The 72,089-nt window shown below is 37.9% G+C and overlaps 2 protein-coding genes across 10 annotated transcripts; one reads left to right on the top strand and one right to left on the bottom strand.

Annotated features, from left to right (window-relative positions):
- Positions 1 to 27,653: 27,653 nt before the first annotated feature.
- BRD9 (bromodomain containing 9) lies at positions 27,654 to 52,844 on the bottom strand. Of its 6 annotated transcripts, none has more exons than XM_039548637.1 (18): positions 52,721 to 52,844; positions 51,578 to 51,798; positions 49,807 to 49,939; positions 48,049 to 48,109; positions 46,994 to 47,138; positions 44,986 to 45,096; positions 44,048 to 44,223; positions 41,900 to 41,989; positions 40,937 to 41,069; positions 38,621 to 38,696; positions 37,234 to 37,329; positions 36,360 to 36,492; positions 35,467 to 35,578; positions 33,821 to 33,859; positions 33,325 to 33,396; positions 31,944 to 32,046; positions 30,002 to 30,169; positions 27,654 to 29,270 (listed from the first exon to the last, which is right to left on the bottom strand). In XM_039548637.1, exons 1-18 carry the CDS (start codon positions 52,791 to 52,793, stop codon positions 29,170 to 29,172), a joined length of 2,043 nt encoding a protein of 680 aa, XP_039404571.1. In that variant the 5' UTR covers positions 52,794 to 52,844; the 3' UTR covers positions 27,654 to 29,169. The 6 variants fall into 6 exon arrangements, with proteins under 6 accessions (XP_039404571.1, XP_039404572.1, XP_039404573.1 ...); XM_039548638.1 differs by having other exon boundaries at positions 44,048 to 44,163; XM_039548639.1 differs by having other exon boundaries at positions 44,048 to 44,160.
- TRIP13 (thyroid hormone receptor interactor 13) lies at positions 52,602 to 65,349 on the top strand. 4 transcript variants are annotated; one of them, XM_039548645.1, is made up of 14 exons: positions 52,602 to 52,677; positions 53,260 to 53,362; positions 54,927 to 55,092; positions 55,395 to 55,524; positions 56,739 to 56,794; positions 58,471 to 58,561; positions 59,842 to 59,914; positions 60,855 to 60,918; positions 61,172 to 61,258; positions 62,070 to 62,176; positions 62,826 to 62,979; positions 63,160 to 63,272; positions 64,454 to 64,523; positions 65,094 to 65,349. In XM_039548645.1, exons 2-14 carry the CDS (start codon positions 53,271 to 53,273, stop codon positions 65,187 to 65,189), a joined length of 1,299 nt encoding a protein of 432 aa, XP_039404579.1. In that variant the 5' UTR covers positions 52,602 to 52,677; positions 53,260 to 53,270; the 3' UTR covers positions 65,190 to 65,349. The 4 variants fall into 4 exon arrangements, with proteins under 4 accessions (XP_039404579.1, XP_039404577.1, XP_010396871.1 ...); XM_039548643.1 differs by lacking the exon at positions 52,602 to 52,677 and adding an exon at positions 52,902 to 53,051; XM_039548644.1 differs by lacking the exon at positions 52,602 to 52,677 and adding an exon at positions 52,904 to 53,005.
- The last annotated feature ends 6,740 nt before the right edge of the window (positions 65,350 to 72,089 follow it).

The following is a 72,089-nucleotide window of genomic DNA, read 5'->3' as shown; positions in this document are numbered from 1 at the left end:
TAATTCTGTCTTATTTATTGTGTCGTCTTAAACCAGCTATTTTATTAAGCCATTTGTTATCAGGTGTTTCCTTCTGAGCTGCAGAAAGTGCCCTGCACCTTCTGTCTCACCTCACCCACACTCCAGACCTTGGTGCAGAACAGCAGGTCGTCACAGTCTCAGCACATAAACATGCGGCTTATCGAGATTTCTAATTAGGCAAACAAAGGACAGACTATTTTCAGAAAAGGAGGCAAAAGGATAATTCATAAGATAGTGATGCTGTCAAATAACACTCAGGTAGGACATGATGAAAAAACAAAAGATAACAATTACTGTGAACTTATAAAGGTACAAAAAGTATGTCCAGGAGAACCAGATTGTAGTTACTGATCATGAATAATCCAGGACATGCCAAGGACTTAGTAAGCAGTGCCCCTTGTTCTGCTATGTTGTGGTGTAACCCCAGCTGCCAACTAAGCACCAAGTAGCCATTCACTCACTCCCCCTCCCCTTACCCCCACACCACAATGGGGAAGAAAATCAAAAAATGGTAAAACCCATGGGCTGAGATAAGAACAGTTTAATAATCAAAATAAATTTAAGTGTAATAGTAATTAATAATAGCAATGCAAAGTGAGATAACAAAAAGAGAGAAAAGAAAATCCAAGAGAAACAAGTGATGCACAATACCATTCCTCTCCACCCACTGACTGATGCCCAGCCCATCTCCCAGCAGTGATCGGCCCCTCCCAGCCAACTCATCCCAGTTTCTATACTGGACATGATATTCTTTGGCCAGTTTGAGTCAGCTGTCCTGGCCATGCTCCCTCCCAGATCCTTGTGCAGCTCCTCACTGGCAGAGCACAGGAACCTGAAAAGCCCCTGGCTCAGCGTAAGCACTGCTGAGCACCAACTGAGCCATCAGTGTGTTATCAACATCAGTCTCATATTGAATCCATAACACATCACTGTACCAGCTACTAGGAAAAGAATTAACTCTCTCCCAGTGGAAACCAGGATATGTTGCCAGAAGTACTCCTGGCCACACCACTTGAATGTACACACCTTGCTTCTTCTGACAGAATGAGTGTAATATAAGTGAGTGAGCTAAGTGAGATGAGCTTTAAAATAAAAATCACCATCCCTTTCTGTATGGTCTCACACAGAGATTTCTTACATTATATGCCTCATTAATTGGTCCTCCACTGAAATTTGCCAATTTAGACACAACAGGATAAAATAAAAAAGAAGCAAATATCTCCAGCCATGGAGATAGGAAAGGAGAACAGATCAAACTGTGCTATACATGAGGGAGCATCACAGTTAAAAAAAAAACCAAACCAGTTTCAAGTCATGGACTCACATACAGCAATAATGGCTACACCATTCTCTGCTGGCCAGGAATATGTCTGGTGATTCAAGTGAACAGGAATAGATTGGAAATTCCATGCAAAAATTATTGCATGACACCACCCACAGTGCCTTCCCAGATCTGCTTGAACAAGAAATATAAATATCTCAAGCTATTTCAAATTCACTTCTCTTTTAAATATCCCTTGATATCAACATCGGAAAGCTGCATTTACAAGAGGCCACAGTCTGCCTGGTATGTATGACCAAATTCATTCTCTCATTTAATTTACTACTGAATTTCGTTCCTAGTACACTGGTCAGCTTCTCCATCATCTCCCAGCAGTTCCCTCCTTAGGATCAAATGGGAATACATTAGGGTACAAAGGAGTATCAGACCTCTGAATTGAACTTCAGAGGGAAAGCAAAGCTCCAAACAGTACACCAAGGCAATAGAGTACCAGAAATCCTGACCTGAAATGAGAATGAAAAATGCCATGGAAATAGCACTTTTACAAGAGCTTTTTAGCTTCATGTGAGAATACAGAATGGCAAAAAGCTCTGTTCTTGAAAACACTGCCTCCCAGTGCCATATTATCTGCCACTGGAAAAATCTGTGCTACTTTCTCCTAGGAGACTATATCAGCAAGCATGCTGAGTTGAAAGGGACACACAAGGATCAGGGAGTCCAGCTCCTGGTATATTTAGCTAATTAAACTAATTTAGCATAATTATGCTAATAAAAGTTGTGATTTACAGTCAAAGCTTAGCAATAAAGTCAAAAGCTGTTTTCTAGAGGAATCTGCAAAATGCAAAGCACCACCTCGGCATTTCTCAAAGGAGCTTGATTTCCACAACTTTTTCACTTTTAAAGTCACAAGAATCCATTTTCAGACATTGTGTTAATAGTTGTTGCATTCACAAGACTAAGCTTACAAATAAAGTAGAATTAAGTTTTAGGTGAGAACAGACAGGGTTATGGAGCCTGTTCTAGAACCATTGCCAAAGTGCACTTTAAATTGGAAGTGGAATTATCTTTAAATGGTTTTGTACTACTGGAAAGAAATAGCCACAGTCCCACTTATATCTAGGTCAGAGCCCCTCAGCAACCTGACAGCAGGCAAATCCTCTCTTTGTGGTCAATCCTTCAGGTTTTTTTTTTCCTTTGACCCAACTCAGAAGCGATTCGAAAGCACATTATGTCATACTCCAAAGCTGCTGTTCCAACAAATTGTTTGGCTGCCAGTCTGTGACAGTCTGAGTCCTTCCCAAGGGCAACAAAGCAAAGAATATCATCTGCTTCATCATGCTCTCAGCATACTAATGTTCAGTAATAAAATAAACATACAAACCCATGCCTATTACTTCCCCACCGACCTCATGAAAAAACACCCACTAAACCCACAAAGACAACACTGACTGCAAATAGAAGGCAACATTTTTCTCTCACACATTGACTTGAAGGGGGTTGACAGAACTCAACAAAGTTTTTCTGTCATTTCTAAGAACAAAGAACATGCAGCGTGGCACAAATCATGATACTTTTGTCAAAGGTAGTGTGAACAAGAATTTTAAGTAAAAAGTGGATCTGGGAAGTGAAGAAGCATCTCACATGGAAAAAAATAGAGTGTGCTTTACCACAACAATATCTCTTCAGTTAAACCCACTTAAGGGCTTCAGACTCTTGTACATCATTTACACAGTTCTTCATAGAACAACCCTTTATCAGTGGACTTTATTATAATAATGTTCTTATGGAAGTCTGCATAATCTTTTCAACCAGTCCTAGAGGAATGCCCATGAATGTGTCTGGAAAACCTTGGGGAAAAAAGGCAGTGGGTGTGGAGAGTAGGAGAAAAGAAAGTAAATTACTACTTTCAGGATTGCTGGATTTTCACCACAAGAAATTAGAAAGAATAATGTGATGTGCTCACTTTTCAACCCGGTGCAAGTCCTTATCTTGTTTAGTTGGATAAATATTGGTGTGAAATAAGACTCACTTCTTCCCCTTTAAAATATGGATAGCTAAAGTTTTAGACATCATTTGAGGAAAGACGTCTTGCTTTTTTAGAGCTGTGAACTTGTTCCAAGATGAAGTACACAGCTCCTGCTTTATCATTTTCATGCTGGAAGTCAGGAAAAATATCAGAACAAGCTTGTCATAGGATGGGTTGTGTAGCCAGAGTGCCAGAGATATTTGATCTCTCCAGCCCTGAAAGTTTTCAAGACTCAGCTAGGCAAAGCTGCAGCTGACCAACATGGTAAATATACTGGATCATCTAGAGATCCAGTATATTTATGACCTTTTGAAAACAGAACATTACAAGCAGCAGTTAAACAAGGAAGAAAATTATGGTACAAGCATGGGAAGAGAAAATTCAACTGACAAACCAGGGAATTTCACAGAATTATTATGTTGCACCACAGGCATACAGGAACATCTATGAATTCTCTCACATCTAGAGTTGACAAACAATTCCAGACTAAGAACTGGTAATGTCGGCTATTTCTAGACACACCTGTACAGACAGAAACTCTTTTGGAATTGAATTTGGTAATTCAACCCCTCTGTTCCCATATGATTTGACACAGGACTGGTTGTAAGCAACTGAACCATTTTAAAGATAAGGATTTTATGGAAATTATAGGAATTCAAAACTTCAGTAGACTTCTTGGAGAACTGCTTAGTTTTCGATGGTGGTTTGTTGTGGTGAACCATGGCCAATACCAGGGTCAGCCAAATCAAGTGGACCAAAAGGTCCATTGGTTTGACGCCTCCACAGCCCAAAAGCCGTGAAGTCACAGGCAGCACCCAAAGGCTGTGAAAAATATGTAGATCTGTGCCTTACCATTGGCCGCTGCCCTCCCCAGCCCTTATTTCTCATATTTGGTTGTCTTTCCAGAGAGTTCTGTGTTCCTCGGTAGTTGATTGGCCCTTGCTACTCCCCCCTGCCTACTCCTTCTCCCATTTGCTACAATTCCTTTTCCCTGCCTTTGTAACACCCCCTAACGGAAATGTTATTGGTTACCGTGTGTTTTGCATGCCCACTCCATAGGGGTGATGCCTTTTCCTGTCTTCATGGCATCAGGGGTATAAAACCCCATATCAGTCCCCTTTTCTCGGCTCCTCTGTGGTTTTCATGTGTTCTTTAATGAAAGGTCTCCCCCATGAAGAAGTTCCTCCACTTCTTTCCTGCCTCCTTCGCGCACCCTCGCCATGGGTGGGTAAGGCGAACCCAACGAGGAGCTTCGCCTGCCCTCCCGCGCTGTGATCGGCCCCCATCCTCCCCTTCAGGGCAGGCAGAAGATTGCCTGGTGCTTGAGGCAGTGTGCTAGCTGGCAGTGGCACCGCGGCAGTGGTTCTTTCAACTCTGCTTTTTCAGAGGAGTATTTTTAAAAAGCCCCTGAATACTGGAATACTAAAAGTGGTTAGAGTATCCTTCCGGTGGAATACTCAGTTTGGTGTTCCTTGACACTCTTGAAGTAATTCCTGTCAAACCAGAGAATGATCCTCCTGGGCTAATATTCTGCCTTCTCAAAACCAGTCATTTAAATTTTAAATTTATCTTCATATTGCAACATGGTTATAATTCACATACAGCTAAGAGAATGTTTGAAGCTCATTTACAGCATTTCATATTTCTCTACAACAGGAGATTGATAAGCTACAGATAGTGGTGGAAGTTGGACCCTGTATTTATCCATTAAAGAGTTCTTCTTTCAAGTCACCACTGCAATTGGGACCATGCCATTTGGTCATTCGTATGTAGGTCACATTATGATTGTAGCCTGTTATTCATCCCTTCAAATAGGTTTTAGTTGCCCAAACAAATGGAAAATCAAAAGGATCAATGGTGCCCTCTAACCAAAATGTGCTCAGTATGGCAGATGCACAGCTACAAATTCTGTTAACAGTCTGATATTATCTGTCATATGGAGCCAATTAACTACCTTAACTCAAGTGAAGAAAGTAATTTCTTGGAAGGTGACCAGCAGATGACTAGCTGCATCTTAGTTTTTCATTCCTGCCCCCATGCTTGGACATAAGCAGAAAAAAGAGAAAGCACAGCCAAAGAGGCATAACAAACAAATAATTCTTAGCCATTTCTAGAACACATTCCACTCAAATGAAAACACAAGAATAACCTTGAGATTGTTTTATCACAAACCATGAATTTGGGGCCTATAAGCTCCCAGAACAGAGGAGCCATGGCAAAGTAACTGGAAGATGTTGTTCAGAATATTCTTTTAAGACAGTATATTTCAAAGAAGACTAATTTATTGATGAAAATTCTTTATGTGAAGGCATCAATGCAACAAAAAATTGAGAAACTCACTGAGGCATTTTTAATCAAAATAACCCATCTTAAAAAGGCTGATTGCATGTGTATTTCTCAGCTTTATAACAGCCCCAGTCTTGGCACTTCAAAGTTTCAAGTACTGTGCATGTCACTACACTGAGGGATTATAACAAGCCAGGGGATTTACAGCCCAGACTAACAGCAGTTGGATTTCTTTGGGAGTTTAAAGTCCTGTGAGCTGTTCTGGTCCTGACTGCTGGTAGAAAAAGAAGACAGCATGTCAGATGCAACTAAGCAGCCACATAGCTTAGAATACAGCCAACAGCTGGACTAATGAGGTCAGGGGAGGATTGATTCAGCTCATGAATGGTAAACAAGGTTTACCATTGAAGACAATGGGACATAATTACCAAGTAGGGAAAAACAGAAGGAGTATTTTGGTAACTTGTGAATAAACTTGTGACATTTTCTCTGACCTCTGCTTTCTTTTCCTCCAGAAACAGGTGTTAATGTGTTATTTTCTTCCTTTTTGTTGTTTTATTTGTTTCAAGCACAGAACATCAGGATTTTTCCAGAAAAAAGCTCTTGCTTGCTTGCTTTCTGCAGTTCTACAGCACATTTTGACACTGGCTAATTAGTACCAAAAAGGTGTTTGAGTGAACCGAGAAGGAGCAGTCTTCTACAGCCTACTAGTACAGATAAAGGCAATGAGATGTATGATCCAGTTGTCCAGTGACCACATGATTAAATGGCTCATGCTTTTAATGCAAGAAGCAAACAGCCAGCCTTGTTCTAAAGAGCAAAAGCTTCCCTTTTCTGCAAAGACATTGTTCTTACAGCAGCAAGTTATCACACTGAAGGACATTTCCCCTAATTAAAGTGAATAAAATGAATGCAAGCAGGACAGGTTTTCATGTCCACCTCTCCAGTGAGTCATTCACGGGTTTATCAGTTCATTAATGAAATCCAATATCCTGATGATTACATGAGCTTTATAAGATTTTTTTTTCTTAGCTCTAATTTTCTGAGCTGGTTCTAATCAGATAAGTAATGAGGGCATAGTCTTTAACCTTGTTGTCAAGAAAAGCAAAGATAGGCAGACGGTAACCATGGGACAGGGTTATACTCTGTGATATCAAGCACCCTAGCAACAGGGATCTACAAACAGCAGCTGGAAAACACATTCTCCTTGCTATTTCACTAAATTATTGTGGGGTTTTATACTGAGACTACTGCATTCATTTGGAGGTATTTTTCTTCTCCCATCCCCCATGTAAACAAGTCTCATTACAAAGCTCTAAAGACAAATATTTCAAATATAGATGAACATTTTGCACTTGGAGAGCTGCCCTGTAACGATGCAACAGAACACAAGGCCTTATCTCTCTTGGATAGGGAGTGATGTCAACAGTAGCTATGTTAACAAAGAGGTCAATAATGACTAGTAAACATAACCCAAACAATTGAGTAAGTGAAGGGTAAACCATCAGGGGCTGGTGCAGAAGAGAAGCTAGTGCTTTTACACAGCCTTTAAAAAAAATTCTCATTTATTTGTATCAGGAACACACAAAGCAGAGACAGACAGCTGGACTCTTTTTATTAATTATTACAGAGAATTTTTCATTATCTTTTCATACATTCCACAGCAACCTCCTTCCAAACACTGCTCAGTAGAAAACCCCAACCCTTCAGTCAAAAAGACTGTCAAACTGGTCTCTTGGAAGTATAATATCCCCAGCAGCATTTTGTGAGAGATAGTGTGTGCATACACAAGAGAAAATTAGCATTTCTACTGAACCAGTAAAGAAGGGCACCTATGTAGAAACATACCACGACCTAAATAAGTCACAATACAATGCACCGATAAACAGTTCGTTAAAAAATCCAACAAAATTTGCAAGCAATTGTTTGTTTTCAGATCTCCCTTGAAAAATTTGTGAAAAAATTTGTTGGCTTGCAAATTTTACTTCATGCTCTTGGTAAGTAATTCTTCCTTCTATGCACATTGAAACTATGTATGTTCCCAGAGGGTACAGGGCAAAGGCTGCTTTTAAGAACAACACTAAGAAAAATGTCAGGGCTCCTCGTTACTGCTCTGCATTACGGATTGCATCTGAAGGCTTTGCGAACTGTTCATAGCAAACAACTGGACAAGTCTCTATTTCTACAAGTATCAACAAATGTCACAAGTGAAAATAAGACATCTTCATTTTCAGATTTAACTCTGTCGTTTTTAAGGGCTTTGTCAATTCGACTGTACAGTACTGCACTTGCCAGGTGTCTTTCCCTATAAAGAAAAAACAACCTCTAACAGCTGCCACACAAAGATATTTTGACATCGCTGTGATACAGAACCTCAAACTGCTGAACACACCTTAATTCAGCTGTTTGTTGGGTGGCTGTAGTTTAAACTCCTTCTGGAATGATAAATGTACACTTCGGTGCCTCCATGTTTTTTTACAAGCCGTTCTGCTTTTATCTAGTTTTCAGGCAATATTTCTAGTTTTCAGGCAATATTTCTGAAGCATAAGTAAGTATACTATAACAAGAATCCTGAGAACCAGCTAAAACCAAAAAACAGCCTTTAAAACCAATATCTACTCCATCTCAGGATTTTTCACCTAAATTCTTTAAAGGTGCTCATTTATTTCTTGGGTTGTAGAAAACATAAGTGCTATCAGTTGAACAACAAACAGATGATTCCATGATGTATTTACTTGAGATACTGCCAGAAATCCACACCTTGCACTAACACATCTGACTCACAGAGTACGTGGGGAAAAAAAAAAGAAACAAAAAATACGAATGCATGAAAAAAATTATCAAATAAAATTTCATTCTAGATGTTGAAAACAAAGATATTAGTAATTTCTATAAGAGTAATTAAAGGGAAAAAGCAGTAGAAAACTATGACAGCTGGTGAGGGGTCAGTAGCTCTGACCAAGGAAGCTGTGACCGGTCCAGAGAGATGGTCCCAAAAGAGATCGTCTTCCTGAAGCCCGGTGTCTTCCCTCAGCTGCTGCCTAGGAGGGTCCGTGCAGAAGCTGTCAGCTCTTCAGTGATTGTCAGCTCGTGATTTCAGCTCAGCTCTGCAGGGCAGCCTCCAGGCCAGACCAGAGAGAGAGAGAGAGACACGAGAGGCCCATGTAGCTGTTCCGCATGAGGTAGCTTTATTAGTCCAGCGAAGGGGAGCCAGGGACGAACATCCCTCCCTCTCGCAGGGGCAGGGATACAGGGGGTGGGTATCAGAAGGTAAGGGCCAGTGGGTTACAAAGGATCTGCATAGGGTCTCCCAGAGGATTCTGGTTGTGTCTTCTCGCCGCAACTGAAGAGTAGCTCCCTTTCCAGGGGAGTTCTGCTGGGAGGTTTAGGCACTCTCCTTATCTCAGCAGACCTCCCTCCAGGGCAGAGGCTGGGCATACCCCACAGAAAACAAAGGAAGTTAATCTGGTTTGTTCTTTTGTTGTTGTTGTTAATTATTTAAAAAAACTTCTTTTCAGTGTAAACTCTGTCCTTAATCTCAGCAGATCCTGCATGAAGTGGTACAGTTCACCAGTCATCACTGGCACTTACAACAAATACAATTAAACAAATAATTAAACTCCAGACCCTTATCCAATGAAAGTGGCTTGAACTGAGAATACTCAAAGTAGTCTTATGCACTATGTATGCACTTTTTGTTCCTCAAAATAGCATTTAACTGGGGTTAATCAGGACTTTCAGCCCCTTGCAAATCTTATCAGCTTTGGAAAAGCAGTTGAACATCAAAGAATGAATTGTGAAGGAAAGACCCTGCAATGTAACCTGTTACTACCTTATTCTTAGTTCAGTACCTCCAGATCCTTCTCATTGTTAATATCCACTTGCTCCACCCCATTCCACTCAGCCAGCAGTTCTTGCCTGTGTACATGGCAAAAGTGACTGATGACAAGTAAAATGTTGCAGAACCCACTAAAAGTTTTAATGCTACAAGATAATTTCAGTCAACAGTTGAGTGGTCAAAGGAGGACAATTATTAAGGGTACTTCCCTGTCTGACCATCCAGGACATCCATGCCACTCTGACATCACCTAAGCTGGGACTGAGGCCCCTTTGCAGCTATACCCCCCATACTCACAGTCACACCAGATTTCCTTATGGGCTTAACCCCAGGTTTCTCTTAGCAGAGTCTCTGGTATCCAGATCCTTAAAATAATTTAATCATGGTGCAATATCAAAGTAACAGCTCCAGCTCAGTGCCTCCAAGGAGGGACCCTGAACAAAGGAACCACTGGGCTTTTATACCCTCACAATCTAAGTGTGGGGAAGTCTGGAGTCATTGGCTCCTGAAGTTTCTTTGAGTGTCCAGTCACCTGGCTGGGCCACAGGTCCCTGGGCAGGTCATGGCCTTTGCCTGGGGCTTGGGCTCCCACACCCGGAGCCCAACCTGCAGCTCCAGCTGCAGCTGCACACGGAGCTGTACTCCATACATGAGCACTAAATGTACTCCTCAACACAATGACCACGAACAACTCTGGATATTTTAGGCATATTTAACACACCAAACTCTGCCATCCATTTGGTGGTGGTCTGGCTGCAGACAACAGCCTTTAATGTGGGAGACAGAGGTACAAATCCATTCTTTCATTCCCACAGCAGTTACTTCCCAAGCTAAGGATACTGGAACAGATCACACATGGATCCCTGTTAAAAACAAGCAAACAAAAATATCTGTCTCTGATCCCACCACTTTTTCATCATGGAAAGAGCACCTCACTTCTTATTAAGGCAACAAGGCTTATGTGGCTGCATGGTCAGCCTCTCTGTTTTTTACATGAAGTTTTAATGAGACTCAGGTGAGGTTGAAATAGCTCTTCTGGTACTTAAAGTCAAGCAGAGAAACCCAATATGTATGTTCATACCGTAGAAAATTGATTTCCTTGATTCCATCACCATAAATACGAGTATAAAAAGTAGCAGGAAAAAAAGGCAGACCAAACTACAGGATACTCTCAAAGGTGCCTGATGCCTCTGTAAGAATTTTCTAATTGCAAGTTTTCAGTACTTTTACAAACAGTCTTCTAAAGTAGTTTACGCTTACTCCGGTTAACTCTTAATTTCTACTCAAGACTGTGATCTAAAAATCAACAAACCATATGGTTCTTGTTTGTCAGCAGAACAGGATGTAGCAGCCAGAATCAGGACTCAGGGAAGTGGACCAGTTGCTCCCTGGCCAGCCTTCCTACTATTCAAATTGTTGACTAATGAAGCACATGAATTTAAAAGTGCATTTGTACCTGCTCAAAGCTCTTACTTATTAGAAATATCAATCATCAAAGTGCACTTTCATTTCAGTGTGGGCTAAAATACATTCAGTTTAGATGAGTGTGCACAAACACACCCACAGTGTATCTCAACACCCTCCAGCCAAAACTGGAGACAGCCAAGACATTTGTTATCTTTTACAGCAACCCAGGTTACAAGAAACAAGTTTGGCCACTTCTTTACACAGACATTTGTAATCTCTCATCTCCTGGGGGAACAATGCCCCACTCCCCACAAGCCACATGGAATTTATAGGTGAACAAAGCAATGCTGAATCAGATTGCAGGCTACAGTCTTTTCCTCTCAGAATTCTGTTTGCACGACAGAAAATATCTATGCAAGCACTTGATGCAACTTCAAAGTTAAAAGAACATGGTCTAGATTGAAAGGGCATTTACGAAACCTTATGTGTGGGGTTTCCAGAATGAAGACTATTTCCCACATTAAGATTGTAATCTTGAATCAAAGATCTGGAAAGAAGAAAGTCTACTTGTTGCTTTGTAGGAAGAATATGCAGACTCTGTTATAGTTCCATGGATGTAAAATATGTATTTTTAAATACTAACATGAAAGTATAGAGCTCAGGTTCTCATATGCCAGTGTTTTGACACTCTTTATATGGAAACCTTCTTTGTGGTTGTTTACTTCTCATTTTAAAGCAATTATTCAATTCTCTAGGCCTTGGACTAGGCAAGGTAGGAAAAAATTTATGTAGAACTTACCATTTCTCTTTCTGAAAAAAAAATTGTGAAACGTTCCTTCAATTTAACAAAGGAAATTTCAAACCCTTGCCAATAACCAGAAGCAGAATAAAGAACTAACAAACAAAAATAGGTCTTCTGAGATAAGATTTTGTTTTGTTGGAATACCTTTGTCATGAAACAGTCATTACAGATCTAAGAACAGTGTTTCGGAAAATACCACTGTAATTAAATTTCTTGCTATAGTTCATCAACATTTTTCATATTCTGTGGTATAAAGGGATTTCTTTAGGCTAAAGGCCCACTGAAATCTCTTGCATAGGCTAAAAAAATATTTCCAGGCTGTGCTGAACTCAAGGATTTTCTGAATCTTTTCTGTAAAACCACAAAATACACCTGTTATTTTCCCTGCAGTGCTGCTACTGTTTTTTCTAGTAAGAATAACATAAAACTTAATTTAAATTTTGAACACACTTACTGAATTTTGTGCCCACTCTCTTTTGCCAGAGTGCAAGAATGCTTTCAGGTTTTGTCCTCATCCTCCTGCACTGCAGTTATTGACACAAGCATCTTTCTAAGCATTGCTGCCCACAAGGCCAGTGTTCTGCATCAAGGCAGCCAAGAGAATATTTATGCCTGTTTCAAACCATTTTGGTACTGTAGGTAAAGGGGCGAAAAAGCCCTAGCAGCCTTGTGTCACTTAATTTTGTGACCGATATGTTTAGCTTCGAGCTCTCTGAAGATGGATTTATCACCTTTCTAACACTTCTGTTAATACCCAGATTACTTTCCGTGTTTCTCTTACCCTTTACAGAGGGTATTTAATTAAAGGTACAAGTATAGTTTGACAGTTTCAAACCTGATTTTTTAACACAGAAATGACTAGACATTATGTCTGCAGGTTTCCTTTGTAGCTGTAGACTTCTAGGAATTATTTCTCAGACAACATCTAACCCTTTCAAAAGCAAATCTGTTCTTTTAACCAAAGTATGGGTATGTCTCTCATAAAAAAAAAAAAATTCTCAGTTTATCAGAGAACCAGTAACATAAAAACTGCCTATCCATGATGTCAATTCTAACTGCATCCTCATTAAATTGCCTTCAAACTAGCTTGAGATTTCTCAATGGCACAGGCAAGATTGAATGCAGCTGTTCTAAGGATGAGCACAATGGGTCTAAATTGCTCCTGCAAACAGCAAAAGGAGATGGCCGAATATGAGACAAATATGTGGCTAAGACCTGGAAGGCTTGGCTTAGTTTTCCTCCTGCTGTTTGGGAGTCAAGGAGACTAGGACATGTGGCAACAACTTGCTTTTCCCTTACCCTTTCCTTGCCATGTTGTATTCCTGTGCCACTCACCTCAGCTGTTCTCTCATCAGCAGGCAAAAGGACACATCCCCAAAGACCAGAAAAGAGAAGGAATGAAAATAAGGTCAGTAATGTTCATTACAAGAAGATATTCAGAGAGGTACACTGCATTTTTCTTAAAGATTAAACTGTTGAAGAAGAGTGTAATTGTCTCATGCCTCATGTCAAAACCAGTTGCCCACTAAATCTATTGTAAAACTGGAAGTTTCAATGGAAGATCTGGACACTTTTCCCCCACAATACACTTACCTGGTCTCTCCCCCCTAGACAAGAAGCTGCAGCATTCTAGGACTAGGACTAAGAGAGTTTGCTAATTTACTAAGACATGTATGCTGAATGATAACAATCCAGGACGTCATGTCCAGTCTGTAGGAGGCTTTTGTTCTGATTTTTGGATTGCTTCCATGGCAGGAAGTTGCTTCAGTTGTTGCATTAGAGTTTTCTCAGGATCACTATAGCAACGGAAAAAAAATCTTAAAGCAATTAAGGTTTCTGGTCTTATTAAAAATATTCATTGCATTATTGTTTTGTGCAATGATCACGAAGTTATTATGAAATCATGCACGTTTCCTACTAGTTTCATTTCAAAATGCTGCATCAGTTTAAGGAAAGAAAATACAGATTGGTTATTTTTCTATGCTATGCAAGCTTTTCATGCAGCACATGGTTGAAAAAAAAAAAAAAAGCTAAGCTTCATGAATCTTGTCAAGTGTTGAAAATAGTTGTTTTCTTCCTCAAGCCTACCATAAACCTTATTTACAAAAACAGAGTGCTAGACTCTGGAAATTATAAAAATCACAACTTCCAAAAAAATCCTACCATCCCTGTCAGGAAAAGCAGTATTTTCCCCATCTCTGCCTTCAGGTTCTATCAAAGTTGAACCTTTGGAAAACTGAAAATTGAAAGGGATGTAAGGGAGTATATTTACTTTTAAGAGTGAAATTTCATTCATTCTGTTTAATGGAAAAGAGAATACCAGATCAATTAATAGAATTTGAATTTCACTCTAAATTTACATTTCTATTTAAATATCAACATCAAACTTTAATGTAATCTAAATTAGAAGTAAATACTTTTTGTTTACCTCAAATAACATAGCAAGGTCAGTTTATGGCTAATCTAAGATCTTGTTTTTTCTACTTTCCATAAAAAATAAAAATTAACAAAATAAAATAAAAACTCCCTAAACTCCATTCCTTTTCAGTTTGAAATTTCAAAATCTCTCCTTCTTCTAATTAATGAAGATTAATGAAACACTAATAAATTAAAAAAGAATCCTGTGTTAATATATTGCCAGCTATATCTCTTTTTATTAAAAAATTCCATTTTAAAACACATATTTATATGCTATTTTAGCCACACATTTATATGGAATTCTTAGCTTACATCTTGACTTTTCCTACCAAGTTTGAGTGTTGAGTTTTAGTGTTTTGCCATACTGCAGCTGAGGATTCTCCTGAGAATTTGTCTTTACCAGCCCCAGATATAGCTAGCAGTTCAGCAAGAAGGCCTTAGAGAGTCTCCAGTGCTCCTGTACCTCAAAATCAACAAAAATTAGAATGTGCTGATGATCTCCATCGGCAATCAAGAGCTCTAAAACTCTGATTCCTAGAAGAAAACGCAAGATAATGGGATTTTTAAAATTACTATTTAATGACAAGAAAAATCTTGAACTAATGACATGAAATCCTTACAACACAGAGAAAGTCGTAACAACTAGGTTAAAAAAGATCATTTAATATTAATATGTTAAACTTGGAAAACAAATTCTTACAGTTAAAAAGGTCATGTCTTTACAGTTTCATGGTTTGTTTTCTTCATGTCCTCAACTGAACATTTTACTACAAAAAGTTCTTTTTTAGTTCTGATCTGGGTTAGAAATGTAAAAAAAAAATCTTACTTTCTTCTGAGTTTTCATACAATTGTGTGGGACATATATAAATTTCATATTAAATGACTTATTTTATATCTTCCTCTTACTCTCTCACCCACACCCACTAACACCCCACTTCCTTAAAAAAATAAGCATTGTCTAAACTGAAACTTCTTTCTTCATGTTCATAAATCAGGAATTTAACAAATTTAAATGATTTGATTCTGTTAGCTATAAAATGGAAATTGGTATCAACTTACATAGTCTAATAGTCAGCCAGTGAAACTGTCCATTTGGGGAAAATAGTAGCAATGCTTAGTTAGTTTCAAACATCCCCATATCCTGTCTAAAATACATTTGTTGCATATTTTCAAATAGAATACTTTTCCCAATTTGGAATATACAAGATCATTAGAATTCAGAGCTCATTAAGACATCTTAGAAGTTAATAAATTAGGATAAAAAAATGAAATAAACTACTGAGGAGAGTAAATTGCTCAGAATATGAAATCTGGTAGTAAAAGAAATCTGGTAGTAAAGCAACAAAATGATGCAGGAAAGGTAACCAATATATGACATTCTGCAGCTGCAGCTTTCAAGATACATATCTGCAGGTTGAAGCATATTACTTCGCTTGAATCTGAATGAAAATTATCTAATCTGTCTTCGAGCCCTGACATTTTACTCAGTCTCTGACTATTCTTCCTTGCTATTTAGTTACTCCGATCTTCAACCACTGAAAATGACCCAAACCCTGTGGCAACAGAAGAAGGATCAGAGGAGATGACCGAAAGAATAATTATGTCGGGGAGTATATAAATAATGATCACCAATTATTGTAATAGACCAAAATCTTATCTTTACACAAAGGGTGCTGAAGGATATTCTTTGTGTGGACATAGGAGTGTAAAAGTGGGTCATTGGGTTATATGCCTTGAGGTGACTAGTGGAGAGAAAAGCCTTCCTGTGGCAGCCAGACCAGCATGGGGGAAGTGGGTACATGGTTCAGACCAACAGGGAGTATGAAACCTGAGCAACTGATAAAACATGTTTAAATTTATGCCCATTTTCTCTTGTCCTGTCAGTAGGGTGAGAAGGATCGGGCTCCCTCTTCTTAACTCCCTCCTGACAGATATTTGCGCACATTGATTAAACTTCTCCAGACCAAAGAGTCCCATCTCTCCCAACCTCTTCTTGTATGAGAGGTGCTCCAATCCCCTCATCATCCTTGTCAGCCTGTGTTAGAATTGCTCCCGGAAGTCTGTATCTCACTTGAACTAGGGGAGACCAGAACTGGACACAGCATTCCAGATGTGTCTCACCAGTACAGACTAGTATGTTTTATGCAGCCCAGAACATGGATGGCTGCCTTAGACATATTGCTGGCTTGTGGGCAACTTGTAGGCCACCCAGGATGCCAGAGTCCCTCTCTGCAGAGCTGCTTTCCAGCCAGTGGGCTTCCAGCATGTGCGTGGGGTCATTCCTCCCCAGGTTGCAGGACTTGGCATTTCCCCTTGCTGAACCTCATGAGGTTTCTCTGCCCAGTTCTCCTGCCTACTAGGTTCCCTCTGAATTGCAGCACGTCCATCTGGTACATAACCCACTCCTCAGAGTTTGTTTCATCTGCAACATTGCTGAGCTTCTCACTCTGCCCCACCATCCTTATCTTTAATGGGGATACTAAACAGGACTGGACCCAGTACTGATCCCTGGGCTGCACCACTAGCAACATGCCTCCAGCTGGACTTTGTGGCACTGACCACAACCCTCCGCGTGGGCCCAGCCCTTCAGGATCTTGCTGTCCACTTCCTTTGTCCAGACCTCATCAGTTCATCTACCAGGATATCATGTGATACTATTTGAAAGAGAAGGTGAGCAGAGGTGTCCTGAATTATAGTAGAAAATTAGCAATTTTAATTGAAAGCCAGAAATTTACTTGTAGTGCGGGCTTGTTCTTAGCTTAATAAAGCTCAGAGCTGAAGGACTTTTGTTTCATCTAGTAAGTAATTTTTAATAAAATGCACCAATTCTGTACATAAATATTACCTGAGTGAATTACCTGAGGACTTGGAGAGAAACTGGTTAAGCAACCAATGACATTTGTTAAGTTTTGGTACAGGTGACACTTGATCTTTTATTTGGAACTGTCTTATCTTTGAACGTTAGAAATTTTCAAGAAACATGACATTTCAGCCTGATTTCATACAACACCCCTAAAGGCACATTGGTTTCCCTTAGCTTTCTGCTTAAGGCTACAAGATTGCATTTCTAGGTGGAAAATATTTTTACATAGAAAGCACTGTAGGATTATTTTTTGAGCGAGGAGTGGTCCCAGGAGAGTAATAAATACATTATTTGCACAGGCAATTCATTTATGACATCGCAGCCCAAGAGTGAGTAAATACCTTTGAAGGACACAAAAGCCTTTCTTGATTTTTTAATTATCATTTTAGGGGCTCTGGTCTGCAGGTAGAAGACTGAACATTTGTCTGTTTGCTTTACTGCAACCACGACGACCTGCATTGTAGAGGTCATACTCTTAAGAGACACTAACTGATATAATGTGTAGGGCCAGAAAACATTAGACATAGCAACAAGAGGAAAAAAATTGTTATATTTACCAGGACACTGATAGAGTTCCTAAATTGGAGCTGCAAAGCATAAACTGAAATTTCGTTCAGAACCTGCACTAGCCTTGTTATTCAGAGTACCAGCAGTACCAGCCAAGGGCAGTAACATGAGGCTGCTTGGCAATTTGCAAAGCCCAAAGTAGTTGAGCCTCTGGAAATTAAATACTACCAGGTGTAAAAAGGTCCAACACTAGGAGGCTTGTGTTGTTACTATTCCCATCCTTTCCTCCACTTTATAAATGGATAGAGCAGTCAACTTAATCAGTGCTACAGTCTGACTACAGAAGTGCCAACCCACTGCTTGAGAGGAATAAAGAAAAAAGATGTCCTCTAAGAGTAGTATTAGTCAAAACTCTGCCTTACTTATAATCTTACTATACTGCAAGCACATTGCTGTGCTGGCTTCCTGTCAGAATTATCCTATGAAATCTTTAGCAGCAAACTACAACCCATCATATTATTCAGAAAGAAATCACAAGAAGTCACAAATTATCTTTCAGAACTGGTTATTGCAAATGAAATAAATCTCTGGTTAACCATAACCATATATTTTTTTGCAACTGGTACAGTTTTTACAGGTTTTTTAGTGCACTAGATATTGCTTGATTGTGTAACAGTGCAAAACTATTTTAAGTTAGTGCAGGTGGTGTTTAATGTTTAAGGGGGATTCACAGCTAATAGCCTACAAAACACTAGTCCCCGTGCACCATTGGCCAGGAGATGATTTTTTTCTGGAGCCTTTCATAGCATTTCTGGCAGCAAAGTAGCATGGTAAGAACAGAATGCTAGAGATAACCTCCATTATCTCAGTTGCTACGCTATTGCTTGAGTCAGTTAACAATTCAAAGGCCAGTATAAATATTTATATTTTATTAACATTGGCCAAGCCCTAAGACAAAGGAAGCGCCTTAAAACAGAGGGCCTAGAGATGCAAATAGTTTGAAACAGAAGGTCCATATTACTGCTTAAGAAAGCCTGTGACACATAAACTGTTCATTCATTCATTGTCATCATGCAGAGGATTTTGACTTTGTTTTAAAAGCAGAAGTGAAATGTTAGTCCTCCAAACATTATTCAGTAATTTCATTCATCAAGAACAGTGTTACAAGTTTTCTATGTGTCTTATATCAGAAGCACTTTAACCCGTATTGTGTGAGCTCAACGGGACAGGTTTCACACTGTAGTTTAATGACCAGAAGATAAGAGAACAAAACCCTCAGAACTCCGGCTCTGAGGCTGCAGTAAAAGAACAAGATAATGGAAAAGAACAACTACCCAAAAACCTTCAAAAATATTACAGTCTTCAGATTGATTGTTCTCAAAGCACGAAAGAACCTTTGTTAGAGCTTCATTTAGTATATAATGGTATGGAAAAGTATTATTTGGAAGATCTGCCACTACTTTCAAAAGGTAGAGCTTGTTTGTGCCTGATAAACAGAGTGCAGTGTTTGTTGTCCAGAGATTTAAAAATGCAACTGTTTGTATTCCCAATTGAGGGTGCGGATATTTAACTTTGGGGCCATTTACCTGGATTAACCAAACTGACAAACAAACAGGTGACCTAGAAACCTGGAACCCGCTTTCTCTACACTCTGTGGTGCCCACTCAGGTTGGCTAACTGTACAATATGCAGCAAAAGGCACACACCCTAAAAGTAAAGGTCCAAACATGTCTGAGGAAATATAATTATCCTCATGATCTCAAGCAAATTTGAGGAATTACCATTTCACTTGCAAGTGTCAAAATGCAAATTCCAATAAAATAATTTCAGTTCTGCCTTTGCACAGCATGGCAGAAAAGGGTGACTGCTCACTGTTATTTTACCAAAATACTTACTTTTTTTCTCCTCTCCTCTCCTCTCCTCTCCTCTCCTCTCCTCTCCTCTCCTCTCCTCTCCTCTCCTCTCCTCTCCTCTCCTCTCCTCTCCTCTCCTCTCCTCTCCTCTCCTCTCCTCTCCTCTCCTCTCCTCTCCTCTCCTCTCCTCTCCTCTCCTCTCCTCTCCTCTCCTCTTTCCTACATTTTTTTAATAACAGCACCGAATGCTTTTCACAGTTTTACTCTTTATTTGATTTTTTAAACATCAATCCTTTAAATAATGGCCAACCTATAGATTTTTATTACTTTAGCAAACTGCTGCTCTCCTTAGATGGAGGATGGGAAGCAAGAGAGAAACACCATCTGGTTGTTCTCAAGAAAAATGACTCAGAATAAATGTGATGAGAAGACCAAGGCATATCCTGACCTGTTTTCCATATCAGAGGTTCCTAATTCAGTGTCTTTTCCTCCTCTCTCTCGTAGATATTTTCAAGTTCTTCTGATCCGCTTCCTTGTACTGTTCATAGCTTGGCAATAGACAGAATAGAAAAGAGCATTCTAGATACCTGCAGCAAATTTTCCTCCACTTAAGTCAAATCATCTTCACTGTGATCACGATTTTGTCCACCATGTTGTTACAGAAAGAAGATCAAACAAGGTACAGAACACATAAGATACCATTTTCAACTGTTTTGCCATTCATACAAATCTTGCCTGTGGACATTTGACAGAATATTATATTTTTTCTGTATTAGATTAGCATCCTTCAGTTGAGTGGAAAAAAGACAAACACAGCTCTTCAAAAAATATTTGCATAAGAGATATAACAGATATTTCATTCCAATTAATATTTTCAAGAATGAGCCCTGTAAGCAGAAATTTTTAGATCCAATATCATGCATACTATCAGCATAGAATACAGAAAAGTTTCCAGTTTTCTCTATGTAAACCAAATATATACATGAAGTTACAAGCAGTCAGTTTTAGCTTTGTTATATTACATCCATTCAACACTCAGCTAACCTAAACTTTGAACTTTAAATGTCATATTTCTTCTGCAACCATGCTAAAGGCAAGATTGAAAGGCACGTAAAAAAATTATACTTAAGGATTTCCATGGCTCAAGGAGTGCTATTATTTTTACTGTTATTATTTTAAAAATATTTCCATAAGTTTCAGAAAATGAGGCAGAACAAATATTTGTACAGTGCAAGAAAGGAGGTACATCCCAACATATGCCTAGTCAATATATTTCATACCACTGTAATTAAACTACACTGTTCAGAACTGGGATGGGATGACTGTGAGTCCTGGAGTGCAAACCCAGCAGTTTGTGCTGTCCATGTGTTTTCCCAAGGTACTGAGTTCTGCTTAGCAGGGTAGGTGTGAACCCATGCTAGACAGAAATACAGAACCTATCCCCACTTGCAGGACTAGGAGGACCAGGGAAAAGACAAGGTTTTGAATTAAAAACTTCATTACGAGAAGCAATTCCACCAGATCAATTTTCTTGTGCTTCAGGTCCAGTTCTGTAGTTCCTGCTTTTCAGAACAATTAACTCCAAATCCTAATGATGAGTTAACATTATTCTAAAACAAATCAAAGCTGTTGGTATGTAACTTAAAGATGTTACAGATAGACTAGAAACAAACTGGAAGCACAGTAAGAGCTGGAAATTCCTGAAGTTTATGTAGAAAGGAAGTGAAAATTTCAAAGCTGATTTCTTTATAAACTATTGATAAGAGCTGATGGTGTTGTTTGATTTGCAGTGAATGTGTTTAACTGTGCCAAGAAGTGAGATATTATCCAGAAAACCGCTGGAAAAAGAGAAAGCATCCCTCATTGATTGGAAAACACGCATCAGTAATTTCTGGCTTCCACTCAGTTATTCAGTCACTTACTGTGGTCATCAAAGTCTGAAATATCCTTACCACAAGCGCTTGCATTGCAGGTGCCTGGCTTTTGGCTGCCTGAAAATGAATGAGAAAAAAAAGCCCAACCCACCTTTTGCATATTGTAATTTGGTATAATATACAAATCTCCCGCAACTGCCTGAAATGAGGTTGTAGTGAGGTGGGAGTCGGCCTCTCTGACCAGGCAACCAGCAACAGGACAAAAGGAAATGGCCTCAAGCTGCCCCAGGGGAATTGCTGGTTGGACATCAAGGGGAATTTCTTCATGGAAAGGGCTGTTAAACATTGGAATGGGCTGCCAAGGGAGGTGGTGGAGTCACCATCCCTGTAGGTATTTATGAAACAGCTGGATGTGGCACTCAGTGGCATGGTCTGGTTGACAAGGTGGTGATCAGTCAAAGGTTGGACTTGATCTCAGAGGTCTCCAACCTGATTGATTCTGTGATCTCAGAAAGACTTGCTAACTGCGCACTTTATTATCAGTCAATCTTGCAGTCATGGACTCTCACTCCTTCAGCTCCTCACCTACCTTTCAATCAGTATTTATTGATCTGTTCTCCTTACCGCCTTGGCAAGCAGCAGGCACTGCCTTACTAAGTCCTTCTTAGACTGTCTAAATTGGGGGAAGGAGTTAGCAAAGATACAGTGCAGTAACTGAAGGAAGGTGAAAAATATACTCAATACAGGTAACACTTGTGAATTTGGCCTTAGTTCAACAAGTATGATAAAAATATGACTAAATTTGACTAAGTTTAAATGCAGCTACTGATACTGCAATGGCCTTACTGTACACGTAAGAGTGTGACAGACTTCTAAAAAAAAAATTTGTAGAGATCCATCAAATAGATAGAAGCAGTGCTTTAATCAATTTTGTACCTTGAAGCAGCAAAATTATTTTTAGAAAAGCACTTCTAAACATTTAAGAGCAGAATATTTTCTCTCTTCCTGTGAGTTTACATGTTGTAGTAAAGGATTGCTTTAATAAAAGATTTGGAGTTTTATATATGTAATAACAGTACCTGTATGAACGATTAGAAAAATTATAAAATTTTGTTAATCCGGCCAAGCCATCCAAAAAAAAAAAAAAATCAGAATATCGCTAAAACCTGGAACTTGTTTCCTTAATCTAATAATTTACGCATTGTCTTTGCAGAGATAAAAGTGTTGGTTCTTGATGACGTGTTCGTGTTTATTTCTGTCTGTCAAAGACTGGAGCAGAATCATTCAAATTTTTCTTAGCACACTTTTCACTGCTGGGTCAATTGTAGCAGCAACAGGGTGAGAAAATAAGTTGATGACTGGAAGACCAATGATGTGTTAAAACAAGTTAAGAAGGCATCAAGTGTATTAATGACAAAATTGCTCAAAGGAGAACAAACTGTGATCAAGTATGTGCCCCTTCTAACAGTTTTGTATCAAATGACTTAATTTTTTTTTTAATTGGTAAGAGCTTCAGTATAATAAAAGAAAATGAAAAAAATCATCCAGTATAGCTTATTTTCCTCTTGTGCAAGTTAGACCTATGTTCATTTTGCACCTTTTCCTCTCACTGGCAAGAGTGGATTTTCAATATTAAGAAGGGAATTTTTTTTTTTTTCAGATTTTTATACATACTGAATGAAAGCTAATTATGACTCTCCACCCTTTCTCAAATTTTAGGTAGCCTGTGACATGCCACAGAACTGCGTGGATTGAAAATCTAATTATTAGTATTAGGAACTAATTAATCCTCCATTACAATCTTCTTTCTTCTATCTTTTTGAATCCTCCTCCCTGGAATCAAACCCGAATGTGGCACGGTCAGCCAGTTCTTCAGAACAGGAAGTAAATTTACACTCTAAAAAACACCTCAAGCTCCGTTTTTTTCCCAGCTCAGTAGAATTACATCCTAAGACAATAATTTACTATTAAATGCTCCCTAATAGTCAGAAGTAGATGAAGTGCCCTCCTTAGGGTTGGACGTTTCTGGGTGCTCTTTATAATTCTTACAAGTCATTGTTATCTGGAACAAAGAAGGCAGAGAAAAGATGCGTGAAATACATTAAATTTTTGCAATAAATTGTTATTGCAAAAGCCCAAGGAAAAGGTCCCACATGAAAGCTGTGCACACTTTCATAATTCATCCCCATTCCTCCAGAGGTGCTTCCTCCCTGCCAGCTTATCTCACCTTCCTTCCCACTGTTCTCTTGGCTGTTTTGCTACAGCCATCTGAGGAACCTTTTTTTCCTACAAGTTGCAACATGACCACAACTTCCTGTGAAGCTCCTGTGGTCGTTTTTGCTTGGTTCATCTCGTGCTAAAGAACTCAAGGGCTGGTATTGCCAGGGCCCCCAGAATTCCAGTGCCAACTTCATCCCAGCTGCAGAGGTGTTTATGAGTAGTGCAAATAGTTACTAGGAATAATCACTTGGCAGTGGTTGTCCTGTCATTCCCCTTCCTACCTCTAAACCTGCTGCCCATCAGCCTGAAAAAACCCAACTAAACAAAGCAAAACAAAACACAACACTACAACCCCCCACATACACCTGGACCATTGTTCAGAAAAAAATTATCCATGCCAGGCTTAAATGAGAGGACACCTCTTGTCCTGGTTAAACGCTGAAGTGTTTTACAGCCAGGAGAGATATCACATGTGCAAAGCTGAAAATAGTTTCCACACCATGTTTTTGTTTTGTTACCATGACAGCAATTACCAATATTTTGAAGAGAATGACTGCTCACTGACACAACATGAGGACAATGGGAAGGTGTGTTTTCTTCACCAGTCCAGGAAGTCGCATTGTGTGCCCAAATGCAATTATTTCCTATGATGTCTAGGCAAAGTTACTCATCAGAAACAGAACTGCAGTTAAGCTGAGGAAAAAAAAATCTGATTCAGAAAGGACCAGTGCAGAGATACAGAAGTTTTAGGATTTTGCCTCTTCAAGTATTTGCTAAAAGAGACAGAAATTTAAGGAAAATAAGTCTCAGTATTTCTTGTATTTAAATCCTCTGTCAGCTAGAACATAGAAACACTTGGCACATGGGTGAGAACTGCCTGTTTTGGCTGCCTTTTCTTCTATACTTTCGTCGGTGTTAGAATCAAAATCTCTTACTACATGCCACAGCTGGTATAGACCAATTTTATTTTGAAAATAGCATCAAAAGGAAGCTCCACAACAGTTGGTAGGATTCTTTATGTCTTCCTAGCTTAGACCTGTCTCCTCCAGAGAAAGATATATGGGAAGACCTCTGAATGGAATAACTTCACCTGTCATCTCTTGCAAGGATTCCTGAGCAAGAAACGCAGCATGCTGCTGGATTTACTGGTCTCTGTCTTCCTTCTCTGGGTCTCTCCAGCATTGTGAATGGTTATGGGACACAACACAGTTGACACACAACTCCTCAGCTGATAATACAGAGGATACAAATGATTGAAAAAACAGGACTGCAGGCACATTAGAGCTTCAGCAAGGCTGTTACTCATCTACAAAGGCACGATAATCATCAGCAACCTGTTTTTTCCAGTGTTTGTTCAAAAGAAGCAAAAGCAGGGACACAATTAAGACTGTTTTCTTAAACACATTGCCAAAAACCTTTAGCATTAGACCTACAGCTGTGCTGACTGCTCAACCTCTGTTTCAACAAGAATTACAGTGCTGTCCTAAGAGTGCTCCATTGACACCCTACCATTTCCTAGCAACAATCTATGTTTTGTACATAAAAAAGTGAATGAAATACTGCCTATCAGTGTTTTCTTTCTCATTATGCTGTTAAATCTTTCCCCCCTCCCATGTAAAATGAAAAGTTTTAATTGAACATATTGCAGAACTTCAGACTGTGCTCTGTAGTGTAATGAATTGCCAAAGAAGCAAACCTAACATAAAACAAGGTATTTTATGTTATCCAAATTGACCCTTCTGAAAATAAAGTTAGCCTTAGTTCTTAATTCCACTACAGATTCACCAAGTTTTAACCCTGCAACGATGGACTGAGTGCCCCATAAGCAAATGGAGAGCTGGGCATTCTGCTTTTCACAGGGCTGCTTCTGAGGGGTCTTTCCTTGCAAAAATAGCATCCAGTCATACTTTCTAAGATTTATAGTAATTTCTCATCAGTCTGGAAAAAATCATTCAACTGCGAGGCATTGCCCCGTCTTCCAAACATTTGTTGCTCTCCCACCCCCTGCCCCTTTACTTGCAGCCACCACTTAGTTAAAGGATCTTTAAACACATAATTCACATTTACAGTTACACAAACACATTCCCTCCTGCAACACAAACCCAGCTAATCTACATCAACTGAGTTCTGCAACAGTCAAGTGAGGGCTTAAATGCACTAGGAATAAATGCCATCCCTTGGAGATGCGCTAGCTCTCCTTGTGAGGTGGATGGGCTTCTTCTGCCCTCCCCTTATTAGCACACAGATCAGCATTTATAATAAAACATATTCCAAGGACAGTAGAAGGGTAGAAAAAACCAAACCAGAAAGAGCAGCGTGTTTCCATCCATATGGAAGTAATGGTGTGCAGACTCCAAATCCTACTGTGGCCACGTAAATAAACAACAACAAAGCAACAAACACAAAAATGAGTGGCGTGGTAAGGACCAGCCCTTCACTCTGGAATGTAGGGGTGGAGAAATCAGGTTATTTCTGCTGGTCAGCTGTTCAGGTCTCATCTGCATAAATCTCTCAACGTAGCAATGTATCTGCCAGAACGCAGAAGAATTACATGACTTTAAAAATGTCTTTGAGCTTTTCCTTTTTTTTTAATGAAGAGCAAGGGAGGAACATCAGAAAGATTTTTTACTATTATTTTTTTCCTAATATTTTCAGGTAAATTCTGTCCCTGTATTTGTGAATCTCAAACAGTGGAATAAAGTTGCTCCATGCTGAATCTTTGTTTACAAAGATGTTTGCAATGTGTGCAATACAGTCTCAACGTTCCCTTTGCTGCCACTGAAGATGACTGAGCTAAAACATGAGATTGATGATAGGCATACAAAAGAGAAAAGAATAATCACAGTTATTTAGACCATTTTACATTTTCATTGATATATTTCTACCCTGTGCAAGAACAGATCTAAGATTTCTCTTGCCCTTGCTTACATCCTTAGTGCAATACACTTTTTGATATAGCATTTAATTTTCCCAATTTTTTATAGAAACCCTGGGTTCATTTTACAAAACACCCTGGGAAATTCCCCTCTCTTTCAATGGCACCATCAGAAATATTCCCACTGATGGGAACTCACATAAAGTTTGTTGACATATGGTGCCACCTATAGCCAGGAGATGTTACACATGTCATGTATAACAGATTTTAACGGGGTGCCGTAGACACGGAGTCCTCTTCCAAATGAGCCAAACAGGAAATACCTGCCAGACACACTAGAAAGGAATGGTGTTTATCTTGGATTAAATACATAATGATATATGTCAAATAAACTCACAGAACTAAATCAAGTTTTTCAAATTCTTAATATTTAAATAGGACCATAGGATTACAGGCCTTTACTGGTTAGATCAAAGCTTTTCTATGTACATGAATTTATCACCTGCATAGACAAGAGCAAATAAGACACAGCTTAGGGAATTTTTTATCCTTCAAATAAGTAAGAAAAGGACTGGCAAATTTCTTCTTAAGGCTTTTTTTGAAATAAACCAGAATCATTTGGAAAATGCAACAGCATACCACTGGTATAAGCATAGGCACATGTCCCAACAAGGAAGAGGAGCAGGAGATTCTCTTTCCACTTGAGAATCAGTAAAAATGCACTGTGACAAACAAGTGAGTGAAAGAAGTTACTTCAACCACTTACTTTAAAATTTTTGCATTTTTTTTCCAGAGGCTGCAAACTCGAGAGTCCAATCTTTCTAAAACATATGGGAGAATGAGATTTCTCTAAGAAACACGAAAGCTTTTCTTGCGGCATTTAGTGAGCCCAATCATGTTTATTGGTACATTCAGCAAACAGGTTTCAAGTCAATGTCTGCCACTTACGAGAAGGCACCACAGCTAAAACATTTGTATTTGCTTCTGGGAAGTTTTGCCCTAAAAGCATTTTTTTCCTGGGGAATGCAGGCAGTAGGACTATTGAAAGGATTGTCCAGCACCCACGGAAGGGCAGTTGGAGATCACTGTGCAAAACTAACCTTGCTTAAGGGCCAGACAGGCTGAACAAATAAGCAAATCTTCCTTAGGCACAAAGTGCTCTCTGGTACAGTCATGATGCAAACAACATCCAGCCTTTTATACAACCAGCTCACGGAGCCCATGAAGACCTGTCTACAGAATTTCACGAGTTTGAGTGCATTCTGTCTGAAATCTAAGGTGAAGGTATAAAATAAGATACTGTACATTATTTCAGTTTTCAGTAGCAAACACTGCAGTTCAAACAAAAACCAAAACAAACCAGCACATTCCTCTAGAGGGGTATTTTAAACATTCTACTGTGGAATTTTATTCAAGATCTAAGGCAGGCAATTCAACAGCAAGTGTTTCAATAAAGATTTCCTCACCAACTGTAACTATAATTCAGAGTCTATTACAGGAATCAATTTATACTTACTGGATGAGAAATCAGACTTACTAGAGATCAAAACCACATCAGTTTTAAAGACACTTTTCAGCTGAAATTGTTTGGGAAGCTGCAGACGGACACAAGGCTGTGCATCCACGCAAACCCTCTCCAGCAACACTGTCCCAGTGCAGCAGATCATCCATGTCACATCCAAGAACCCACAGTCATGATGAGTCAGAATGCAGGAGCAAAGGAGGCCAAGCACACTGCCACATACATTCCTAACAACTCCCAGACAGAAAAGCCTCGCTGTGTGCTTTCTTCAGCACTCCTGCTTGGAATGAAACAATCATCCTATTTAGACTTTATAAAGACTTTACTATCAGTTATCCGATTGACTTCCTTGATGGGTCCTAAAAACTTACAGGTTTTTTTGTTTATAACTACATGTGGCATGATAAAATCCATCGTTTGAAGCAGCACATGAATTCAACCCAAAACCCTTCAGTATCTCAGACTTAGTAACGGAAGCAAACTTTCCCCTGCTAAGAACAACATATTTGTTACACATAAAAACTGCTTTTCTATTTTTATTAATATTTACAAAATAATGTAAATTCATAACATTTGTCTACTTGCACATAACAATAATACAAAATCCCTCAGTTTCAGTATTGATGTTTTATAAAAGTTTTATTTTGAAATTACTGAAAAGCACACCTTATCCAATACTTTTTCCATTCTATGAGATATACACATCATATTACAAAATACAAGTATTATCTTTTCTTTGTGTTTCAAGATACAAGGGATCAGAAAAACATTCATCTTTTTCAAATCCAGGGTAGAAGTCTTGTAAATGAGCATTTTACTGCAACTACCAAGTATGGTTGCTCTCAAATTAAGTGCTCTCTACAGTGATTAAAAAAATATTTAAAAACATGGGAAAATATTTAAAAACAATTTATACAGATTATTAGCATTAGGAGATGGAAAACATAGTAATGATACAAATTCAGGCGGTTCTTTGTTGCTCCTTGGAGATGTTCAGGTTAAGACTTGAACAGAACTAGTAAATAATTGTATTGCACTTAATGACTGCTGCCATTCTGGGAAAATCATCACTTTCCAGTGTCTATAAAATACAAATTTTTCTAACACATTATTTGCTGTTTTTCAGTCAAGATTCACAGACTCTCCCTTAACAAACAAATTGAAAGCAGTTCGTGGTACACTGCTAACAACATGATGCACTAATTAGTTTGGGGTTGGGGCTTTTTTATGTTTGCTTGTTTAATCTTGTATACATGATAATATTATACAGCAATCCTCATAGAAAAGAGGACAAAAATGCAGTTTCTGTCATGGACAAAAACTTTATAAAAACATAATAGAAATAAAATACAAAATAAATATAGTACATGTCAGATTAGTTACTGGTAGCATTTGAGGTTTCTGGAGACTGAAGAAATTCATAGGGATCATGAACCATGTCTTGCTGTTCTCCAACACTCAGATGAGAGGGGCTTCCTGTTGAACATGGGAAAAAAAATCAAAACCTTTAAAAGTACAGAAAAAAAATTGAGATATTTATACATATAAACAGCATGGTTATTTCACATGTACTTTTTGGACTTTTAAAGCAAGACAGACATTTAAATGATATTTAAACAGGAGATTATGAAAAAGAGATCACAAGATTCTTAGTAATTCAGATAATTTATGGAAAAGTAATCATTATGCTATCACTCCGAGTTGAAAAATTATACACAATGCAACAGAGTATCATCCATCCAACATCTTCTACTTTCTCAGAAACAGCAGCAAGCTGTTAAGCAGTATGTTATACTATCATCCTGTCTTATCACTGAATTTTACAGTTGACAAGGAAATGCTACTGTAGAATCCCAACCATTACTTGCTGCATACAACTATGCTGAAGTAAAATAATCATTATATATTCCTTAGTGTAACTAAGGGCTTCAATTGCTAGTGCTTATAGGGAATTGCCAATGAGTATCAATTTACTTGACAGTTACTTCAATCACACCTAATCGAAAAGTAGTGGTCTTAGTTTTGGAGGTCAAAAGTATGTGGTGTTAATTATCTTTGCCACACATATTTAAAAATTAAAATATGATCAGTCAGCACACTTCTATCAGAGAGTTTCCCACAAAGATTTATGTAAATTACAATGTAAGTTTAAACCAATTTCATATAGAGCACAAGTACTGCAACTTCTGTGACACAGCTAACTTTACCAAGATGATGTTGGTCTCTTTCGGAGGTATTGGAGAGGGAACTCAAATTGGATGATGGCCGGGATCCCACTCGGTCAGCCTGAGCTTCATGAAGGTCCTGAAGCAGCTTAGTTGTTTCATCCAGATGTAGATGGTTATCATCATGATCAAGCTCCTTCTTCACTTTTCCTAAGAGCCACCAACCAAAACCCATAATTAGCACATGTACATTGACCCATGAATTACCAAGTCACTATAAAGAAGTTCTAAAATTAATTAACACAAGCATTGTCTATTACACAAATTTCCTCAATCTTGCATTTTCCCTCGCACTTCTAAAAAGCAACAGCTGCAGATCTGTGCAGCATTGGAAGATGAAGGAAAGTGCCATGCAAAAATGGCTGAAACCGAACTGACTCCCAGTATTTTTAAACAGCTGTAAGAGCTTAATTTGTCTTCCTTATCTGTTAAACACCAGACATGGATAGACTGGCCCGAGTTGGAAGGGACTTTAAAAGCTGTCTTGTTCCAACCCCCTGCCATGGGCAGGGACACCTTCCACTAGACCAGGTTGCTCAAAGCCTCATCCAACCTGGCTTTGAATGCTTCCAGGGATGGGGAACCCACAGCTTCTCTGGGCAACCTGTGCCAGTGTCTCGCCATGCTCACAGTAAATAACACATTTAGTTTGTGGCAAAAGAGAGTCAGCAAAAAGATGACTTAAATATCTAACTCAAAATACAGTTAGAACATGAAATCTATGGAGGCAAAGAAATTCCCATCACAGAAGGTTCTAAGAACAGTATCTTCTCCAGCTACACTGATTTTGTCGTAAGCCAAATAAAACTGTGAAACTGGAAAGAACTGGACGTATGTGCCAATATATGCTATTCTTTCATTGAAGACCTAAAAAAAATTCCCTCGACTTTAAACAGGAAGAGTAATTCCTTCCCTTCTCTTTCTTAAGTGTTAATTTTGCAAGAATTATGATAAGAATTAATGCTATAAACTCTCTCTGGAAGCCAACTGATCTAGAAGTATGATTATTTACAGAAAGGCCAAAGAAGAAAATACAATCAGCTTTCAGTGGTGCATGAAATTTATGCATGTAAGACTGATATATCTAAACATTATCTATAAAGTGGATATTTATTCATTTTTTACTGAACTGCAATAAAATTAGAGCGAGACAGTATAATCAGAGCTTACTTTTCAATTGCTTTTCAAACTGTACCTATGTGAGAAACTTGTAGAAATCTTTTTTCCCTTTAAGTCTTCGATTAGCGTGGCTGTGTTTTATAATAGATAGTTTGGCCTCTTTCACATTCTGAATTAAAAGTGCCTTAAAACATAAGCAGATTGTTTGCTTGGATAACATTTTTTAAGACATTTGACCAGCTCAGCTGCCTGCAGAAGTGGCAACAGTACTTCTTGTGGTATTTAAAGGATAACTATGAAAAGCATGCATTTGAAACAGCATCCAAATTCTTTTACACAACTGAAGATAAACACCAGAAGCTTCCAACACCAGAAGTTTCTTCTGATTTTTGTTTTGGGATATTCCGAGTGGCAATATGATCGAGTTTCACGTACTAACCCAATTCCCAAGTTATTTTAAAAGACATCATATGAAGCAACATCACTTCTGAGTGAAAGTTTCACACTGATTCTTAAAATTTATGTTACTATGAACATATGAAATACAAGCAAAGCTATCAAAATAGTGATATACAAATTCTTCGTTTTCTTCAGTTTTACAGGAAAAGTTAGCTTGGATACATGGATGTCTCAAAGGAAAAACAGAGCAAGGTTTCATTTATCAGCCCTAGACTTTCACTTGTGTCAAATGTAGACTTATTACTACTTTTCAAACACTTTTTTTAGTCTTAGCAAATCCAGCTGTCGTTTTGTCTAAATGGTACAACTAAACCATAACTGATGTCATGTATATTTAGTTACTTACCTAATGAACTTAACATAGAAATATCGAGAGATACATCTGAATACGGCTTCATGGAGAGAAAGTCCAACTCAGAAGTGTTCCCATCTCCAGCAGATTCTCCAACCTATTAAAATACAAGGCACAGAAGGACTAGCAAAAGTGACAAGCTGTCATATAACTTTCCAATCTTTAAGGCACAAATCCATTCTCTCAGAAGTGTGTACACCACCTGAGACTGGAGCATCCATAACCATCTTGGCTAACTTGAAATTCACAGACAGCTCAGAAAGGTTCCCAGACAGACCAGTCACACGAATGGTCAGGGATGTGCACAGTAGTCCAAGCCTTTTATCTCATGATCCAGGACTGCTGAAACTCAATTACACATTCAAGTCATCCATGTCTCATGGTAGAACCCTGGAAGCTGGCTGTATTACCAGTGTCCTTCATCTTCTCCATATGTGAACACTGGATTTACTGAAATTTTTAGTACAGTGGGCCTCCCTCTTCACAGTATCAGATGGGCCTCTCTAGTATTTTTTCTATCCATCTGAATAATGAAATACAGCCTGCACTGCACAATTCCCTTTCTTTCCACACCCTTTGCAATATTGCTAATGTAATGGCACAAAGGAAGAAATCAGAGTCACTAAGATTCAAACCAGAGAAATCTCTGAGGGTGCCTGTTCCAGCAGGAGAAATGAGACACTCAGGTAAACATACAACCAGGTATTACCCTTTAGAAATACGAAAATGAAACCTAGCACTTTCATGAAATAACTTAACCAGTTACCTTCTAGAGAAGTCCACACCTTTCCACAAAACTAAGTAATATTTATAAAGTTATGAATTTTTTTAGTTGTTATAATGTGATCCATACAATTTTTATGTGATTTGCCATGGAACACAGTGCATATCTACTGTTGGAACAAATAATTTGCAAGATCAAACCTGTACTACTTGAAGAAATATTTGACTAGTAGCTGTAAAAGCATAAGGTATGCATTAGTTACCCGTACTTTCTAATAGACATTTTCAATGGATGTGGTAAAACAGATTAATATTAATGGAGTTTTTTCCAATTTTACAGCAGGCTGAAATTCAAATATCAATCAGCAGATCAAGTATCTTTTTTGGATTCCTGTGTGACCTTTCTGCCTCTGAGACTTAGTTACACATGCTGGAATAAGCTGGAGGATACAGAACAATAAAGCCACAAACAAAACCAGACTGAATATCAGAGAATTCATTTTCAGTACTGAAACCTTATTCTAGATACTGTAATTTTAGTATTCTACCTCAGAGCTTGCACTGAAACAAAATAATGTCTCAATACTATTTTTTTGTTTGTTCTATGGTTTTTTCCCTGTTGCTTCCCTCCCCTCCCCCCTAACCATTTTACCATAATCTGTTTGGAAGAATCCAGACAGGTATTACGCAATTTGTGTTCTTCTTTTATAAGAACTGGCAGAACCTAAAGAACAAAGAAATACTTCAGATCTTAGCATTTCGTATCTTTTATTTACTAAGAATGTTCCCTGAGAATGTTTGTGTATTTTACTCGTTTTCCACAAAGAGGTCCTGGGCCAGCACAGAACACTGTCACATTTTGTGATGTTTGAGTAGAACCTTCACAAAAAAAAATGAAGACCAGCTCTTCTCCAGGGCAACCTCATACAGTCATGCCAACAATTTGTAACTAACCAGGACAGCCTCTCTAGGAATAACCTAAAGCCTCTTCTTTCTCATATACTCCACTAATCAATCTTTTCTGTATTACCATACAGAACAGAGGCATATTAAATAAAATGAAGAATTTGAATGTTGGAAGCTCAGAGAACATCACTTTCGCACTTTTTCCAGTTAAAAATCCCAAACTGAGTATCAGCATAACTTACTTTAACTTCATCCAGTGGTTTTACTGGGATGTTTCGCCTCTGGAAAGAAAGAATACCAATAATTGTTTATATTCAACACATGGGACAGACATCTTTCTTGTACCATTTCAAGTATATTCAAACTTCACACACAAAAGGAGGCTAGAGACAGCTAACTTTTTCACATATCTGTAATGCAATTACAATGTAACAGTTGCTTTTCTTAAATATTTTAGTATTATGCATTTTAACTAATCTTTGAGTCCCCTTATACTATTTATTCTGCTCACAAACTTTATATTCAAGTGCAGTATCTTTGTCAATACTTCAGTAACTACTAATCACAAATCATTCAAGGTTGTACTTTCAGAGATACTAATCCTTTCTCAAATGCAGCAGCACAAAATGCTCAGGTATAAAACACCATGACATATGATCAACTGAAACACACTTAATTGCGTAAAATCAGCATATATCCACATATGTCACAACTGAACAGCATTTTTAAGCGCAAATAGCCATTGAGAGGTCTTCAGAAATTCTCAGCTGAAATAACATTCATAGAAAAACATGGTAAAAGGCAAAGGCACATTTTATTTTAAAGCTAAGTTGACTGTGTTGCAGACACACATTCCTCTATGTAGGAGAGTATTCAAAATATTGGGGTTTAATTTCTTGAACTAATCCTTTACATTTCTTCCTGTTATATGTGCAATCTTATTCCCGTAGGGAAAAAACACCCAGAAAATTCTAAAGGATTGTCAGTGTTCTTCATTCTATTGTCTCCTTATTTCCAAACACCATCCACCCTATTCCACTTCTAAGTCTGCAAAGATTTAGCATAATCTCATTTCCACCATGTCAGGAAGTCTAAATACTTTCTATCTTCCCAGCCTGCCTCCCATTTTTTATTCTTCAGTCTTTCAGAATGTCGGCATTTTAAATAGCAGACAATTATTTCAAACTACGAGTGGTTTTCGAAGTGAAGACAACATGAAATTTATCTTCAGAAATTATGCAATTTCTTTTAAATTATTTTGTCTTGGGAATGCAAACAGTCCCACTAGAATCATACATATTTCTGAGAAAACTCTTTTCTCCAATCTTAGTATGAATCTCATCAGGAGAGTGCTTTTGCAAATAAGTTAAAAGCTTTTCCTGTACGACATGAATGTAGAAGTTAGAACTGGCAGGTAACAGACACCTGCTACAGTGATAATTAACCTGTTCTTTAATTTTACTTCCATGTTCCAAATAATTAATCCTTCCACAAGAAATGTATTTTGCTTTTCAATTAAGAAAAAACCCCAAACCTTAACAAAAGCATTGCAATGTAACTCAGAAGTAGGTATGTAAGTCATGACATAGAGTGACGAGGCTGCCCAAAAACCATCTAGTTGGTTGGTCCCACTATGTTATATCCCCTGCCTCCTCCTTTCTGCAGTCACATAGTGAAACCACATTGGAAAACTGACCAAGCCAGTGAAAAGGATTCCTCCTCTGTTGATTAATTCAGTCTCTAATTTGGTTCATGGTTGCTTGAACAGCTAAGCTTGCACTGCTTAAACTGACAGTGGAAAACAAATCATCTCACACAACATTAAAAAGCCAGTAGGTTCATTCTTATTCTGATGAATTTGTGACATTTCAGTGCACCCAGGACACACCTGCTTTAGCTGATAAATAGTTTTGGAATGGTCGCCACTAGTGATCTGGTCAAGAAGATCATCAACTATTTTCTTGCTGTAACTTCCAGCATCCTTCACAAATTCTTGTAAGCTAGCAGGAATGGAGATAAGCATTACAGAAAACATTTACTTTCATAAAATCTACTTCTACTTAAAATATGGTTTTCCCCAAATACACTGCATTACACCTACATTTTCTTTGGTCTAACTCTTTTATGCTTCTTCAGAAAAGCAAGTAAGGCCTTCAAGACACAGAGTTTTTTCCTTTATTTTAATAATAAAGTACACCTGCAACTTGTTTTTCACAAGTACTAGAAAATTTTGACTTGAACTATCATTGATGGCAGGTTAGTGGGTTAAAACACAAAACACAAGAGATAAAAAGCTTGCGATTATTTCCTTCCCTCCATAAACAACAATTTAACGATAAGTGGCATTTTTCTTTTCAAGTAGCTTTAACTCTTTCAAAACCCCTTGAAAAACATCATTGTTTTAAAGCCACTGAAATATGTTACTTGCCTTTTTAAATTTATTTTCTGCTGGGTTTAAAGCAAAACACTAAATCTGTGGCAAACTATATATACTGTGGTTGAAGACCCTAATAACAAGATCCATTACAACCTTGCAATAAAATAGGATAGCTTAAAAGGACAAATAGAAAAACCCCCCAAAACCCAAAAGCAAATAAACAATATATGAAAAAAAACTCCAAGAAAGATGAAAACTAGCTTCAAATTTTATAGTGATTTATTTTAAAAATAAGTTTGAGAAAAAAATTCAGGATTTGGAGGGTCTTAGTTGAGAATAAGTTTAAATTGCTTTGCAAAGAATTGCTATGAGAAGTTAAGACTTCCTAGTAAGGAGGCACTTACCTTAAGGCACACTGGATCCCAGTTTCATCACCATATGCTGAGTATAGGAGCTCCATCTCATCTGGTTTCAAATCATGAAATATAGAGTTGTTTTGCAAGGAAGGTGCCGTATTGGCACTGGTAAGAAAGGTTACTACACAGGTAAAAGAAAGACACAACAAATGATTAGCACAAGAGTAAAAGATCACTTGGGGAAAAAAAAAAAGACTGTGTTTTCTGAAACAGATAGAGAAAGTGCCATGTATTTTTTTCTCCAACTGAAAGCAAGAACAGTATCTCAAGGACACTTCCAGACTCTAGAATCAGCACAACTATTTTAACCATATAAACAAACATACTACTGGAAAATCAAGAACTATGTTATTCACCCACTCTGAGAAGAAAAAGATTCATGGCCACACCCCCCTTTTGTATTTCTACATTTTGTGTGCATCTACTTTACCGCTGGTTGCCAGTCAGTTTCTGGAGAGCAGATTAGAAACTATTAAAACTGGTAAAAAAATTTCACAGTCTGCACAATCCTTGTCATATGATGGAAAAATGCAAATGGCTGGAAGTTGTCTCTCAACTGTAACTGCAATTACTCTGGAAAAATTATTTCCCCTACAGGAAATGGACTACCATTATTGGAAATCTTCTAGTGTGGCTACAGCACTAAGTTAAAATATTAATCCATAAATTAGGTTATATTTAATAAGCAAAAAAATCAATTTAAGAAAAACTGCATTCTGCTGTTAATGGAATTATTATATATTAAAAAAATAACCAAGGAAACTTTCATATTGAGACAGGTATAAACCGAAATTATGTTACATCAAGTAATTGCTCAAACATTTAATAAACACAAAGTTAAAACATGGTCTTTGGTATTTACCTTTATTTCTTCGTTCATCTTTGAAGCCCAGTGTAGTGAAGCCAGGTAATAATTTGCTTGACAGTGAACTCAGATCCACTGGGTGAGTTTCTTCCTCTAATAATTTGATTTAAAAGAAGGCTTAGAAAAGCATTTCATGTTTACAATTTATGATGAATAATTAGAATTTGCTATTTTAGAGCTGTAATTAACATGAAGACTAAATGTCTTTTCATCTATACATTAAGGGTAGGTACTGTTAATTCAGGTTCTCCATTTAAATTTCAAACACAAGCTATAGATATGCTTCCATGTCTTATTCACAAGATCTATGGCTTACTTAAGTTACTTCACTTTTAAAGTATACAGCAGCATCTGTAATTATTATAGTAGCTGATTCACAGACTTTCGAGATCCAGATATTACTGAAGTGATAAAAGCAGTCTCTTATGTTGACTAAGTGGCTGTTTGTTTATAGAAATCCATTATCATCATTCTTTAAATTTTCAGTGGCATAATTTCAGAGGCATTAAATACCTTTTTTTTTTTCAGAAATAGGTAATAGGCTTGATAGCAGTCAAAATGCTCAATTTCATTCCAGAAAAATTTACTACCGAATGAAAGGAATTTAGCAGGCTTGTGTCTCTCAATGTGATTAGTCAAAAGCATTGATATATTCATCAGTGAAACAACAGGAAAGCTGTGAACAAATTCTGATCTCAAAAGGTGCAGAGAAGGAAGTACTAAATCAACATGACACACAGCACCAAAAAACTATGGCATTTCATTCATCACAAATTTCAGTACTTCTGCATCTTGAGCTTGAAATTAAAACAAAGGAAAAGCATAAAACAATATAAATAATATATAATAACAGAATGAGAAAAACTGAAAGAAAAGATCACGGAACTAAAGAAAAAATATTGAGCAAAACCTCATAAACTTAAAACTGAAATTTAGCTAATGATTTAAATTAGGAAATAAAGAGGTAAAAGATTATTCTGAATTTGCATCTGTGCATAGCACATTCACATAGGATTACAGCAATTTCATTCACCTTTTGTCTATTAGGTATTGAAACTACAGTGTACTTGTCTTCCAAGCTTTTTATAAAGTTGTAGCAATGTATAAGTGCTTATAAAGAGGTATTATTTTATCTTCTCCCTGTTAGCATCAGTAAACAAAGTATCTGAAGAGTGAAAATATGGAAGGCAAACAGAAACACCTTTGGGGTGTTTGGGGAAATGGTTTGGGAAATAATTAATGAAAATAATAAACTTTTCTAAAAATTAAGAACTATTTTAAAACTCATCTCTACTACACAGTGTCTGTATCTACAGTTAAGACTTCAAAATCTCTTAGAACATTCAAGACTAGAAATGTTTGCTCGAAAGAGTATGGCTTTTACCTTCTGCTTCTGGATCAGATGAATTCACTACACTAAATAATAAAGTTCCATCTCCATTTTTTTTCAGATAACCAATCTGTGAATAGAACCATAAAGATAGAGGAGCAATCATTCAAAACTGTTCACACTCAAAGAAGGAGTTGCCCATTTACACAGAAAACTATAAAAAGCATTTTTAGCTGTATTGAGATACTGCACTTTGGTATTCCCCTTTTCATACAGAGAATCTTGGGTCACAACTATTTAACACCACTTAGCAAGTGCTTCAGAACAGAAGATTAAGGAGCAGAAGTTCATATATCATATGACAGACAACACCTTATTCATCTTTCTAAATTAGATCTAAAGTTTTCAACCAAGACAAACCCAATTCCACTACCACTAGCACAGAGCCAGCCTTCCTGACTGCAAAGTCTAGAACACACATCCCTTTCAGAAGCAGAACTGTAACTCCTATCCACAAACAAAGTCACGGCTTATTTGAAAATTTAGATTGAACTGCTTGTTTACATGTCTCACCCACAACTTTCTCTAATTAGAAGTACTTTTATGAACACACTACCAAATTCTTCAAGAGGAAGAAATGTTTTCACAGACCTATTGAAGCACACAAGCACAATGCTAAAGACAGATGTGAAAGACAACAAGAGCCCACCAGGGTCTGTAAAGGTAGAGCTAGATCCAACACAACAAGCAAAGCTAATGTCAGAAACTGATTACACATGAATTGAGAAAAAAAAGACTCTAACCTCTCAATATAAAGTGATAAATGAAAACTGTTCTCTCCGTACAAAAATATTACTAAATACTTCCAAGGAAATCAACAATAAATCTTCTCTATTTTGTTTTTTATTCCACTCCATCTGAAAAAGTTTAAAGCTCTCCCCATACAGGAGGCCAAAGCTAATATTGGTTTACAATAAAAACAGAGGTGAGAGATGCTGGAAAGAGAATGAACAAGAACACTACCTTCAAGTGATGGCAAAAGTTAGCAATGGCTGAATTCCAAAACCATGCCAGTCAGTGTTACCTGACTCTGTGGGACATGCAGTGGGGCTGTCTATCTGATTTAACAGCCTAGGCAATTAAGAGCTGCACACCTTCAGAAACTTCCTTGAACACTGCAAAACTGACTGCATCAGCATGAAGGACTGGTATTGTTTGAGGAGATTTAAAAAGGCACTCTTACTTTGGAGGTTTCAAATAGCCTTCAATCCTATCAAGTCTTCTAATTACCCAAAGAAACAGAGATTCACTGAACCTAAACCTTCACCCACTATTCTTGGCAGCTTTACTTCCTAATCCAGTTGAGCCTAAGTTGACTGCATAAAAAGGGCCACTGCCCAAGAAATGGACATTTAAGTTTGAAGACACAACACCACTTTTGCTTCAAAGCAAAGTTCCTTCTGCAATAGTTTTTAAATAGGTGGAAAATGCAGGATGTGGCAACATCCTGATTCTTTTCTTGACTGCAGTGGCCACTAGAGTGACAGATGAGAAATGGGAGCAAAGGTGGGAGTAAGTCTCCACAAAATTCAAGGGAAAGAGAGTAAACGTATCTCAGTGCAGATCTGTAGTGAATCCCTGGAGCATTCACTCCAATCCTAGCATAAGGAAATGATGGAATCCACCACCATCATCACAGAGCTAAAAAACCCACAGCCCAAAAATAGAACCTTCAGAGAAAACTGCACCAACTGCATCACCGAGCTTGTCCTTCTAAACCTTGGAAGAGCACAAAACCCAAACACATGGACCAGTATCAGAATCACATTCAGGACTGTCAAACCTGCTATCTAAACCTTATCAATAAAAGATCTTTGTATTTGGTACTCATGCTACAGCTGACAGCTACTACTTGTAAGTACAAAACTACAAGACCTTACAGACCCTCCTCATTAAAAACAGTAATTTAACACTTAAAAATATGTTAATTCCTGGGGGTGGGGGAGCCCTTCAAAATATGCCATAGTTTGCTTTATCTGAGGTTGCAGCAATACGAGAAGTGTGATGTTATTTTAATCACTTTCAAGGGCTGCAACTCAAAATTGAGGAACGTTTCACTGTTTCCTGCAAGTGAATTTCCAAAGATGTTCAACACACAATAGAACTTGAGATCCACTTAGGACCCCCCTACAATGGCTTTCAGTGGGAACTAAATGATAGACAACAGCGGCACTGGTATTCTGCACAGAACACACATCCCAGATGTTCCAGTCTCAGAAACCCCAACAGTAAAGCCTGTTTCCTAATGTGAAACAAAGTATTCAATAGTCAGGCACAAATCGGAACTGCGAACTGCCGTGTGCAGTAGACCTTGCTGTTGGGTAGATAGCGATTGATCCTATCCCGAGCTTCATCTGCTGCATGTTCCACTAGTGCCAAGACATGTTCTTCAGCAGTGCTGTCTGTCAGGCTGCACGCATTCCCCTCAGGTTCAAAAATGCAGCTGAAAAAGAGAAGAGGAGGAGCTGTAGGAATTAAAAGCTAAAACAAAACAAAGGGCTGAATTTTGGCTTTGCTCAATTGAACAATCAGTCCCACTCTTCTCCCAGTGTCAGTCTACTTCAGCATTTGAGTGGAATTATAATCATATTATGAAGTTTTGCAGCAGAAGCTCTGAACTACCAAACGAATTAACTTCAAAAATTTAATTGTTTCTGTACCTTGATGAAAATGAAGTATTAAATGAAGTACAAAACAGAGATTGGGAGTAAAACTGCATTGATACAGGGTGAATGCTGTATGCATGCTTAGTCTCCCACATGCATGAATATGCTATTTTCAAAAATTCCAAATAGGAAGATGCAGAACAGAAATTACATAAAGAAGGATAGAAACTAGCTAATCAGAGAAAAAACCCAACAGGCTGCATTTATGATGATTATGTCATATAGCTGCTTGCAGAAGTAGGACACAACTCCCAGTTTAACAGGGAGTCCTTTAATTCCTATGTTTGTTAGCATCGGCAATTAGCATTCCTAATCTGTATCAATCACATCACTGCTTGTAATTGAAATTACAGAATTTAGAATTTATCTTTCAGTAGATCCCTTTTCATTAAAGCTCCAAAACAATAAAATTGTAGCAAATAAGCATGCCCAAGGATGGAACAGGACACAGCTATCACATAAAATCAGAAAAAGGTAGTATCATAAAGAAAAGTGTGAAGGTATCATAGAATATGGCAGTCTTCATTATATTTTATATATAAAATAAATGTTGTACATCAAAATATTTCAGGGCATTACACGGACATTAGACACTAGGGCCAAACACCTTAGGTACTGGGTAGAGCATCTCCTCACACCAAATCCATTTCTCTCTCCTGGGTTATCTTCTTCCATTTGCTTAGCTAAGAATTTCTCTCTGTATAGAGATTCAGATCCGATACACAAGTAAGTTTTGCTATTAAAGACAACAAAAAGATCACAGGATCATACTATTACGAGACAAATGTGTTACACGATTTTGTTTCATTGAAACTTTACGGAAGGCTGTACACGGCAGGAAACTCCTCAACAATTGTCACTTTCTATCACACTCTACAGAATATTTAAAGGACAAGAATTTTGAGAGAACGTTCAGAAGATTGCAACACCCTAAACAAAATTTTCAAAAACTACTTAAACATTAGGATGTTCAATGATCAAGTCACTTTTTAAACTGTATAGAGGTCTAAGCTGCTTTAACACTTTGCAAACCTTGACTTCAACTCCTTCTCTGTTTTTAACCATGAAATATGAAGGCAAAAATAGCTGTTATTAGGTTTGATTTTCCTCCTCCAATGGTCTTACTGTTCATCAAAAAATACAATATCAATCCTACAGATGCAAAAATGCAAGTGTTTAAAAGTTCAAGTTAATTGAAAAAAACAAATTAATTCCAACTACTGAAGTTACATAAACATTGAAAAGAACAGAAAAGTAAATTTATACTACAACTGATTTCAGAGAAACTGGTACCAGGATAAAATTAAAGGTTATAATTTTTAACTACCTGAACTGTATGTTAAGGTAGATGTTAAAGACAGAGCCACACTGTATGGTTTGGCAGTCTCAATTTCTTGCTCTGTGACAAAGTAAAATGTTACTCCTGTAGTTGAGTTTATGCAAGAATTAATGCTGGACACCACACAAACCAAATCATCACGTCTTCTAAGAAAATACAAACAATCAAAAACCAAAGCACCAACCCCTCAACTCTTGTTTACAAAAAGGTGCTTTCAGCTGATTTCTACACACAACCCATTAAACAAGGGACAAGTTACACTTTTTAAATTCTCTATGGTACAGCAACAGATTTGTTCTGTATGTTATCAGTAGAAGAGTTTCTACCACAGAAAATTACAGTTTAAAATTATTTTTGAAGATACATGGTTGCAGTCTTCTGTTTCCAAAAAAAACCTCCATTAGAATACTACCTCTTCCATCAGCATTAAAGATTACAAAAATGCTGAAAGTATAATAAATAAAAAGTGGCTGATGAGAACTCTAAGGTTTACTTTTAAAAAACATGGTATATTTCACTTTTTTTACTCTGGAGATTTAAAAAGAAACCTGCAGAACATATCTACACGATCAGATTATTTATTTAAGACATGACCAGTGATGCTCTGTTGCAGTATTTTTTCCATGAAGTTCCAGCAGATAGAATGCCCTACAACTTAAACTCGCAGTCTATCTTTGGATGTCTATGCAAGAATACTGAACAACGTAAGTTGCTTGTATATCATGATTTCTGCTAAAATCTCATAAAATAAATTGATTAAATTGCGATTTTTAAAACTATTTTACTAACATTCAATTTTAGCTATAAAAATATGAATTTGTGACATGGGGTGCCTGTTAGCTGGAGGATTACTATTGCACTAGCAATGTATTTTACAACAAAGCTTAATAAGATTTCACTGGGGAGATGTTATCATCTGCTCCAGAAATAATCTCCTGTACCTTCATAACCTGCCAGATATGGTTAAAGTTAAATAAAATCACTCACTGATCTGGGGCCACTTTGCCATCCTGGAAAGAATCTCTTACATTTTGATGTGACTACTTCAGGAAAGGGAAAAAAGGGACAAAATGCAAAAGGTATTTGTGGCTATATCCAAAATAAAGTAACATTTTAACCACCATGAGAAGAAACCACTCATTATTTAATATAAAGAAGAATAAAAATATCCCTATAGATATTAATTTTAAGTGTTTAAAAGAATATGCAGTTTTCTTTTGAATTGTTTGCTTCAAGTTGGGAATCACTGGGTTATTAAACAAGTTCTATAAATAAACAAATAAAATACAATAAAATTGCCCATTTATCCTATGGACCTCAAAGAAAAATGCTGGGGTTTTTTTCTCAGTTCTTTGCTGCTGTGCAATACCACAAAAGCTGCAACAAGCCAGTAAGCACGCCCATTAAAACCTTTACCTAATAACTTCTTTATTTTGCTTTTTGGATTTCTTGGTAGTCTCTGCTTGTACAGGAACAACTTCAGGAACAGGTTCTTCAACTGCTGTATCTTCATCACCCAAAAGAGCTGCCTGCTGAGAAAAATCCATGTCCTGCATAAACGACATGCTGCGCTTCAAAGCTAACAGCCGTTCCTAGAATCAGAAAGGACAGAGCGGCAGGGACTTAACCTTTCCCTCATAGCCAAGATGCTATGATAATGGGATGGGATGGGAATGGCCATGGCCTTATTTTGTTCTTAATGTCTCGTTCCCAATGGCGATGCAACATGATTTGGTCATGGTAGCATGGCATCAGAATTTCTGCAGCCCAACTATCAAGAGAGAAACAAACAAACAAACAAACAAACAAACTGCATATGCAAAAACAACTGTCTATTTTACACAAAACTTACCATCACTGTAACACATGCACACACGCACACACGTGCACACACACAGAGCAGCTCACAAAAAAGCCTTCATTTGACAAGCCAACAACTGTATTTGAGTTAAAAGTATTTGCAACACCTCTGAAAACTCCCCTACACCCAACACCTTGAAAACAGTAGTGCTTTCTTGTTTATGCAGAAATAAAACTTAAATGAGATCTTGCTTTCAAAGTTTCAGCCAGAATTAGGATTTTACAGTAGAGTTTGATATATGTGGATCTCAACAGCTTTCACTGAAAGAAGCTCCTACAGACATCAGTAGTGCAGGTAAGGTTGAGAAGTAAGTAAAAATTGACTTATAACAAGAATGCCATCAAGCCCTTAAATATAGCAGCACTAACTGGCACTGCTATAATTATCACAGATGGGTGAAATAACATTTATCATTGCTACTATGTTCCTTTTAAGTATGGTAGCATAAAAACCCCCCAAAGTTTCTGCTTTTTGTTTTTAATAGGTCTCTTACTTTGCTCATCATCTTAAAGCCTGTGTGCAGTATCTTCTTGGCTAGCTTGTAGTAAACAGTATCTGGTCTGTTGTAAGTCATTGCATTATCACACATCAGTTTAAAATCTGCCTGTAAAATACAAAACAAAAGAACTGTAAACATTTCAAGTCCTTTGTTAAATGACTGGAAGATACCATTCCATCTTGGCAGCTCTGTGAAGAACACAGTAATATTCTAGCAGCAGGCTCATGAATGCAAGCCAAAAACAGAATTGCAAAGGTTTGAGTCTTTTTTACCTCTCCAAGATGCTCAGTTTCCTTTGGAACTGGCTTTTGGTTATAAAAAACACAGTCTTTCCTGAATGCCGTATGTAACATTTTCTCCTTAACCAAATGGACCAAACAGAAGAAATGGAGAAATCACCAGAAGGACCGAGCCACCAAAGCAACTTTTTACAGCATTCAAGCCCTCTGCCTCCAATTAACGAGACCATCACAAAAACAAAAATTCAGAAGGTGACATGGAGGAGCAAACCATGGGCCAAGAAGCAGACAAAAAAGTGCATGTAAGCTACACTTCTAGTGATGGCCTTTCAAGTGCTGCAGGAAAAGCCCGACTTTGAAGTAGACCCTTTTTTCCTGCAGCAAAATGGGTGAGTTTTCTGCAGCAATTGCCCCTCTTCTAAATGCAGGAAAGAGTTCTTGCAGACTCTACTCTTAGACAGACCGTCTTGTGACTAGCCTCAGCAAGTCATATCAGAAAGGTAACCTTTTCAGCAGACCTTGTTTCAGAGGTTAAAAACCTACAAACTTCATTTCTGTACTACAAAGCTTATGGCTTTGTAGTTCTGTGTGATTAGGTACCCTCGTGTATCTAGATAGAGAGTCCAATTCCTTTTTCACTCTAACATGGGCAGACTTTTAGCAAACTTTTATTACTGCTCAGACTACCAGCAGAAGCTAAGTCCTTCAGAAAAAAAGAATCTGTCAGTCTAAAAAATACTGCAATTTTCATTTCTTTTTTAGGTTCTATCCCACCAGTTTCAATGCTGCAACCCTGCCTGTAACTAAACAGCCACAGAGCTCCCACTCAAACTTCCCTTTAAAGTTCTTAAATAAGACAATCCAGCAAGATAGAATTTAGAGATCTGAAGGCATTGCTAATGGCAATGCTATTACGAATCCTTTTTTACCATTTCCTATAAATCTCTATAGCATATTTAACAAAACAGAATAATCTTTGTCAAAGCATCTGTAAGAAAAGTAAACCTTTCTTTGCTCACCCTGCTGGACCTTTCAAAAGACAATATTAACCCTGAGAAACAAGCCAATGCTCTCTGCCAAGGCTATTGTTACATCAGTATCACTCTAGGAAAAGCAATTCTGACGGCAGCTAATAGACCTTCATGAATCAATTAAGGAAAACTCTCCTTCAGGAGCTGGCAATACCATGAAAACATTTCTTACTGCACTGTTTGTAAAACCATGATGCACCTAATAAATTATTACAGCAATAATACACTAAATAACTAAGTTAAGTTGCAAATAACCTTGCCAAGTAAGTTTCTGCCTGAAAATAATTTCAAATGAAGTTATATGAAAAACAGGACAATTAAAGATAAAAAATACGTAGTTGTTATTGACTCTTATACAAGGAGCTTCAGTATATCCACAGGTTTCTTGCAGACAGGTCCAAACTACATTTTAATCAACCTAACAAGGTCTAGATTAAAAGAAGAAAAAGGAAATGAGCTCAATGGCCTAAGTCTTTGTGGTAGTCTTACTCGTGGTAAAGTTTAGCAGCATAAATTCCACAGAACTTTAGAACATGGTCTGGGTTTCCACAGTAATTTATAGAAGACTGTAGTAGAATCTGACAGATTATTTGTAACACACTGAATATACAAAAGCATTCAGTTCAGTTCTGAAAAAAATGAGCATTAATTAATGTAAGAAAGGCTTTTACAGTTAAAAAGAATCTTCAGTTTCTTACTAGCTGTGAAATACCTAAATCTCTATTAATTCACCTTGAATTCAGTGACTGATTTGTATTCATTTGCTGCAATTTTTTCCTTCATCGTACCAAAATCCATAGGGTGTTTTATTATCATGGAATATCCAGGAGCAATGGCATCCGTGACTGGAAAAGCAAAAAACCCATGAGGATCTTTCCTAAAAATAAAAACAATAAATTTAGATTTACAGCAGCAAACAAAATGATCCTTGCTTTTGTAGCACATTAATGACAGAATAGTACTAGCTAAAACAGAAAAAACACAAAAAACATTCTCATAAAACAGATGCATGTTTGAAAAATTTTCTGATAAAAGAGAGCATTTTGATTTCACATATGTACACTTTTTGAAAGACATTAAAAATGTCTTTCAGTTCAATTCAGTGATCGAATGATCAATTCAAGTTAGTTCTTGTATTTCTTAATTAATTCTTGTATGTTTTCTATGTCTCTACTCTCCAACTTGGTCTTCCAGCTTAATTGTAAAAAAACCCTCAATTCTTCTTGTTCATAAGGTCCTCTAAAAATAAATACAATGTTTAATTTTTTTGAATTAGTTCCACATTCAGCTTATTGCTACGTAATAAAAAGGAATGGGTTTTTTTTAACATGAAGTACAGGTTTAAGAAAACAGTAAAATAAAAAGCCTCTCCAAATTAAGAGGACTATCAAGTAACCAGGTCTAAATTTGCTTTGTATCTGACAGTCGACACTGAATAAAACAAAATTTCATTAAAACAATCTTTCAAAGAATTATAGTCATAACTGGCTTTTAAACCCTAAGCTAAGTCATTAGTATTTAATAAATTTATAACGGCAATGTATCCTCTGCCCAAAACACTTATTTCCCTGCCCAACGCTGGAATTGCAAAGTTGGTAATAATTTTCCTCAACTTATCTTTAAAAATTACCAGGTCTCACATGGTTGCAAAGGTTAACAAATATATTACAGTCAGTCTCTAGACACTCTTTTCAAGCAGAAAACCAGGATAAGCAGTTGCCAAGTAACACATATAAATATGCATCAGACACTGCCAACACAGCTGAAGACACAGTAACATTTACTACCTTTGAAGCTGGCGAAGGAAGTGTTCCAGTAATTGCTGGATCGGTGTGCTCTCATTTTCAGCTGCATTTTGAGATGAAAACACAGATAAGTGCAATGAAACAGAATATAGTTATATTTGTTTATTTAAAAATATAAATAGCAGAGAGAAATCTTACTCTAAGTACAGCTTGTACTGATCTGAAGCTGAATGTGACATGGATTTCAAAGCAAAAGCACATCAGATTTCTAAGCACAGTACCTATTTCTTCTTTTATTTTCTGAGCTTTTTTTTTCCATCACATTAAAACCTAGTACCCATTAAGTCAGGTGTAGTGCTAAGTTTAGTAGCTCTAAGAAGATGTGTTAATAAGATTAAAATAAGGTGTTATATATTTCTGCAGAAGAAGTGAAACTTGGTTGCTCAAATAATGCAGTTGGGAAAGCCACATTTTTATAACATGTTCGTCATGCGATTTTAATGGTTTCTTTACCATAAACCCAATGCAATCAGCTTCTCTGAACCTTTCAATCACACAGTGACAAACAGATGCAGATTTGCTGGCAAAAGAGGTAATGATTACAATTTCACTTCCTGTACAGATTACACAAGAAACACTACATGTTAATTACCTGTTACTTCAGAGAGACTGGCTTTAATGAAGTTTGAAACATTAAAGAAGCATCAAGAATGGAAAATCCAACTCTCCATCATGATAGAGGAAAGCCATTTCCTTTCTTAACCATAATGCGTCAGGTAATTTCTATGCTTTCCAATAACATTTTACAAGCAGATGAAAAGAGAATAATGAAGGGAATAGTTTTTAGCTTGTCAGTTTTTAAGGCTCCTGACTACCCAGAGACATAAAACTCTGACCAGAAAATTTCAGTTACGTTGACAGCTGATGGCCACCATTCCTCAATTTAATGTGTGGTCACAATTATAAAATCCCTTGGAATTACTTGACCAGTCAAAGAGCAGTATTCAAAAGACAAGACTCACAATATTCCTAAAGACACAATTTTTTGCTACTAGCTTACATTTTCAGGTTTATGTGTAACTGAGATCATGATGTAATTGACAGTTCTCTAAAGTAAAGGTTTCCACTGAGTAAGGATGAGTTTTAATTATCAAGCAATGGTTACACGTAGAAAAAGCATGGCAAAATCTGAAAGGATTAAACATGTAGAAATTGCCACACACAACTGACAAATATTTTGTCTGGTGATAAGAATTAAAGAAGATTTGTAAATGAAAAACAGGGGTGGTGGGTGGTGTCTACAGTCTTTAGAGACATGCTATCACAACTTCCTTTTCATGAGAACAGAGATACTAGAACTCCACATACACTAGAAAACAAAAAAAAAAAGACCGTAACAACACCTAAGAAGTCTCCACAAGAGTATTTTCCCTCGAACTAAGTGAAACTTAGTTTCAGAAATTCTGATCACTGTTGTGTAAATGCTGAGGAGAAGGAATTAGGGGAGCACTACGCACAATAATACTTTTATAATGAGGTTTATTCTGCCAAGGAACAGAAGCCAGAGACAGATGTCCTTAGCAGCATGAGTCGCCTGAAAACAAACCTACTAAAACATGGAAGCACCAAGAGGAATACTGACTTTTCAAGTAGCAGAAAGTTCTGAATGTTGGAAAAAGTAAAGTCCTTAAATTTCAGTAAATCTTCATGAAAATTTTACATTTTGGTACCTTTGACAAAAGCTTTGTTTTGTGTGCTTTTAAAAAGAACTAAAATTATTTAATCTTTCACACTGCTCACCTGGCTGAGTTCTGCATGCTCTGACAGGACGATCTGGAGGAGGTTCAACCTCTACCTTTTTCCCAGGATCAAAGTCGTCAGTTTCTCCTTCAGTGTCACACTGTTCTTTCTCTCTTTTCCTCTTTTTCTCTTCCTAGTACAGCAGAGAGATGACATATTTTAGAGGGACGGACTTGGAATGTGCAATCCCACACACCACAAGGTAAGAAACAGTGATGTTTTTAATTTGGAATAGTTATTCAATATCTGAGTCATAATATGGTTTAAACAATACTGCATACATTTTCACTATCACTTTTTCAATCTTCTTGTCCAATTAAAACTAGACTGTTCATCTTTTGCTACTTTGTATTTAATATAGTATTGTTCTATCATTCCTGCACGTTTGTTGAAAAGACTGTTGAACTCTGAAGCTATTTATATGTAAAATTGCACAATAATAAGCTACACCAGAGAGCAAAGAAAGTTAATTTACTATTCAGTAAAGATCAATCTGTGTCTCTGCTCTCATCAATGTATTTTTGTTGTTTGTCACATTTAACAGAAATGAGTAAAGTATGTGACAACTCAGCCAACAAAAGAACCATAAGAAACAGTGGTGGCAATTAATGATCTCTTCCTGAGTTTCAAAGCAAAGGCACACCTAAGTCATTCCTGAAATCCTGCAATCATTATCCACGTTTGCACAGAAAAGCATACTTCCTGAACCTTCACTAGACCACGGTTTTTTTACTTAGCTATCCATTAGCTTATTTTGAATGTATTAATAATGAAGGTCTGGGAAAAAAAATCCAAACAACACCCATCCCACAACTCAGTAAAGGCAACTGATACTGCAAGATCTCGTACGAAGGATAGCTGGTTTTGCTACATTTCAAGTCCCAGCCTGAAACATTTGCGCTAAGAAAATTGTGCACTCTTTGTGGTGTATTCAAGAGCTTCTGAACGATCATATGAGATCTGTCACTTCCAAGTAATACAAGCCAAACAAAAAAAATCAACTGGAAGCGATTTTAGCTACAAACGTACACAAAGTAGCACCAAAAAAACTACCATACAGGAATAGTAAAACTACATGACAGGAAAGAATTTAAAAAGCAGAAATGCCAGAGAATCATTACTACATTAAAGAAATACTATTAAAATTAAATTGTACAAGTAACTGTGCTGTCAATGCCTTATTGCTGATTTTAATCAAACTCCTCAATGTTCAACACAGACAACTAAGGTGACCACACTACTTGCTACTAACAAAGCCACAAAGCCAAGCATACAGGTTATTCCAACAGCCAACCAAAGCAACATACCACAGTACTCAACAGATCAGAAGCTGTTTTGAGTAAACGTACCAATTTCAATGTTCAGTAACTTGGCACACCTCAAGAAGATAAACACAGCCTAAATTTATTTGAAAAGTTGAAAATACCTCCCTAAAAGGGTAGCAAAACACATTTGTGACCTGGCTAAAATACAAAACATCCAACTGAAAAACGGAAGCATTCATTCAAGGCAAATAAATAAGAAAAATAAAAGGTTACAAGAAGGAAGCTTTTATTTTGTTCACAGAATCACCACAAGGGTTTCTCCTTTAAATGGCAAAAGTACACCAACTCACACACATGGGTTTTCTACATTACTGAAGTGCTATCTCCAGACAATAAGCTCCTTGCAACAGTGATTTAAACAAACAAACGAAGTTCTGCACCAGATTTTAGACGTGATAAGCAAGCACAAAGACTGGTGTGTCTGAATTTTAAAAATCACAGCTCACCTTTCTCTTTCTTCTTTCCTCATCATCTAGATGCTTTTCTTTTTCCTTCTCTGACTTTTTCTTCTTTTTTTTCTTCTTTTCTTTATGTCGTTCTCGCTCATGATCTGATCTATCATCATAGTAACTAGAATCATGCCCTGACCCAGAGAGTTCAGTCACTTCACTGCCTCCAACTTTAAGAACCAGCTTCAAGGGTTTTTCCAAAGGTTTATCCACATAATCTAAATATTAAAAAATAAATAAAAATTAATAAATGCACAGGGAGCTAATAGCATGCAGCAATTACAGAATCAGACTCCATTAGGTCGGAAAAGATCTGTGAGATCGAGCCCAATCTATGACTGAACACTACCGTGTCAACTAAACCATGGCACTAAGTGGCACATCCAGTCGTTTTCTAAACACCTCTAGGGACAGTAACTCCATCACTTCCCTGGGCAGCCCATTCTAATACATAACTACTATCCCTTTTGTAAAGAAATTCTTCCCAATGTCCAACCTGAATTTCCCCAAGTGCAGCTTGAAGCCGTGTCCTCTCGTTCTGTCAGTGGTTGCCTGGGAGAGGAGACCGACCCCCACCTGGCTATACCCTCCTTTCAGGCAGCTGCAGAGTGATAAGGTCTTCCCTGAGCCTCCTTTTCTCCAGGCTAAACAACCCCAGCTCCAAAGCTTCTTCTAGAACTATTGTTTATAAGAATTCGCTGCAAGTCAAAAACACACACAATGCATTTGGAAAGAACAATAACTAAGACTAACAAATCCAATCTAACAAACAGTCCTTCAGCACGTCTTACGTTGTGATGTTTCACAAACCTGCAAGACGTAAGAAACCGACTCTTCGGCCTCCCCTGAAAACGTCGCAAGATCCTTGCAGAGCAAGGTGAAATTAAGCATCACTCAAACACTGCAGCGACCGGATCCCCTCTGGAGCAGCCGTGGGAAGCACGGAGACGCTCGGACTCACACCCCAGCCCCCGCCCCGCGTTCCTCGGGCCGCCCCCGCCGCCGGCAGGAGCAGGCATTCGGAGCAGGGTCTCTGCCCAGGCCCCCCAGCCCGCGCAGGGACGCCAGACCCCGCCAACAGCCGCGCCGGGGAAGAGGTGGGGCGCGTCCCGGGTACAAAAAGGCCCTCCCGGCTCTTACCGCTGTAGGCGGTGGCGGAGGTCGAGCGCCATTCTGCCTTCTCGGCTTTGTGCTTTTTGTGCTTCTTCCCCATGGCGGAGCCGCAGCCGGCCCCGCCGGAAGCGCTAGGGCGGGCGGCCCCGCCCCTCCGCCGCGGAGGAAGATCCGGGTGAGGGGCCGGCCCTGCCTCGCCCAGCGCGCCCTTTACAAACAGCGGCAGTCGCAGTGGGTGCCCGCTGCCTTAGGCTCGCCCGCGCTCTTCCCGCCGCTCCGGCGCGTCGCTCCTGAGGCCGTGCCTGCCGTGAGGTCATTCCCTCTCCCCGGCGCTGAGGCGGGAGCAGCCCGCCCGCCCGTACGTGCGACTGCGCTCGCGGCGTATCCCGAGGCGGCTCGTCGCCCTCTCCTGAGGGAGGAAAGTCCCGATCCCGGTCCCGGTCGCGTACCCGGTCCTTGCGGTGGGCGGTGTGCACGTCGACGGGGCACCGGGAAAGGGCTGTCCGTGCCGTGAGCGTGTAGCAGTCGCTGGAAGTCTCTTCTCTTCGGTATCGCTTTTCCCCTAGGAGCGAGAAAGATGGATGACGCCGCTGGAGATTTGAAGCGAGCGCTCCCAAACGTCTGTGACAGCGTTCAGATCCATGTGGAAGTTCACCAGAAGTCGAGCAGGTCTCTGATCGGAGCGTTACTTGCTGTGACTTGTGCCTGTTTCCTCTCGGCCTCGTTCTGTGCGCCTGCAAGAGCCTGTGGCACCCAGCTCTGCCTTCTCTGTGCTCTCCCAGGGGTTTTCCACACCTGTGTCTCTTCCTAAGATTGAACAAATACACTTCTCGCAGTCTCACCTTGTGTGTCATGTCATCCAGTCTCATAATCAACCGCGTTCTGGGTTTGCCCCAGTTTATCCTTGTCTTTTTATATCGGAGCTCAAAACTGCACACAGTACTCCAGATGTGGTCTTACAAAGCCAGCAGCAAATGGAAACAGTTGCTTTCCCTAAAATGTGCAGTCTTTGTAGCACAGCCTAAAATAAGGTTGCCCTCATTTGTAGAAGGGGCACACTGCTGACTTATTGCCAACTCGTCCACCAGTACCCCTGGGCCCTTTTCTGCAAAACTGCATTTCATCCACTTGGACTCTGATCTGTTCTGTTATCTGGGCAGTGGATGGAGAGCTAAGATTTCATGTTTACCTTCGTTGAACGTCAGAATTTTCCAGTCAAACCATATTGCCAACTTGCAGAGGTCCCTCTGAGCAGCAGTCCCTCCCTGTTCAGAATACTGACAGCTCTCCCTGCTTTGGTGTTATCCATAAACTTGATGCAGTTCCTTTCCATCCCATTGTCAAGGATGCAAAAACAGTGCTGGTCCCAATGCTAACAGCACCACACTACCTTTCCCCACCCAAGTTACTGACAGCTCTGCTTAATCTTCGTACTAATCACAGCCCTCTGAGCTGGACAGTCCAACCCACCTTGTCCATTTATCCAGTTCTTATCCTACCACTTTGGATATCTGGATGATATGGGAGAGCATGTTCAAGATGTTAGGAAAATCAAGGTGTAAAATATCCACTGTGGTATTTTTGCTAGCCTTACAGAGAACTGAGAATTTGCACTGGTTTTAGATTATTGAAATTGCAAAATTAAGTTAAATCTTCAAATAATACTGCTTTCCCTGTAGTTTTTGTCTCTTCTGGAATTCTCCTTATATTATGTCCCCATCCGGATGTTTCAGCTGTCCTGAAAGTATAATGCAGCTTCCAAGCTAAGCTTACCAAATTCGGTCTGTAGCTTGGCTCTGAGTTTTTCTGGTTTTCCTGCTGAAACACAGATTGTATAACTGCTTTTCATTCTTGAAGTCTTCTAGCTGTCTCATTCAGTATCCCCTGATAGGACCTCAAACAGAGCAAATAGTATTATTTGGATTGTCTTTTAATGCACAAATTAAAAACAACTATCCAGCTTGTTGCTTTTGCAAACAGGCTGAATCTGACAGGTTCTTTTTTCGTGCAGAATGTTGGAGGAGGGTTGAGTGGTTTCGGGGGTTTTTTTGTGTTGGTTGGTTTTTAAGGTTGGGGGTTTTTTGTTTGGTTATTTGGTTGGTTTTTTTGGTGTGTGTAAGATGGAAGCTGTTTTCCATGAAGGCTTCGTGTATGAAATAATGCATTCCAACACTAATTCAAATTTCCTTATAAATGTCAATGCCATAAAGTAATGGTGTTTCTTTCTTTTTAGTGCGGCCAAGAAAGAGGATATTAGGATGAGTGTCTTAAAGCTGTTGAACAGACACAACATTGTGTTTGGTGATTACAAGTGGACAGAGTTCGACGACCCTTTCCTTAACAACAACGTGCAGTCTGTGTCGATTGTGGATACGGAGCTGAAACTGAAGGACAGACAGGTATTCCCAGTCAAGAATGTGCAGCTCTGTTCATGTGCCCCTGAACTGATTGTAGGTAGACTGGTGGTACGCCAAGGGCATAAGCAAGACAAAGTCTGTAGGATGATGTAGTATCTCTTCTTAGGCTGACTAGTATAACTAGGAAAAGGCGGCTAAATCTTTTTTATACCACTTAGTAAGGTCTGAAACAGAGGTAGTAGGCTTCAGAGATAAATGCCAGCTGAGAACTGTAACTTTCCTTTGTTCAACTAGCTTTGAATGAGAAATATGACAGATTACAAGTCTTTTTATGTTCATTCTAGCCTATTGACCTGAGCAAAAGCAGTCTTTCTCTTCATATTTTTCATCTGAATGAAGGAGGACCAACCTCTGAAAACCTGGAAGAAGAGAATGAGGATATCACTGCAGCTCACCACTGGGTGCTACCAGCAGGTACCTGTGTGACATTTCTGGAAGCTCTAGAACAATGAAAGAAAATATTACAAAGGCTAAAAGTGTTTATAGTTACCTGTTAAAGGTAGTATTTGTATTTGTTGTTTGTCTATAGAACAAATATATGTGGACCTTTTTCTTTGTGGTTTTGACTGAACTGCTGCTAAACATCATTTATTTCTGTAATACTTGTGGATGTGAGGAAATAACTGGTCTTATGGTTTAAAACATATAGTCATAATCAGAAGCATGCAAGTTTTTAACCCTGGTGGTGACATTACAAATTTTATTTAACTTGAAGACCCACAAGACACTCATCACTTTAAATATTCATTTTCCAGACCTCACTGCTGGCTTCCAGCCCCCAAGACAGTACTGCTCTTACATATGAAACAGACAAACAAAGTAAAGAGATTTAGTCCTTGCTTTCTGGAGAGGAAATACAAGGCTTTTCTCTGTGATAGAGCAAGACCTGCCTATGCTTGGGGAAGTTGGCTTCCCTGCCAGGAAGAAGAAGCACAGGTGTGAGCTTAAGCTCAGGAGACAGTTAATTCTGAAACATTTCCTACTCTTTCCATGTTGTGAAATGCCTAACTACCCATTACATTTGTTTTCAGGAAGAATTAAATCTGATACATTGACATTATTGTCACAATTTTGTGGTTTATAGTTGTTCTGTCTTTTTTTGCTTTCTACGCTGCAAGTTAGAAGCCAACAGCTGGGAATGATAGATACTCAAATGACAACTTTAGTTTTTTATGCATTATTCTGGTACATGCTCTACATCTTGATGTTTCAAAAAAAAAAAAACAAAGTTGAATGATAAATTTGTCTTAGAACCCTCCTCCTACCACAACTTTTCATTGCTCTCTTGGTGAAATGTAAGTCCATCCTCTACTAAGGATGGAAGGAACGATATTTTTTATTTCATGTTAAGAAATTAACAATTTCTCATCGCAATTATTCGAGGAAATAGAAGCTGGGGAACTGCTGAATTTGTCTGTTAGAAAGTGGTGTTTGCATTTTGAGAAAAATAACTCTTTTTTTTTTCCCCACAGATGCTTTACTTGTTTTCATATATCTGTTCGTAATTCTTCATTTTAGTTGAGCATAACTAAAATGCTCAACAGTTTTGTGTTTTGTGCTGCAATGATGAGTTACAAGTTTCCAGACTGATTTATCCTAAACAGGTATATAATATATTGCTTTTGCAGCTGAATTCCACGGCCTTTGGGAAAGTCTTATCTATGACACTGAAGTAAAATCAAACGTAAGTTGGAAATGAATAACAATTAAGATAGCTCGAGGAGAAGTAAAAGCCGAAATGAAGTCTGTTTGAAGTTTGCTGCGTCCTATGGAGATACGGGTGCAGGCTGAGCAGAAGGGAATGGGAGTTTAACTTTGTTTCTGGCAGCGGCTAAACAGTTAATGAGCTTGGCACTAATGTCAGCCAGCACTGTTACTGTTTGTGTAAATACACATTCAATGATTTGACCAGAGCTGAGTGCCCTGCCATTTGAATGCTGGTAAGACATTGGAAAGAAACAGAACAGTTCCATGGGGTCATTTTCTAGCTTAAAGATCCTGTGCATTCATCAGAGGTTGTGCTGGTAACTGCCAGAGCTTGTAGAACAGTAATACTGTAACCAGAAATTTAGTAATTGTGATGCAAATAAAACCCACAAATAGTTCAATTCAGCTTCTAACTGAAATTCTTGGACACAATTAATTAATTCATTACCTTATCATTATACCATAGACACAATATTCTCGCTTAAGCCTTTATAACCAAATATAGAAAAGCAAAACATTCCAGTGATTGTACTTCTTCATTTGTAAGATAAATGTCAATTAATACATACACATTTGTCAAATTTATGGAACAGCTTTCCAAGTCATCTGTGAAATGACAAGACTATTTAATTAGACCTGATGGTGTACTAAATAACAGCAAGCTGATCACTGTTGAGTGTCAGTGTATATGGGTAGAAAGAAGTGGTTGCTTTTAATAACTAAAACTAGAACTACGTCTTTAAAATTGTGATAAATCTTCATTTTTTAAACCATGGAAATGTCTGAGCATGGTTGGGTTCTACAGACTCTGAAATGGTTGCTGTGAATTTTCAGTGTCGATAGAATTTTGAAAAATATGTGGATTAAGTTCAGTTGTTTTTGCTGTTGTGTAATTACTCCATCTCTAGCATGAGATATTGCAGGAGCACCATTGTATTGTCCCGTTAACACGTAGGGATCAAAAGCTGGTTACAGGTAAGAGCAACAGAAGATAATGTGGTATCACGTGTTATTATAGGTAAAAGTCACTACAGAGTCACACCTGAAGTTCATTTTGTTGAAGGAGTTCTCTACTTCTTAACTCTAGATAAATCTAAAATGAAGCTGCAGTATTTTTAGAAGCAAGCATTCTGGGAAATACGTGCAACTTCACTTATTTGGAAGGATGAATAATCTACAAATTCCTTGCAACAGCTGATACAAATGCTTCAGTAAAAAGGAAATGAAATGTGACAGGAAATGCTTTGTTTGGTGGACTGACTACAACAAACTGAACAAATGTATAGCTGTACAACATCTGAACAGGACCCAGAGTTTGAGTCTTCGAGTCTCTGTGCTTGGGCTTGTGTTTTATAGATACACAGTACATGGGACAATGGAAAATGAAATCAATTTCCTTTCCTTAAAGCATTTAATTTATTCATTTAAAAGGTCCAGAACTACATTTGTGCTGAGTACAATTCTTATTCTTGAGGGCAGGACAGAAATTTATTTGCAGAAATAAATTTGCTTATGAGTAAAAGACATGAGCTCTTTTTTTTGTTGTTGTTGTTATGAGTACAAAATAGACATCATTAGAGATTGATTCTATTTGCAGTTGTATTTGGTGTTATGTCTCTAATTTGTGTCTTTCTTTTTGTCCTCTTCAATTAGTTACTCGATTATGTGACGACAACATTATTATTTTCCGACAAAAATGTTGACAGTAACCTGATATCGTGGAACAGAGTTGTTTTGCTGCACGGTAAAAATGATTTGTTTTAAACCAAGTAGATTCATTGGACATCAGTTTATACTTTCCTTCTGGAAAGACTTGTATTGCAGTCCTGTGTAGTGAAATGAGGTGACAAGAAAGCAGCAGAGAAGTATTCCTTCAATAGTACAAATTTAGATGAAATGTAATGTCAGAGTCAAATCAATGCTCACATGTACTATGTTTTGCATGAATTTAAATTCTAAAGTTTACAGTGGGGTGACAACCATGGATTTCTTAATTTTAATTTTTAAGTGATATTGTTGCATTTTTACATAAAGACCAAAAATAGTGCAGATACTGAAGATATTAGGAGGCATATCTCAGTTAAACTTCTATCACAGTACTAAATATTTTGTTAGTTAGAGCTTTATAAAAGCTTTGAGGAAACTGTGAAATCAATCTGTGTGTTGTGTTGTTGACACTGTGTTCTATTGCCAGCTCTTGCTAGTTTAGTTACTATTATTTCAGTGAAGCTGAAATTTTCAGTCAGTCCTTCAGCTTACTGTGGAGGTTATACCCCAAACAAGATTAGCATGAACTGAATCCATTTTCTTACAAAATGTGTCTTGCATTGATTTTGTCATCAAGACTGGTATTCAAAAATAAAAGGTCATGTGGAAATACCTGTTGATTGTACTTCAGTTACAACTGTCAATTTAGAAGCTTCAGGATGTTTTTGTTTGAAAGGCTTTATTTCCGACTCATACCCTATTAACTGTGCTTGTACTTAACTGTTTGGTGAAAGTCTTTGTGTCTCTTCCACAGTGTATTAAGTCAGATCCAGAAGATTTGTCCCAGATTATAGTTCCCAAGATGATCTGGGTTGCCCCAAGGAAGAAATTTCTGGGAAAGTGGGCAGCTGATCAAACTGATCATGATATGTTTCTGTTTTCCATGTTAGAAGAGTATGTTTCAGGAAGATACAAGTTTAAGCATAGCACTGATGACAGAGAATGCTGATAAGCATTAGCCCTGCTGGGGTGATACACTTTGCTTCTCTGGCTGTTGAGTGTTTTAACTTCATGGTATCTGCGTACAAACTGTTACACTAACTACACTAATAATTGAAAAGTGTATAAAATAAAACCTCTGCTCTGAGATGGCAGTCAAGTAAGCAATTTTCTCAAAATACTCTGGCGTACACAATCATTGTCTGCTGTGTTTTTACTCTACAATTAGTGCGGTAATGAAATAGTTAAAAAGCTGTACGATGTCATTAACAGTCTCATGCAGACTCTGTGTAATGTTTGGATCTGATTTCAAACCAGGCCCTCCTGGAACTGGGAAAACTTCTCTCTGTAAAGCATTGGCTCAGAAACTGACAATTCGACTGTCATACAGGTGATAATTTTTTGGAAATTTTTCACTTTAGCTTACTAGACTTAGTTGTTCTTTTTCACTAGCCCAAGTATATATTTCATATTTGATTTCAAATAACTTGTACCTAGTGCTAATGTGTCTTCTTTTTTGTAGAGCACCAGACTAGCAATAAAATTAATCTGCTAGACTGATTAGGGTTTTCAGTGCCTTTTAAAATGTGTAATTATTTGTGCCCAGGTGTGTTAAAGAAATTCCAGTGGCAGTACAGAAATTTTTGCTCACATTGTACATCAATGAAGATTAAAGGGCAAAAGATCAAAGAGTATTTTGGGTTTTGTATCTTCATGTTTGATAGAGCCTGGTTTTATTAGGTAGCAATTTTTAAACTAATTTCTTTTGTACTTAGATTGTCTGAATGCCACAATCTACAGAGGTCAGTTTGTATATCAGACAGGTTACAAGAAATAGCCTTAAAGTTCATAGCAACTTAACAAATTTATATAAAAAAAAAAATAAATGTTATATAAATTACAAGGTGTAGCATAAATAATGCGTAATTATTGTCATGATCTGACTCTAGCCCAAGCTGAATGTGTGAAAATCATGTGCTGTATAATGTGTGGTTGAGATAGTTTGTCACTTCTTGCTATACTGAAGAAAATCTTACACAAAGAGAAGAATGAGGCAATTGTCATGGGAACTTTTACCCTGTTCTAATGAAGAAATTCTAATAGCAATTTAATGTACAGAATTCTAGTTACATTTTCAGCAACATGACAATTTCCAGCAACAAAAATAATACTGATAAAACATGTATTGTGTTTTGAAAGGTGAGTAATTTAAAGTACTAATTCACAGAATTCCAGGGTCAGAATGTCAGGAATGAGACTTACAGAAGTTAAGGATATCACTGATTTTATTTACAATTGAGTTGATACTTCTTTTTCTTTTCATACTTTAGGTATAGATATGGACAGTTAATTGAGATAAACAGCCATAGCCTTTTCTCTAAATGGTTTTCTGAGGTATGTATTGATGCAGCTAATAAAATAAACTTTGTGTTTTAGAAATTACACTGTAATTATTCTGTTGAGCTTTTTTCCTAAGTATGCACACCAGAGATTGCTCAGAATAACTAATGTGTTTGAGAATGCTTAAAGAGAAGTTACATTAGAAAGTTGTTTTAAAACCCAGGTATTTACACTTTTAAATATTATAAGCCTTAGAAAGTTGTGTGGTAAGGAAATAGTTAAACATATGCATATACTGTCTTTCTAGAGTGGCAAGCTTGTAACCAAGATGTTCCAGAAGATCCAAGAGTTAGTTGATGACAGAGATGCTCTTGTATTTGTACTGATTGATGAGGTATGATTCCAACAGCATTGTTGTACATAAAATTTAGAAGAAAGGAAATTGATGGGAAGGAGCTGCAATAGTGCTCATTCATAAAGAACAATAAAAGCACATTTATGCTATTTTGTAAGCTACATAACTGTGCAGATGAGTGAATTTTAGTCTTAATTCCTGCAGATTGGAGATGTTTGGAAGGAATGTAGTATGACTTAGCAGGCAAATTCCAGCTGAAAATTACTTGAAACCTTTCTTGGTGGAATTTCCCTTGCTTTGTATGTTTACAAGTGGAATACTGTTTTAAACTTCAAAGTAGCCCAGATTTGTATCATTTGCACTCTTCCATTTTTTGTAAAGCGCTAAAAAACATGAGTTTTAGAGGTTCCGTTCACTGCCGTTAGATTTTCTTCAAACTTGCATACATTAGCAGCTCAGTAAGCATGTACCTTACTAACTTTGTCATGTTGGAGTTCCTGTGGGGAAGCTCACTCTTAAATTCAACCTATTCATTATTCTGGTGGTGTGTCCCATTTCTTCCACTTCCAAAATTTAAAATGAAAACCAGCCTCCATTCTGCTTTCTAAACAGGAATTTCCCTCACTACACTTTGCTTCCTTGACATGCCTTTCTTTCTCCCTGGAAATTCCTACTTAACAAAAGATTTTGAAGATGGAGTTTTAGATAGCAGGTATATGGGGATCTGGAGGTGTATTGCATGAGTTACCTGTTCGCTGCCAGGACTCCAAAAGTGCGATCTTTCAGGGTTTTTTTGGTGTTTGGTGATTTTGTTGTTCTTGTTTTGGTTGATTGGTTTGGTTTCCTGTAGGTGGAAAGCCTCACAGCAGCCCGCAGTGCCTTCAAGGCAGGCACAGAGCCTTCAGATGCTATTCGTGTGGTGAATGCTGTACTGACACAAATAGACCAGATTAAAAGGTATTGTTTTCATATTACGGCAACAGCAAAAGGTAGTTGACAATTTCAGTATCCCTATTCCTGCTGAATTTCAATTCCTGCTTGGAATACTAAACCAGATTGGTTTGTGAAGTATTCTTTGTTAATGTTGCTAGTTTTGAAAAGAAATGGGAGTAATCCAGCAGAATATTTTACACATACCTGGGTGGACAATCAAATCTCTGGACAGTATGCTTCCCTTAAAGATACGGAGAGCAAAAGGACAGATCGTCATGATGTCTGCTTGGAGAACAGACATCAAAATTGAAATGGAAAACATGTTGATTAAAGGTTCAAATTTACAATTCTTCTTTTCATAATCTTTTTGTGTGTGTGTCAGAAGCTATGCCAGTAGGTTCTAGATAGTTAATGTATATCACCTGTGAAATAGGATTAGAGAAACTATGGACACTTGAGAAGCAGCTGAAGGAAGGACACTATGCACTGAAATAGTCTGGTGATCACTGGCCAAGAGCTTCAGTCATTTAATGTAATTCCTGATTGACAAGATTGATGTGGCAGCTTACTACCTAAAAGGATTCGAATCATAAGAAGGAATGTCACAACTTGCCAGTCACAAAAGGAGATAAATCTTTTACATGTGACCTAAAAATCTGTTTTTGTCTTGAAGGTATCCCAATGTAGTTATCCTGACTACTTCAAATATTACAGAGAAAATTGACATGGCCTTTGTAGACAGGGCTGACATAAAACAATACATTGGACCTCCATCGACTGCAGCAATATTTAGAATATATCTTTCTTGCCTAGAAGAACTGATGAAGGTAATACTTGAAAGCAAAACTGTAAAATGTTATATTTTATTGAATTTGACATTTTAATCATACTTCCTAAGTAACAAAAATACATAAATTTCATTCCTTTTCTGTATTTCCACTCTTACTGTAGATTTAATTTTGAATACATTTATTTTTCATACAACAGTGTGTAACTCTCATTTCTAGTGTCAAATAATATATCCTCGACAGCAGCTTCTGACACTCAGAGAGCTCGAGATGATTGGCTTCATAGAAAATAATGTGTCAAAGTTAAGCCTTGTACTAAAAGAAATCTCAAGGTAAGATTCTGAAATTCTACTTTTTTCATATATATATACTGAATTGTGGAATGATGTATAAAAGTAACCTAATTTCTTAACAACTGGAGATCTGAAACAACTCAAATTTTTTTCTGTTTGGGAAAGTGCAAAAACCTTCAGGGGACAAAAAGTGGAAGCAATCACAATTTGCTAACATTTCTTAGTCTCAGATCTGGCTTGGCCTAGTACTGCGTCTGGTTTGTGCTCTGCCATTTGAACTCCTCTTGACAAGTTGCTGGCTGGATTAGCCTTACGTTTCAGTGGATGTTGGGAATTGTAATGCACTTTTGCAGAGATAGCATGAGCCTTAGGTCCTGCTAGGAAAGTGTCTTGAAATCCTCACCATCTGCTAGATCAGTATTTAGCCTGGAGATATAAGTGGACAGAAACAAGAGGGAAAGGAGTGAAGTGTAAATGGACAGTGTTGCGGTTTGCTGAGTACGCTGGTAGAGCAAATGGTCTTTCACTGCAGCATAACAGTTCTTGAAACAATAAAAATTATATTCACAATATCAAGCAGTGGTTTTTTCATAAGTGCTGGTCCCTATGGAACAAAGTAATATTTGTATGGTCGGGCAAGTGTGGGTTTTTTTCTGTTTCTGAAGTATGCAGTCTTAACTAGTGAGGAGTGAAGTAAAAACAAGTAAGTTTTTCCAGGCACAGAGATTTGCATTTTACATACACAGAGTGGTGCTTGGAGAAGATGCAAACATATAGCAAGTGGGTGAGGCGAAGGAAACTGTGTGTAAATGGTGGGTAGAAGGAGACAGGCAGTACCCATAAGATCCAGCCTTCAAGCCAGTTTTTTTCCCAGTCCTTCCAAAAGTGGTTGTGTCTGTACCATGCTGTTTCGGTGTAGACATTCCCCCAAGTTCATGAGATCGGCACAACGATATGAAGGGCCTGATGTAAGCATTGGCAGGCAGCCGGGCCTGTGCTGTTTCTGTACCTTGCTGCCTTTTCTGTACTGTGCTGTGTAGCCTCCTATAAACAGAATTTGTCTGTTCAATCCCTGCTCCTGCAAAAAGAGCTGCAAGTGGCCTGTTGAATTGTCATCTGAGGTTTTTTTGGAGCAACTTAATGGAGAAACACAAAAATAGGAAAGGCCTTCTTTTAAGAGTGGATATTTAGCATTTAAGCAGCACTTGTCTCTGTTTTAGAAAAAGTGCAGGTCTTGGTGGCCGGGTCCTGAGAAAGCTTCCTTTCCTAGCACATGCACTTTATATTCAAGTAAGTTTATTATATTCAAGTGAATTTATTCTGTTCATTATATTTCGGGTTGGGTTTGAGACAGGCAGGAGGACATTTGAACAATGCCTGAAGTTAAAGATTGGTCCAAACCTCCCTTTTAATCTAAATTGCATCTTGTTTCTGTACCTTTGTAGACTGAAACAATTACGTGCTGCCTGTAATTTAGAATGGGATTGAAGAAGATAGGTGGGATTGACCTGCCCAAGAACATTCTACTTTTAATTAAATTATTGAACATTGATATTGGTGCTCTTATAATTTCTTGCTGAAAAAAAAACCCAAACCTCTGCCACTTTATAAATAATAATTTGTTAAAAACCTGTTTTTAAGCAAATCTACAGTTATTGTGACTGCAGACTTTGCACAGGTTGACTTTGACTTTGCTATGCTAGCTGATTTAAAATAAGCTTGCAGTTTGGTTTATAGCATTTTGAAATTTTTGTTACATGAAATTCCAATAGTTCTCTTTTAAATACTGTGATTTGTATGTAAAATATTATGTCTGCCTATTGCTGTAGTGTGTCTAACAAAATGTTCTCTTATTTTCAGTCCCCCAGTGTTACAATGACAACTTTTCTTCAGGCCCTTTCACTTGCAGTAGACAAACAATTCGAAGAAAAAAAGAATCTTGCAGACTGTGTGTGATAGTCTACTGTTTTGTAGTTGATTGTATTGTTATATTTTTTCACACAAGTTGTGCTTTTATGCATTTGTAAAATAAATTGTCAGCACATTAAAAAACCTGGAATGCCTCATCTGGTTTTTCAAAATATTAATTAGTAAACAATTAAAGAAGTTCACAGCATATTTTTTGAAATCTTTATTTCAAATGTCAGTAAAAGGATTGTAAAAGGTTTTTAAGTCAGTTTCCATCCTTTGCCCTTACTAAAAGCGGGCAGGCTTCTGTGCCTTGTTCTTAATCACTAACTTTCTATTCATGCATTATTTATTCTGATTTCTTCTTTTTTTTTTAATAGCAATAGAAATTCAGGCTTTGGATCTGATACTTCTGCCATAAATGCAGTATTTGTTATTGTTTCTGAAATAAAAGGCATATAACTAGGAAGAATTCAAAGTGCTCAGTGGCAGACCAGATCTTTCATACTGACATCTCTTGAAATTTAGTATCAATTATTATGGGTTTTAATTACATCAGACTCAAAAATTTAAAATCAGGAGATCACTTAATTGTATTTTGTAAAATGTGGGGGTTTTTTTAGTGTTTCTGAAAGGATTTGAACCAGAGTGGACCATGTTTTCTCCATGAAGTATAACTACAATGTGTAAGAAAGGTTCTTTCAAATGTAAATTTGGTTTGGTTTGGTTTTATAGAAAAGCGGGACAGGGACTTTTACAAGGGTGTGTAGTAATAGGACAAGGGGGAACAATTTTAAACTGAAAAAAAGGTAGTTTTAGATTAGATATTTGAAAGAAATTTTTTGCTGTGAGGATGGTGAGGCACTGGCACAGGTTGCCCAGGGAAGCTGTGGATGCCCCTGGAAGTGTTCAAGGCCAGGGTGGATGGGACTCTGAGCAACCTGGTCTAGTGGGAAGTGCCCTGCCCATGGAAGTGGTGGAAGTTGGAACTAGATGATCTTTAAGGTCCCAACCCAAACTATTTTGTGATTCTGAATGTTGAGGGAGTTTCCAGAATAGTTTTTTTAAGAGAAAATTGGGAGATTTAAGTTGATTATATCCAGTTCAGACATGCCTCCTAGCTGTTGGTGTTGACTTACTTCAGTGCTTGTGCATTTTGTTGCTGCTTTATTTGTCTTTTAAATCAATGTTATATTATACATCCATAAAATGAAATATTTTGATCCTGAGTTATAGTTATTAATGAACACTATACACTGTGCATCAAAAATTTGAATGGAACTTGTCAAGTTCTATTAAATTTTTTTAATGGCATCTATTTGTATGTAAAAAGAGCCTCTCTGTTAACCCTAAGTGTCTGTTCATTATATTACTTTTGAAAATAACTTGTTACATATTATTCCATATCCACCCCCCAAAAATAGAAGGGAGGTGGGCAGCAGGAGAGAGTTCTGCTTGGATTGTCTTACGGATTTCCAGGACTGCTCTAAGAAAAGACACACTGGATATGAGGAGTCCTCCACGTAACGTCCTCTCTCAGTCAGTGCAACTCCATCCCACACTCCAATGCAGTAACTTCAGCTGTTCTTTTCACAGGAGTCTCAGTGGCCACATATTAATCCTCTCTTTTCTTTCAGTATTTGGTTAAAGGTTATGTGGAGGGAATAGTCCTCTTTTCCAAGTATAAATAAGTTTTTCAAATATAACCATAAATCAAAACTGCCATCTTTTATCACAAACAATAATTTTCAAATTTGTCCTTAGCAGATTTCTTTTAATTCTGCTCAAAGCCACTAGATGGCAGAAAAGAATCCTTGAGATTTAGCAAATCATGTGAGAATGGGAATGGTGACTTAAAAGTTTCAAAAGCCCTAATGAGGCAAGACTTTGCCACAGTGAAAAATCCCTCTTTAAGATGTAGTGTCAGCTGTAAGGTAATGTAACACCATGGAATTCCTCTGCTTGGCCTTAGAAAAATTCCAGAATTTAAAATATTTTGCCTAATAAAAGGAAACTGTTGCAGAATTTGATCCACAGATAAAAGCAGTGAGTTCTCTATGCTACAGCAGAAGTTATTTTGTAGTGTACTTCTACCATCTCATCCACTGGCTGGTGGGTTTAGAAGAATATCTGGGATGTAGGCCACTATAAGCATAGATGATGAAATATTGAGCCTGTCAAATGCAAAGACTTTCACCGTAAGCACATTAAAGTGTGGTATTTTAGAACAGTTAAGTAATCCTGAAATAGAAAAGTAAAATATTTTTTCTTTTTCTTGGAAAAAGCACATACAGACTCTTTGCCAAGCTCAGCGCAGCTTATTTTATGAGATATTTCCATGACTAATGTTTTTCCAAGCAGTGAAAATTGTTCATTTCTGATCTAGATCCTATGACATGATTTTCAAAATTGGGGTAGAAGAAGTTGAAGAGGGAAGGATTTTATTACCCAATTTATTCTCTAGAAATTATGCAAAGACAGTGATTTGTCTACAATAAATTTTAAAAGTTAAATAACTCCCTGAAACTTTGGACCTGCAGAAATACTCATTTCAAATGATCCTGCTTTCATGGCTCTCTATCAGTGCAGTGTTGCACGTTTTAATTCTCAGTTCAGCAAAGGATGAGAGCTCAGGGTAGAAGACTCCAGGTCAAACACTGAGAACAACATCATGAATTTAAAGCAAACTTTTGGAAATCAGAGGCTTGGTATTGCACTCAGCAATATGCAGCAAGCTAGACTGGGGAGATCTCTTTTCCAGGAAACTTTCATTTCTCTCAGATTTCTTTTGTTATGACACAGAAACAAGTTGTAATCATTAGAACTGTAGAAATATTTGTACAGTAGTTTGCTCTGGAGTTCCAGCTCTGGGGAAGAAGTGAAGAGCTGTCATGGAAATATCTTAAAGGATTTTTGCTGCTAGAGAGAATGATCATCAAGTTAATCCATCTGAGGTAATGATTAACCATTAAGTAGGGCAGATGCCTTACTCCAATTGATAATCTTCTAGGAATAACACTGGGCTAGTGCTCAGCCTCCTAAGCAATCCAGATGTGAAGCAGTCAAAAATCATTCTGCTCCCAGGGAAGGCCCTCATCCTAAAACTACACAGCTGTGCTTCCATTCAAAAGGGGCTGGAAAATCATGCTCCTGATGTCACCCTCGCTTAGGATCATCACAGCAAATGCTGCTTGAGGGATGGTGGGCTGGGAATTTCTCATTCTAGCGGAGCTCAGCATCTTCTTAAACCTCCCTGCAAACATGTGGTCCTGGTGTCAAACCAGGATTTGGGCACCACAGCCTGAGGAGGACCATGAGCAGTGCAAAGCAAACCACCAGTCAAGGCCACTCAATTACAGGACTGTCTGGTTTTGACCATCTGCTATCAACAAAACTGCAGAACCCCATTTTTTCAAACATCTTGACATTACATAGAGACAGGAGTTTGCTATATTTCAGTGTAAAACTGATCTTGTAAGTACAGACAGATACAAATAAACGAACTACAGTAGCTCTGACCTTTATGTGTATTTAAGACTGTTAGAGGCTTACTGGCTACAATAACTATTAATCAATTTCCCTGCATATTTCAAAGATTAGGATATCCTTTTAAAATAGGGCATTGGTGGTGAGAAGTGCCAATCAGTGTTGTCACTCCTCATGCTGGGGGAATTGGACTGCATGACCTTTGCAGGCCCCTTCCAACCCAAACTGTTCTGTGATTCTCTGGTCTGAATACCGTTGCAAGGCTTAAGTCCTTCTTTTGATTTCATAAAGCTTTGGGATAGGGCTTGGTCCATGGAAAGGATTTATGAGCCAGAGGTTGTTTGAAGCTTCCCTGAACTTGTCCACTGCAGTTCCTCAATCACAGTAACTAGGAAAGGAGAATCCCAGGAAGGAAAGAATAGCCATCCAGAGCTCATTTATGCTGCACAGCACTTGGCCTCTCTCAGCAGGGCTTCCAAAAGTGGAGGCCTCTTGAACGTGTTCAGGCTTTACTCAGTTTTGGTGGAAGAGCACCTGAGTAGATTTTTTATTGCAGCCTCTTGTGCTGGCAGCTTATAGGGCTGTCCAGTAAGAGATTTTGCTTCCAAAACATTTGAGGTCTTTGCTGGTTTTTGTTCTTTGTTTGGGGTTTTTTTTCCAGAGTAAAGACTAACTTGGAAGAACAGCCTTTCTTTAAAGGACTGGGCAGTCATCAAATCATTTTGTTAAACATTTTGATTAAACTCATTCTAAAACATACTTACTGCACAAACACAATTGCTGGGACCTGCCTAAGTAGAAGTGCACTGAAAAGGGAACAATGTCCCAGCTGATCTTTTCCACTAGAAAAAAGGTGTCCAGGGGACCACGTTGGTCTAAGAAAGTAGGCCCCAGATCTCATGGCTGTAAGATTATCCTGACAGCTCTTCTAGCTGGATGAAATGTAGAACAGACTTTGAAACCAGCTCAAATATTTAGCTGTTTAGTAAGATGTGCTATTGCTTAACTTTTTGCAACTGATTCCAATTCTAGTAATTATTTTCAGAAATATATTTTATTGGTACAAATCTGGGGGTTTGGTTGGGTTTTTTGCGGGGGGGTGGGTTTTTTAAAACAATCTTGCCTTTAAACTCTGTCTAGTCTGTAACTGACCTGCACTAGTGAAGATGCTAGTATATACTGGTTTATCCTTCAGCTGAAATTTTCTGTTCAGATAGAGCCTCTGGACTCATCTTCCTCAGATTGCAAAGAGCTGTCTATAGGGTGCTGTTAGAGGCAACCAAATCTGGTGAAATATTACCTGTGGGTTAGAGAGTTTTGGCAAACAGCTTTGAAGTAATAAAGGGTTGATTTGGGAACACCCCAAAAACTTTGACAGGTTCTGATTCTGAAAAACACCTATTTGGAGTACTTCAGTATAGTCCTTCACCTAAGTCCCTCAGGGATACAGGAGACTATTTCTCTGCTTAACATTTGGTGCCAAAGTTAGGGTTTTTAAAGGACATTGGTTCAAAGACTGTGACTGTCTAAAAAAGTTTTCTTGCAGCAAATTTTCTTTAAGCAGCTGTTTCATCTGCTTAATATATCTGCTGTAAAGCATCTCATCTGAGCTGCTCTGCATGCTTCTCTTGCATGTAGTACAGGGAAGACTTGCATTTCTAATGGAATCTAACTAGGTGACAACAGAAGAATTGTCATGCATGCACAGAGAATCTAAGGTACCTTTCCAGCTGCTAACTTACTTGCTGTTGTTTTGTTGCTTTCTGTTTCTTCAATCACTTCATTGTTATCTCCTGACAACAGATAAGTTGTATGGCCTTATTTCAGTGTTTAAAGATCTGTGGTACCACCACTTGGGTGTCAAATTAAAAATTAATTTCTGTGGATACCAAGGTCTGCAGTATTGAAAACATCTTTACAAAATAAAATATGATAAAGGGAACTTTGATAACATTTCCTCTCCCCAAAGGCATAAACATGACTGAACCGAAATCTTAAACAAACAATCAAAAAATTTCTTGAGCATTCTAGGAATGTTGAGCCCAAGGAATTATGGAAAGCACAATCACCTGAATGAATAAGAAAAATGGTATGGCAGTACATCAGAAGTTGTACAACATCATTGGAAAGTACAGAAGAAAAAATCTGCACAAGTCAATAATTCTTTGAAGCAATACTGAGATCATTTGTATGAATAATTACTGAGACTGCTGATACAAACCAGTAATTTTCCCATGAAGGAACCAGTAATTTTTCCCATTAGGCAAAAAATCCATTTACAAAAGCATATATATACACATATATATATATGAGAGACTGTCTCATTGTGGTAATCGTACCATGCAAATTAAATTAATGACTCTAAAAGGTTTTTCAATGAGCATTTGCAGCTTAACTATTTTAGTAAAAACTCACCAACTTAAACTTTGGATAATTATAATTATTATCCTTTCTCAATAAAAGAATTTGGAAACTTGACAGAAAAAGCAATTTGACAGCAAGGCTGGAGCCTTAGGGGGAATTATAATATTACTTTGAGAATTTTGTGTGGGAGGTTTAACATTTGTTCTGCTTTCCTCTTTTCTCTCAGGAGTATAAAACAAATATTGGGAATGGTGCCATGGGAACTAGAACAGCATTTACTTTTCTGAAAGCCCTCTTTTCTGCATTAACCTGCTGACAATTATTATTCTAATATTCAATTATTTGTAGATTGGATATTAAATACAATGTAGACCAACACTTCTAAAACGTAACATTAAGTTACATCAAGTCTTCATACAGCTAAATCACTGAAACTTTGGGGAGTGTAATCTAGCTCTTAATGGAATAGAAGATGCATGTTGAGTAATGGCTCCTTTGACAAGGAAACCAAGAGTCAGATGCACTTATTCCAAAGTTTTTATACCCCAAATCTGAATTTCATTATCCACGTCAGGGCTTAGTCCTTTCCTAAGACACTAACTATGAACAGGTTTCTAATTAAAAAAAAAAAAGCGAATAATCAGAAACAGAATTGGTAAGTATGTCTTGAAGCATTAACTTTTTGCTAGTGCTTTGATCAAAGAAATGAGAAGACAACCTTTGGCTTGGGAGAAGAAAAAACAACATGCAGAAAACAAACAAAACAAAACCAGAAAAAAACAACCAAACGAAAAAACCACCACAGACACAGACACCAATTTTCCTTTTTTGTTCTGGGGAGTATGGTAGAAGGTAGACAACTTTTGGCTTTCCTTTTGGGGGAAATCCTGCTGTCCCAACCTGTCACATGCAAACCTCCTACAGCTGCATGTCCCCAAGGCCAGCCAGTAGCAACATTAAGCCCTCATCCTGGACTGTGGGTGAGGCCCTATATCTGGTGCCTCTGTGCCATTAAGATGACCCTAGAACACTCAGAGCCCTGACTCTGAGGGGCATCGGCCCCTTACAGCTAAATGGGCTGATGTCACCTCAGATGTC

Source organism: Corvus cornix, chromosome 2 (assembly GCF_000738735.6).
Source record: "Corvus cornix cornix isolate S_Up_H32 chromosome 2, ASM73873v5, whole genome shotgun sequence".
NCBI classification, from domain to species: domain Eukaryota; kingdom Metazoa; phylum Chordata; class Aves; order Passeriformes; family Corvidae; genus Corvus; species Corvus cornix.
The sequence above is the reverse complement of the archived record's forward strand: the minus strand, read 5'-3'. Positions and strand labels throughout refer to the sequence as shown.

Excerpts from the sequence above, each read along its gene's own strand:
- TRIP13 (XM_039548645.1), top strand. The coding sequence starts at position 53,271 with ATGGATGACGCCGCTGGAGATTTGAAGCGAGCGCTCCCAAACGTCTGT. Across the intron at positions 62,177-62,825 it reads CAAATAGACCAGATTAAAAG|GTATCCCAATGTAGTTATCC; the intron begins GTATTGTTTTCA and ends TTTGTCTTGAAG. Across the intron at positions 63,273-64,453 it reads GTACTAAAAGAAATCTCAAG|AAAAAGTGCAGGTCTTGGTG; the intron begins GTAAGATTCTGA and ends TCTCTGTTTTAG.
- BRD9 (XM_039548637.1), bottom strand. The coding sequence starts at position 52,793 with ATGGGGAAGAAGCACAAAAAGCACAAAGCCGAGAAGGCAGAATGGCGC. Across the intron at positions 47,139-48,048 it reads TTCCTTCGCCAGCTTCAAAG|GAAAGATCCTCATGGGTTTT; the intron begins GTAGTAAATGTT and ends TTTTATTTTTAG. Across the intron at positions 33,397-33,820 it reads AACCACTGGATGAAGTTAAA|GTTCTGCCAGTTCTTATAAA; the intron begins GTAAGTTATGCT and ends TTTGTTCTTTAG.